The 60,150-nt window shown below is 34.4% G+C and overlaps 5 protein-coding genes and 1 pseudogene across 8 annotated transcripts; 1 reads left to right on the forward strand and 5 right to left on the reverse strand.

Annotated features, from left to right (window-relative positions):
* Window positions 1-15,992: 15,992 nt before the first annotated feature.
* Window positions 15,993-16,992, forward strand: LOC119637458 (SREBP regulating gene protein). Its single transcript, XM_038033476.1, has 2 exons — window positions 15,993-16,216; window positions 16,295-16,992. The coding sequence occupies exons 1-2, from the start codon at window positions 16,115-16,117 to the stop codon at window positions 16,844-16,846; spliced, it is 654 nt and encodes a 217-aa protein (XP_037889404.1). The 5' UTR covers window positions 15,993-16,114; the 3' UTR covers window positions 16,847-16,992.
* A 44-nt stretch (window positions 16,993-17,036) lies between these two features.
* Window positions 17,037-18,217, reverse strand: LOC119637312 (probable isoaspartyl peptidase/L-asparaginase GA20639). Of its 2 annotated transcripts, XM_038033258.1 has the most exons (3): window positions 18,211-18,217; window positions 17,660-18,127; window positions 17,037-17,602 (listed from the first exon to the last, which is right to left on the reverse strand). In XM_038033258.1, the coding sequence occupies exons 2-3, from the start codon at window positions 18,093-18,095 to the stop codon at window positions 17,037-17,039; spliced, it is 1,002 nt and encodes a 333-aa protein (XP_037889186.1). In that variant the 5' UTR covers window positions 18,096-18,127; window positions 18,211-18,217. The 2 variants fall into 2 exon arrangements, with proteins under 2 accessions (XP_037889186.1, XP_037889184.1); XM_038033256.1 differs by lacking the exon at window positions 18,211-18,217 and having other exon boundaries at window positions 17,660-18,155.
* Window positions 18,218-18,252: 35 nt separating this feature from the next.
* Window positions 18,253-19,668, reverse strand: LOC119637313 (probable isoaspartyl peptidase/L-asparaginase CG7860). Of its 2 annotated transcripts, XM_038033260.1 has the most exons (3): window positions 19,308-19,668; window positions 18,963-19,244; window positions 18,253-18,901 (listed from the first exon to the last, which is right to left on the reverse strand). In XM_038033260.1, exons 1-3 carry the CDS (start codon window positions 19,378-19,380, stop codon window positions 18,342-18,344), a joined length of 915 nt encoding a protein of 304 aa, XP_037889188.1. In that variant the 5' UTR covers window positions 19,381-19,668; the 3' UTR covers window positions 18,253-18,341. The 2 variants fall into 2 exon arrangements, with proteins under 2 accessions (XP_037889188.1, XP_037889187.1); XM_038033259.1 differs by having other exon boundaries at window positions 18,963-19,668.
* A 2,939-nt stretch (window positions 19,669-22,607) lies between these two features.
* On the reverse strand, window positions 22,608-23,907 carry LOC119637431 (annotated as a pseudogene).
* Window positions 23,908-24,653: 746 nt separating this feature from the next.
* LOC119637326 (glutathione hydrolase 1 proenzyme-like) lies at window positions 24,654-34,526 on the reverse strand. Of its 2 annotated transcripts, none has more exons than XM_038033282.1 (5): window positions 34,419-34,526; window positions 26,328-26,707; window positions 25,872-26,265; window positions 25,125-25,800; window positions 24,654-25,057 (listed from the first exon to the last, which is right to left on the reverse strand). In XM_038033282.1, the coding sequence occupies exons 1-5, from the start codon at window positions 34,421-34,423 to the stop codon at window positions 24,740-24,742; spliced, it is 1,773 nt and encodes a 590-aa protein (XP_037889210.1). In that variant the 5' UTR covers window positions 34,424-34,526; the 3' UTR covers window positions 24,654-24,739. The 2 variants fall into 2 exon arrangements, with proteins under 2 accessions (XP_037889210.1, XP_037889211.1); XM_038033283.1 differs by lacking the exon at window positions 34,419-34,526 and adding an exon at window positions 33,112-33,197.
* Window positions 34,527-35,097: 571 nt separating this feature from the next.
* On the reverse strand, window positions 35,098-42,376 carry LOC119637432 (scoloptoxin SSD14-like). The gene is made up of 7 exons (XM_038033450.1): window positions 42,261-42,376; window positions 40,792-40,807; window positions 39,123-39,247; window positions 38,407-39,015; window positions 37,209-37,628; window positions 36,898-37,138; window positions 35,098-35,376 (listed from the first exon to the last, which is right to left on the reverse strand). Exons 1-7 carry the CDS (start codon window positions 42,374-42,376, stop codon window positions 35,098-35,100), a joined length of 1,806 nt encoding a protein of 601 aa, XP_037889378.1.
* Window positions 42,377-60,150: the final 17,774 nt, after the last annotated feature.

The raw sequence follows: 60,150 nt of genomic DNA on the forward strand, positions 1-60,150 counted from the left end.
AATGCATAGCTTTGCGTAAGACGAACGAGATAATTAAATTAATATATTCCGAAACTCCGCGTTCATTGAGCAAACCATAAGAGTAATAAGACATAAGAGTATTTTCTTTCCTTTTGGTTGTTATTTTATGTTTAGCGAATGCTTTTCTAACAGTTACTTTAATGTTTGATGTTATATGTGTACGTATGCGTGCGTGTGTCTATGCGTGTATATACATAGCACAATAAATCAAGTTCAACGCGAGATATTTTTAGTCATGAATACAAACTAAACAAAACAATAAATTGTGCAAATCATTTATGACACAGGTACAATATTATATTTAAAATATCTGATTCATATAAGTTGTATTCATGTTTGTGCATTTTAGTGATATTATTTTACTCTACTCATTGTACAATATATTATCACTGAAGTGAAGTTAGCCCACCGTAGCTAGCCCACATTTTAGCGAAGACAAAAATGTGGGCTATCTTCACTCCTGAGCAACCACATTTTATGGTTCGGGTCTTCGCTAAAATATCTTTGCTGAGTTACAATTTATTGCGAAATGAATAACAATAAAGTAAAATAAGTATTAAAATTAAATAATCTTAGCGACCGTACACATATAAAACATACTAAGTCGCTAATTACGAACGCAAAACCAAAAATGCTTAGTTATTGCTAGTAAATCTCATGCAAAGGTACGTTACAAATGAGTACGTTAAAATCGTGTTATAACTATTTTTAGACTACAGTTTTTTGATATGTCTTAAAGGACGCTAAAACCTATCAGAAAAACCTAACTTCATTGCCCTGTATAGGGGACATTGCCTCGAAATTCGCCAAAAACCGGTCCGCTCCGTGTTCACAAGCAAAATGTTGCAATAATGTTGCTAATCAAATGTTCGAACTTATATACATTATGTTTTTCTTTCATTTGCTAATGAAATGTTTGATACACATAATGTTTTTGTCTTTTTTCAGCATGTATGTTTAAGATTATGCATTACGCGAATATATTTGCATTAGTAACGCGTTTGTCCATACACTTGCTTAAGAAGTTATATGCATGGTATTGAGTTGTCGTCATTTTTCTAAATATGAATCGCGTATAATTTTGTTGAAAACATTCTATAGGCTAATGAAATATATGCTATGGCAAAAATGTTCGTGTGCGTTTGTGCGTGCGCTTAGCAGTCACTTCACTACCTGCTTTCTCTTTCTTATGATTTGTATCGATAAAAATACAATTTATGACTTTTGGGTATGACGACGCATATTCTAAGGTTATGCCATATAACTTCTTTTATTTAAAGACAATATGGTACCTGAAGTAATTACAACATAATTACAATGAATAAGTCATATAATTAATAAGTAGTTCTCTTAAGCTGAAGATTTTTCCAGTTTGTTTTATAAATTCATAAATGATGAGGGATTGTAAAACTTAGAAATTATATCACTTCATTTCTATAGAATTCACTTTGCTTGTGACACTCAATCGAGTATAATCAAAAGTAGAATTCAATTGTTTTTGAAGTGCTTTAATACTTAAACGAACAGATATCATTGTCTTACGTTGAAACAAATATCCTTGCTAGTGAAAATTGTGACCAGAATTTTTAGTGGGTTGATACTACATCAAATTTGTGACTTGGATAATTTCTGCAACATTTTTTGCAAACTTTTTAAAAATTAAAATTAAGTAAGTACATTTTGCATTGCAAAATTGCAATACATTGAAATAAAAAATTGGTATTGAACTGAAAAAAGGCAAAAACATTATGTGTATCAAACATTTTATTAGCAAATGAAAGAAAAACATAATGTATATAAGTTCGAACACTTGATTAGCAACATTATTGCAACATTTTGCCTTTGCGGTCTTGTGAACATGGAGCGGACCGGTTTTTATCGAATTATACCGGGTAATGAAATTAAGTTTTTCTGATAGGTTTTAGCGTCCTTTAAGACATATAAAAAAACTGCACTTGTCATATTTCTTAAAATTTTTTTATCACTAATTTAGTGTTTTGGGTATATGGAGCGGACCGGTTTTTGGCGAATTTCGAGGTGATGTCCCCTATACAGGGCAATGAAGTTAGGTTTTTCTAATAGGTTTTAGTGTCCTTTAAAACATATCAAAAAACTGCACTTGTCATATTTCTTAAAATTTTTTTATCACTAATTTAGTGTTTTGGGTATATGGAGCGGACCGGTTTTGGTGAATTTCGAGGTGATGTCCCCTATACAGGGCAATGAAGTTAGGTTTTTCTAATAGGTTTTAGTGTCCTTTAAAACATATCAAAAATCTGTAGTCTAAAAATGGTTATAACACGATTTTAACATTGCATTCTTTCAATATTTGTAACGTACTTTTGCATGAGATTTACTAGCAATAACTAAGCATTTTTGGTTTTGCTTTCGTAACTAGCGACTTAGTATGTTTTATATGTGCACGGTCGCTAAGATTATTTAATTTTATTACCTTATTGTTATTCATTTCGCAATACATTGTAACTCAGCAAAGACATTTTTAGCGAAGGGGTGAACCATAAAAATGTGGGTTATCTTGGGGGGCTAACTTCACTCCAGTATATTATCCACTATTGATTTCATTATATTTTTTATTTGTAAATAGCATTTTTATTTTACCCATTACCAAAGGATGAACAGTGTGTTCACATTGTCAAAACGTTCGCGAAGGTTCCAAGAACGAAGTCACAGCGGCCCCATAAGATATAAATAATCTTCATTAGCATCAACTTCCAAATCACTCTGTCCGCCTGTCTGTCGTCGGTAAACGTTGATATAACTATAAACGTTTACATTTGTATTCTGTGCGGATGTGTATAACACGCGGAAGGGTTGAGATAGATCCACCTTTTACTATACCGAACTAAGTTTGTCTGTACGCCTGCCCATCTCAGTAATAGTATAAAAATGTTTGCTTGGTAAAACTTGGTCGATAGTAGCAATTTAGCAAAATTATTATTAGTAGGGAACTTGGATCACATAGGTCTATCTTTTAAACCCCAGCATACGCAGAGGTTATCATGAAAAGCAAGTCTTTATGCAGAGAGAATCTAATTTATAATTTTTGATGACGGAAAATAAAAAAATAATGTAATTTTTGGAAATTAGATTAAGTAAGTTAAGTAGGGGAATGTGATGTTTTGGGCATCCCCCAATGTGCGGACTTTCATGTAAAGTATGCTCTCGCATGAAATTAATCTGTAATTTTTGGTGTATCACTACCAAAACGAGCGACAGTAATATAAAAAAAAATTCCCATTATTTCGAAAAAAAAGAATTAGCAAAAACATTGCAGTCGGGGAAGACAGATAATTGTGCACAATTTTCATGAAAGCCCTCATGTTTGAGGACAGTCAAGGATTAACGCGGTCTAAATTTAACAAACTTAATTTAGTTACCAAAGCTTTTATTATTTCCCACTTACTTCCGTCATCGAAAGCCACAAATGCAGTCAAAAAAAAAAGGATCGATGTGATCCAAATTCCCAATGGTTGGCTTACTAATGTCACATGGCATTTTCATCACAATATATTAAAAATTAGTACATTTCGGCATGTACAGTCTCTATTTGCTTTACCACCCTTGTTTGGGTTGGGATCCGAAAAATAGATCTAGTTGGACCTTTTTACAACGTAGGTTATATAGCGCGAGGTTCAACAAATTCTATGTATTAGAAAAATATTTTTTCATTTAAAGATTTGGCAAAATAAGACGTTATACGTGGAGTGGTCGAAAAAATGGATCGGTCCAAACGATTTCCTTAAAACAAAACACGTGAGTGTACCAAATTTCATTAAAAAATATGTCGAAAACGTCGATCTGTGTGCTGAAGAGAAGAATACATGGACAGATATCAGACGGGCTGACGGATAGACAAATTGCAACGAAAACCTCTTAAGTCTCTCTGAGTGTTGCGTAGCTCCGCACAAATTTGACATGTCTCTGTACCACAAGTGGTATAAACACAAAATAAATAAATAAAAAATAAGAAAGTTACATTCGGGTGAGGCCAAGTTTTACGTGTGCGTGTGTATTATATAAGACGGTACTTGTAGAACACGGGTTCGATATTACACAATTGTCAACTGCTTTCAAGACGAGGTATCCTCAACTTTATTGCTACAGAAAAATCTTAGTTCAAATATATATAGTATAAATGAAAAAGTTTTGTATAACACGGTTTCGACACAGCGCGGTACCAATTAGTGGTGTAGCAGTAGAATCGCTTATATACAATAACTCTTCGCTTTGCCTGGGGGAGTACTTTCTGCAGGTGTGGTGACACATCCGATTGGTTTAGCAAATCTCTTCAAGAGTATCGACTATTACTTGATATAAAATTAATGTACCCATGTATGCCTGTATTTTCGCAGCAATCTCGCGACGTAACTGATCACATTCTATGACGTAACAAAAGTCAGAATTAAGAATATATCGAACAAGCGACGGGCTTATAAGGAATAGCATAGTTTCACATAAGATCAAATCTCATCTTGGGTGCACTGAACATACTTTGCCATTTTGTTTTCATTTTTCTTTTCAGGTGTCTTAAAAGCAAAGGACTTAACCAGTGTAATTTTTTTGATCTTCCTTACCTTACCATTACAAGACGTAATTTGCCATTTACGGCAATAAAGAAGAATATTCTGAAAGTATAGTTCAAAATTTCAAATATAGGCAATTATTAACTTAAATAGCAGGCATGGGCAACCGCCGGTCCGTTATGTCCGCTACGTTTGAAACTTCAAATAACTCAGTTTGTTCGCACATAGAAATGATGTAAATAGATTGTATCCGACTTCACTACCGGCTCAATTGTGCTTTTTTCTGATGCCCGCTTTCACATCGAAATTAAAATTGACCTGTTGGTGAAAAAAGTTTCCATTTGGTTTTCAAAAAAAAGGAGGAGATTGTAGTTGTCTACGGTCAAAATATTGACTTTCTCAATCTTTTAAAATTTCGAAACGAACTATCTTCGATTATCAATCTGCGTTAAATAATTTTACAACAAGTATGGTCGGTCGAGAAGTTTAACATCTTGCCACGACACTTATCGGCCAGCAACATTATACATTCATCTATCGGCAAAGGGTGGTTCAATTTCCAATGTCATGTTTTGATGCGATGATCGAACTGTAAATGGGATAGAGCCTACAGGTACGGAAAGTATGAGAGTAGATAGGCGAATGGAGAAGGATAGAAGATGGTACAATGATGATGCGTACACAATGTTATAGTAGAAAATAGAGAATTTGAATTAGAAGTAGATAGAAGAAGATATGAAGGTAATGATGCAAGAGAAAAAGAAGATAGGAAACCGAAACACGGACAGAAGAACGTAGGATAAAAACGTCAGTGCAGTAAACAAGATAGATATATTTCTATAATAAAGGTTTTTGCCTCGCCTTGATCTTATTATATGTATTTCCTAGTTGTAACTCTGCAAACTTCATTCGAGATATATTTCTATTCTTTAGCTTTGAATTGCAACTACTTCTATGCTTTATTTGTATAAGCCATACACGTGTAGTTTATTTTATTTATTTATTTATTTATTTACATATTCTTATTTTTTTTTTTTGGGTTTCGTTTACGTCAATCAATGTCGCCTTTGTAGCAACACAAAAGCGAAACAAAATAGTATCAAAAAAAGCATGTTTGCTTTAGGTCGAATCTTGGAGAGTCATCACCGCTAGCGTATATATAAAAGTCAATCAATCAACTTGATCAATTGTACATGTCGACCGACATCAAGATTAGAGCGAAGCTTTTAATAGCTCTGATGGGGTGAAGTATACTAATTTGCTACATTCCAATTTTGATAGATATTAATTTTCATTCTTGACGCGATTTATTTAAGTGTATTCGAAGAAAAGCATTTCATCTAAATTACCTAAATTAAAAAGAATCATTAAAGCCATTAAAGCCCAGAACAAGATTACTTGTGATATGAAGCCTTAACGTTGAACTAAAACGAAATCTTAATATCATTCTACGAAACCTTTTCGCGTGTTCAACGATTACAGAGGGAAATTATGCGTAAATATTTGCTTTTAAAATTGAATTAAGTTAAGAGCTTCTTTTACAACGACATTTAAGTAATCGTGTTTCCGTTATCAAGCAACAACAAATTTGAAATTTTCGATTTTGTTTGGAATTTCATATATACGGATATATTGACTAGTTTCTACCCAAATTTTTGCTACTTGAAGAAAATTAATAATCGACACATGCATTGGATTGATTCATCGATTTTTGACCATCAAAAATATATATTCACTTATATCACGTCTACTCTTTTTTCCAGAAAGAAGAGGAAAGAAGAGGAAAGTGAGCGCACTATAGCTACGATTAAAGTAGACCCTACAACGCTTGGGATTTGACCTACAACCTACTCCCCTGTTCATGGGGACGTGGGGGATGATCGCGAGTCTTCGCAGTAACTTCTCCACTCTTATATACCCTATATCTTAAACATATGGAATATCGCAAATTAAGAGAGAAATGAAATTTATACCGATATTTTGAGTAAGCATCCATCAACGTATACGATATAACTTGTAGATACACGTAAAGATACAGGATGCATATAGGATATGCAGAAAAATAGCAACGCTCGCATACACCTTGAAAATTGTTCATGTGTCTCTAATCTTACTGGCAAAGACAAACGAGCCCTAAAAATTGCTCTTAAAACGTTTACGCTTTATGGCTTGTTCAAGAGATGGCCCATTGTTTATAAGAAAATTTCAAATATCGCGCTGTAAGTACACCGTTGCAATATATTATGTAGTTATCATCAGTATTTACAAATGAAATGAGCAAATTAGCATGCGAACAAATTTGGGTAGCGGGTATAAAAATGATTTACTTGCAAATAATTAGCAATTCGTACGATTTTTCTATTTATTTTTTATTGCCTTACAATCAAGCGATTCTATAGAATGTTTGTCGATATGCATCGTATACTTAATCATTTGTAAATAGTAAAGCAAAACATTTTCTTTCTTTATATGCTTTAGCTTAATTGTAACAGATGCGAAGCATGAGATGCTTAAGAGACAGAGCGATAATAAATTAAAGTTATGCCAAATTGTGAATGAATTTAAAAAAAGTTCTTTTCTTTTTTTTTTTTTTGTTTTTTTTCTTTTCTTTTTTTGCATTATTTATAGAAAAAGGAGGTCAAATGAAAAAAAGATTTTTATACATAATTAAATGCATAAATATTTCAATAGATTTTCTTAAGTAACTTTTATAGAATTACGGTTTTCTTTTTTTATAAATTTTATATACATAGACAATTGAAATAGTATTGAGCCTAATAAGAGAACCTCAGCGTTTAGTCTCAATTATTAGTGTAAATGAGAACAACTTAACTCAATGAGTAACTGACACTTAGAGCTTAATATTTTCTAGACATGATCTTCGAATGCATTTAATATATATACATATTATTAATTATTTATTTCCTACTTAATTATTTAAAAAGAAAAAAAGAAAACAATAATAACAACATCAACAATAACAACAACAACAATAACAACAACAAACTACGAACATACTAATTAACTGCATTGCATGTTATAATTTGGGCTTGAAAATTTTCATCATCATTTAAGCTTGGCTTATTTCAAAAAAAAAAAAACAAAAGCAAACAACAAGTTTGCATTCTGCTTTTGTAGATCCACTTCATAAGCAATCTCTACGCTCTCAACTGTTTCTTTTATGCATACGAGTACGTATCTATGCATATATCGCTATAAGCACTAACAGAAAATTCAGTACCATCTGTGTACTTGGCACTTGGTCGCTTCCGAAGGTAGCGAACATCAGCAGCTATTCGTTACAATTTCCTTTCTCTTTCATCATAAAAGTATTTCACTTTTAATAAACGGTTCATTGCTTATATCATTTCATTGCTTGCAAGCTTTACAATATATTATATGTGATTTCGTGACGAGTGTAGTTAAATTGTATATATAGAAAATATATAGAATCTTCTTCAAAAATATATAAAACTTGAAATTATTTTATATTATATATCCTTTCGTCTAATAAAACTCAACATTTGATGAGGATTGGCTGAATAAAAAGCCAAAATTAATTTATAATTGTTTGGGCCTTCCTTAGATAAGATTTGTCTAAAATTTGAAAATTGACCCTTGCTTCGCATAGGACTTTATTGATTTAGGAAATAAAGCGAGCGAACGGTAATCAGACGCTGTATGTTTCTTTTATAGAAGAAAGTGAAAGAGTTTTTGTTGGAAAATCGGGTGATAACACTTGCTCGCATTGCTTCTTACATTATACTACGATCCAAAATAACGCCCAAAATTCTTGCCCAAAACTATGAAAAATTAAAACAGAACATTCCTCATTTTTTAATCGAAGATTCACAAAATAATTTTTTTAAAAAGGATTTTGTCTTTTAAACTTAAGCATTCACATCAACTCTTTTTTTGTACACGTATACTTTTCTGCTGGATCAAGCGACTGAAGTAAGCACTACAAAAAAAGGACGAACACAATTCTGGTTACAAATTCATCAAACAATTTTAATTTTGACCACCTACCGTATAACGGTAGATTGTGTGCTACAACAATAATATTATTTTTTATATTTCACTTTTTTCCGCGAATTTTTTGTTCTAGCACGAATCCCAAAACAAATTATTTGATAATTCTAATATTTTTGACTCCGTTAGTGGCTTGGGCTACTACGGGAAATACCTACATTTTATGATTATATTTTTTCTTTATTCCGTCAAAATTCAACTTGAACGCAGCATTTCGTTATTTAATGTTTATTTTGTGTTAGACCGTTCAGTTCGTAACATGCAATGAATAATGTACATCAGTAAACTTTCTAAAAGATGAACCTTCAGTATAATTTGTAATGATGATCATTAATTGATTGCGAAATTGAGTTTTATACCCAACACCGAAGGATGAGGGTTATATTCACTTTGTTAAAACGCTTGGAACGCCCAAAAGGAAGCATCAAAGACTCCACAAATTATATTATATATATTATATATATATTATATATTATATTCCCGATTCAATCATGTCCGTCTGTCTGCTAGTCTGTGTTATGTCTGTTGCAAAAATTCGCCTGGCAGACATATTGGAAGTTCTTGCACGCAGGCCGGTGTAAATCGATCGAAGGATACGCCCACAGCACCACGTAAACTGGGAACAACCCTCTTTTTCAAAGGAATAAAAAATTGCTTTTCGCCCGTTACTCATAAATTGTAAACAAAAAAATGTACAAAAATTAGAACGCATATTCTATGGACGAAGTTATAGTAAATGTGCAAAAATGGAAAACACTTGCCAATGCTGCCCCACACTATAGCGAATTAAAATTTAATTTTTTTGTTAATCCCTTTATAAGGGGCAGGGAAAAGCTTCGAAAACCCCATAAAGTATATAAATTCTTAGGCAGTTTCAAGTTTGACATGCACCTCAACATGTCCGTCTATTCGTCTGTCCATCTATCTATCTGTCCGACTTTGTATTATTTATGGTACACATTCAACCGTTAGCAAATATGAAACACAACTACTTTGCAAAAGAATTTGGAAACAACTTTCCAAGGACACGTCTTATTTACTACGCGACAAAAACTTTCATTTTGATAGTGGGAAAAATCAGCCTGCAGAGCAGCTCGTAGAGCATGGAAATTTCGTTTTTTTTACTTGCTCAGAACAACAGTGATGGGTATAAAAGATTCGGTTAAAGCCGAATATAATCTTCTTACATATTATTTCTAATTTCAATCTAAATTTTTATATACTATAATTATGGACTCAATTGGAGTACAACAATTTCAACTTTTTTGAATAAAAATGGATTGTTTGGTTTTTTGCATATGTAATAATTAATCATATTGTGCATGAATGCTTTTTAGACGATTTTTTTACGCGAATCGGTTTAGCCGTGTATGCCCGTCTGCATATGTCTCTGTGGACGTACATTGTTGATGTTCTCCTGGTCCCAAACATTAAGACATAGACTTTAAATTTGGCAGTAACATTGCAATTTCTTGCACTTAGTTAGCAAATAAATGTTACACCATGGTTCAGTTTCTTCAATCTCAGACTGATGTGCAACGAACCCACACGCGGCAGCCATGTACACAAAGTCAATGAAATAATCACTCCCTTACGCACATATAGTGCGCTACAATCTCCGGATCATTTTCTTTTCGTTTGTATGAATTTTTATTCACCCATTCACCAACACATGTTCCGCAAATAGTCCTAATTCTGGGCGGCTTATGAAGCAATATCTTTCTCAAAGTGCCCAACTTAAGCATATGAAATCTAACGGTCAAATTCCGAATCTACTTTCTACACAGCTAACCACTATTTCTCGTTAATGATATCACTTTTCTTTTACGTTCTTTCTTTCTTTCCAATGCACTATGCAAACTTGCACGCTTATATTTAATAATAATTAAAAAGCAAATGTTCTGCCAAACACAACAATAAAATTTAAATACAACATATAAAAAATCCTCAATAATAATAACAATACAGATAATCTTAGCGGAGACAAATTTTGTGGAAAGTGAAGACATTCACTAGCGTCAACAAATAAACCTAGGAATTTAATTTTAACCAATTATCTAAATTAATCGTCAATTTTATTAAGGCCCAAACAATGAACCCTTTGAATAAGGGTGAATAAAGTCATTAAGATTTCGTGCTTTATTGGAGTATGCTCCAACATAACCCCAAAGCAAAAAAATCCAATAGCCTTATATCGCGTGATTTTTGTGCCATTTTTGGAGATTAAACGGTCGTTGAACTTTTCGCCTAATTATTTTCATACACGTACAAGTCCTTTAGAAATATCATATGTGTTTCCTTTACATTAAAGAGGCATTTGCAGTCATTTAACCAGACATTGGCTTCATACCGCGTGCACGACATGTAGCTATGGATGCATTATTTGACTTATTTAAAGAAAACCTATATCCTGTACAGCTATGTACGTCCCCTCTGCCAGGCCGATGGTGGAGATTATTTCGGGGGCTTCTGATCCTCGTAGGACCAGAAATAAAAGAGGGAAAGTAATGAAAGAAGAAGTAATAAAAGCTTCTGGTAGGACTTTGCATTATATGATCTGAGACTCGGCATGGGATAAAATCTGCAGAAATGAGGAACTAGTCAATACAATGCATATGAATATTGTATTCTCACTGGGTGGAAAAAGACTATCCCGATCAGTTTCGTTTAATAAGGAAAACGATATCGTTTGGAAAAATGTGAGTAAAGCTCAAACCGAGTTCACACAACAATAGCAAAGTAGAGAAAGGTGAAAATGGGTTTCCACCAAAATGCTATAGCAGAAAGCAGAGTAGCCTCTGGTAAGACTAGTAGAGCCAAATACGGCTTACACCCCAATCAGTCAGTATCGGTCAAAATTCAACATGGATAAAACAGTCAAAGATTTAAGTAGAGTTACCCAAGCACCATCCAATTGCAGAAAATATAATGCAACCGAGTTAACTGATATAAGCACGATAAACAGTTTTAATAATAGTAACATTAAGTTTTCTTTTAAATTCAGTCATCAATGTGTTTTCGTGCTAGCATTACTCTTTTTTCTTCTTTAGAAGGATTTTTAAATCATTTTCCAATACCATTTCTGTTATTAAGCGCCACATTACTTCTACCTGCCGTCTCTGCACGCACCGAGTGTTTCATTTTCGTACCTCCTCCAGCTTCGGATTCTCCGGTTCTTCCAATTTTTTTTCGATTTATATTCGACTGTTTTCGTCCGGAAAGTACTCCACCTCTTTAAGATGCCTTTTAATACTTTTCAATATTGTGTTGTTAGCATTTTGTTGACCGCAAACATGAAGGTGGTGTTTCAACTGTAAGGAAGCGTTCTTGCTTTCTTACTAAGAACGAATCCGTCCGCCCCAAGGTACTCACCGTCCGCAACCAGTCAGTCCGATCTGTCCGTGCACGTTCGTTTGGGTTAATAAAAACATGCACAACCTCCTCCACCATAAGCATAAGTAGAAGACAATATGTATAAAAGCGTCAGATCAAAACTATGTATAAAAGCATAAATATAAGAAACTATGCACAAAGCCTTAGAACCCAACCGGCATGAAAGCACATATATAAGAAATTCTGTACAAACCTGTATAAAACCTGCATAAAAGCATGAATACAAGAAATTATGTTCAAACCTGTACAAAAGCACGAATACAAGAAATTATGTTCAAACCGATATAAAAGTATAAATATAAGAAATTATGTACAAAGCCTTAGAACCCAACCTGTATAAAAACATAAGTATGAGAACACGCCGAGAGCACCCGACTTATACAAATCAGTAAGATCGGATCGGTACGAAATCAGTAGGATACATGTACACTCATAAGAGCACAAACATACACAGAAGCTACAGGAGCATTGCACAAATGTATAGCACCGTTAGGGCACATGAAATCTCCAGACAACGTATCGCACCGTTAGGGCAAACAAAACACACAGAAATGAGCGTAGGTAGGAAAATAAGGAATAAGTATGTACATGCAAAACGAATAGACTTTAGCAAAAGTCTCTATGCCGTAAAATGTATAAACACATTGCACAGAGAGTATAGTAATGTTAGAGCATATGCAATCTTCAAAGCGGGTAGGTCAAACAAAGCGCACAGAAATGAACGTAGGTAGGAAAATAAGGTAATCATATACAAGCATGCAAAATGCATAGACTTTAGCACTACACAAACGTCACTATGCTGTAAAAAGCAAAGGGTATAAACTGCAGAAACATCGCATAGCACCGTTAGGTCAGATGAGACAATAGAATACGCACACAAATAGGAAATGCATATAGTAATTCAGTAGAAAATCTGGACAACAGATGATCATACAAAGCATACAGGAATGAACACTCAGGTACAAAACGACATAACACATATGAACATATGAGGTTGTGACAGCAACCAACCTCAGTTAAGCACATGTATAAGTAGAATACCACAACACACGTAAATGCATGCAACCGAGGACATGTTGGAACGGAACAAACGAGCCAGACCCCAGCTATAAAAGAGCAGCTCATCACACAGAATCTTTCAATTTGGTGCCATAGCTGCCTAAGGTAAGTGCTCGCGGACAATTTAACAAATCGACTTCTATAAAGAGTTTTGACTTTACGGATAGGGGGTGACAGGTGTGGTTTCGCGTCATCTCTGAATGACTAATAGGGCTACCGACCACCACGGATAGGGGATGACAGGTGTAGCTTCGCCGTCATCCCTGAAGGACCAAGGAACATTGTTTTTTTAATTATTAGACTTACATACAAATAAGCAGCTCGAGACAAACCGTGGGCATAGAGAACCAAGGCAGCTATGACACCTGCAACGCATCTGGTCTTTTCTTGTAGTGTCCCGCGACATTGAAAACAAAACGAAAAAAAAGCAAGCTCTAACTTCGTGCGTGGAAAACAAAACGGTAATAGCGCGACAAGTCGGGTCACTTCGCTGGTTCCTGTCCTAGCCAGCCTCTACACAACGCTGTACCCCGTTTAAAATTCAATAAAAGGAAATTGTAAACCATTCCTCCCGAAGGAGCAGAATATTTCATTCTACATAAATTTTCTTGCAACGAACCTCGGATTGACTGAGTTCCACCCCGGCCAAGAAGACTCGTTACACAACCTTTGCAGCATTATTGAAAGTTCTTGCGCGCAGACTGCTATTGAAAATGGGATACCCATCTTCAGGGTTTCTTAATTTTATAAAGCATTTAATTTCAATTTCGCATCGTCTTTGGATGAATTTTTTATATCATCACTACCGACGCCAACGTTCGACATATTTATTAATCGCCGCAGTTACGTTGTCATTGCTGTCAACAGTGGCCGTAGACTCGTCAACAGGCTCTGTGACGGATGATGCCGATAGAATAGCAGCTAATTGTTACTCGTCATCTGAGGCACGAATTATAACCCATGTATTTCGTTCAACACGTTCATTTCATTATCCTAAAGTTTGACTTTTTCATCTGCATTTATTTACTTGTTGCTAATAAATTAATTTTTTATCATCTACTCTTACACCCACCATCGCAGGACAATGGTATCCTCATTTTGTCAAAGTACTTGCAAAACCCGCAAGGAAGTTTCAAAAAGCTCATTAGTTGGGTACATTCTCAATCAGTATCAAACATTTTATGTCATGGCATCTCGGTCTTTCCGTCTCTGCAGATTTTTGTGGTGAACGTTTTTCTATTCACAACAATTCAAATATCGGCCTGAATTTGGCAACAACTGCGAAAGTTCTTCAGCATAGGTTGGCGTAGAAATTGATGAAATCGCTCAAAGGACACGACCACAATACAACTTGAACTGAGAAGAATCCTTGTGTTGTCAAAACCCGGAACATTGAGTTTTTTGGTCGATACTCATATTGTCCAGGGCTGATACAATAACTGTAGTAAAACGGAAAAAAATCGACCACTTCGCCCAATGTTATATATTATCCAAATTTTGTTTTTATGTTTCTTAAAGGCAAAGAAGATTTTACCTATTTGCACCGTAGTTTTCTTTTTTATGTAATGTTATGTTTTCATCTTACTTAGCCTTTTATTTTTAATAGAGAACAAACATTTTTAATCTAGAACAAACTTTTACGTAACGTTGATTATTTTCTTCAAGATAAATTTTTGATAAATGCGAAAACTAAAGCAATGCAGAAATTTAGGCTCGTATCCATCTATCAGTTGTCATTTTCAAAAAAATGCATATATACTTCCTATTTAAGGAAAGTATTCGCACCACAAGTTACGTATCGCGGAATATATAGTGCAGGACATTTGAATTAATCAATGCACAAGTCTAACAAATTATTGTTACTAATTTGTACTGCATGTAAGAGTTCTTCTCGTTAGCGCGCTTGTTCGATGCATAAATTAATTAATTAATTAAGGATTGCTAAGGTAATCTATTATAGTAATAGCCTAGCAGAGCAGCCATTCGCTTGTTTATATATTGGGAATAGTTAGTTATCAGTTTCAATGCGTATTAACTTTTCGTGAACAAATTAAAGTTATAATTCGGTTTTAATTTAAATGGACTTTAATTAAGTTTTGGCAGAACTTTAATTTTTTCATGTAATACTGCTTTCAAAAAGGGAATTAGAAAACATTTAAGCAAGGGAAGCCAAGTCAACTCAAGTTCTATTGATACTTATTCCAAGTTTCTACCACAAACTGAATCATAGCAAACGGATATGTAATTAAAAGCCTATTTCTGACAATTTAACTTACTCCTATGTTAAAGCACTACGTCGAGAAAAATATATACGCAGAGTCAATCGTTCTATACTTTTTCCTTTTTTTGCTTTATATTGTGCTCTATGGAAAAAAAAAAAATTGCAACAACGCTCAAAGTAAATTTCAACGACAACTTAAGCAATTTGTCTATATATTATAATATAATATTTTTTGTAATTTTTCAACTTTTATTTCAAATTTATTTTTTAGATTTATCAACTAATTTGCTTGCTTTCGCTAGCGCGGGCATATTATGACATTTGCGGAAAATGGCAACAACGAAACTACAATTCATAGTTGCAAAAATGAGCATTTAATTTTAACATAGCATACAAATATGCCACCTACGCAAAGTTGATAAAAATATATTGTAAAAGTTTTAGAGATTTTCGATGTCTTGGGTCAGATATAGACGAGAAACTTAAATGACTTAAAGACAAACATTCTAATGAGAGTTATAATTTAATGCGATTTTTTGCTCCTTTCGCTATTTTTTTTTTCTACTCCACATTTTCTACAACTAAAAAGGCCTATATAAATATATTCCATTACTAATCAGCTGATATTTATTTATTTACTTAGAGACGCCGCAAAAACAAAATGCGATTTTATTTAAACCTTTGGCAAATGTTAAAAGAAAAACGATGCGCCTTATTTAAATAATACATCAAGAACAAATATTTTTAAAAACAATTTCAATGGCTTAATTTATAAAAGCGACTAATTGAGTGGGTACAAAAAGTTATTAAACGCCATTGTCGGCGGTTGTTTAGTAGGCTTACAATGTGGCCAGCAGCATTAACACGCCTATTAAAGAGAAGACTTGTTTACATCGTATTTATTTCATTGATTTTCACCTATTTATTAGTGAAGTTAGTTAATCAAGTAAGTAAGAGTAAAGTATATACGCCTTTCTTAATTTTTTTTTGTTTCTTTGTGGTGTCTTTTTTTTTCTCTTTCAAGAAACATCATTTGCGCCTATTAAAAATCAAAGACTTTAGTGTTCATCGTACCAAACCATTAATATGGCGTACTTTACAAGAACATTTGCTGACCGATGAACCTTCTAATCGTACAAATCCTCCAGACATTACTTGCCGTAACTCTCTGCAAGGCAAAGAATTGTTGGTGGATGATCGGGGTTTTGTTTGTAATCGTGAACATATCTTACAGAATGGTTGTTGCAACGTCGAATTACCGGAAACTCTTTATTACACATGTGAAACATGTAACAATAGTTCCCACTGCTGTAGCATCTACGAATATTGCGTATCATGTTGTTTGCATCCGGAAAAACGTCCATTGCTTGAGTTAGCATTGCAAGCCGTTAATGGTCGACAATTAACGGTTTTTGCTCAAGTATTAGACCAATTTGAATTATGTTTGGTTAAATGCCGCACTAATTCGCATTCAGTGGAACATGAGAATCGTTATCGCGACGGTAAAGTGCAATATTGTTACGGCCCCACTGAAGCCCACGAATCTCAAAAAGAAGTATTGGGTATTCCAGCATAAATAAACGGCCCCAATTAGCGGTTTGTAAAACATAATTTAAGGTGGTTTTTTGCTTTCCTGCATTAGTGATATCTTCTATACAAAAAACGAGGATTTTAAAGCCTCATAAAATATTACTCCTAAGTTTAAAATAAAAGCATTGTGAAATATATTTTTATAAAATAAATAAATAATAGTTAAGAAATATTTTTTATAGTGGTTCCTTAAACGTTTTGTCGTGATCGACGCCATAACATATCTCGCTATTTTTAACGTAAGCCCAAGCCATTCGACGTGTAGTCCAATAAACGCCCACTTGCCCGTTTGAACCAATAGTTATCGCTCCTCCCGTGCCAAGCAAACGCTTTGTCATTTCTTTGCAGGCTTCTTCAGTGGCCGCTTGCGCCGTTTTGCATTCATAATGTATTTTCGCCATGATTTTTTGGGCCAAATTAAAACGCATTATAGTTTCACCATGGCCAGTTGCAGAGACACCACCGACTAGGTTATCAGCATAAGTGCCGCAACCCAATAAAGACGAATCACCTATTCGCCCTAACATTTTACCAGTAATTCCTCCAGTGGAGGTAGCCGCTGCTATGTTTCCTTCAATGTCTATAGCAACCGCACCTACCGTACCCGAACCTTCGGGTGGATCTTTCTTTATGGATCCAACATCTATTTCGCTGGGCGTAAAAGCCATATCCGAACATCTAACATGGCGTTCTTGATGCTTTTGCCAAGTCATTTGAGCACTTTCAGTGACCAAGGAATTCTCTGAAATATTTTTATAAAACAGCTTTTAAGTAATTAAGATGTCTCCTCCTTTCTTACCGGCTAATTGTTCATATCCTTGATTGAAAGCAAATTTTTGGGCGGCTTCGCCAGCCAAAAATACGTGCCTGGTTTTATGCATAATGCAACGAGCTACTGAGACGGGATGAATAATATCATGTAAAAGAGCTACACAACCCGCTCGCAATTCGCTACCGTCCATAATGCTGGCCTCCACCTCGACCTTACCCGCTACATTTAAACAGGAACCGTAGCCGGCATTAAAACTCTCGTCGCATTCCATGATTCGAACGGCAGCCTCAACTGCATCCAACGCACTACTTTTAGATATGTCTTTAGTTACTAACAAATGCTTTACAGCCACACGGAGTGCTTGTTTCATACCGTCCACTTTCTTTGGAGCTAGTGTATCACTAATACCCCCGGCCCCGCCATGCACCAGTAAAATTGGTTTTATTGCCAATTTACCAGCCATCGATAAATTTCTCTTTAATAAATAGCGATATCCTAACGTGTAAGCAGTCATTTATGGAAAATATAAACTTTAATTTTCATTTTTCCCATCTGTACGCCTTCGAACAGCTGATTACCTTGGTTTTGTGTCTTTCTATGCCCTGTTTTCATTTTGAGGGTGCATTGTTTGGTTAAAAGAAACATAATGGACCTGTCATAAAATCAATATATTTTTATAAAGAAATATTAAAAAAAGCTATAATCTTTTTTATAATTGCTCTTTAAACTGTTTGCCGTGATCAATGCCATAGAATATTTCGCCATTTTTAACATAAGCCCAACCCATTCTATGTGAAGTCCAATATATTCCTAACCGGCCATGCGCGTCGATTGTTATCGCCCCTCCTGTGCCAGTCAAACGTTCCGTCATTTCTTTGCAAGCCTCCTCAGTGGCTATTTGTGCGGTCTTTCCTTCGTAACGTATTTTAGACATAATTTTTTGTGCCAAATTGAAACGCATTATAGTTTCTCCATGACCGGTTGTAGAAACACCGCCTTGCAAATTATCGGCGTATGTGCCACAACCCAAAAGAGGAGTGTCACCGATACGACCAGATACTTTGCCAGTAATACCACCGGTAGAAGTAGCCGCTGCTATATTACCGTTGCAATCAATAGCTACCGCACCAACCGTACCTGGCTCTTGTTCACCGCTATCTTGCTTGACATCCAGCTCAGTGCGGGCGAAAGTGGTATCCAAGCCGCTGGCTTGGCGTTCTTTAAATTCTTCCAAGGCCAAACGAGCATCTTCAGTGATTAAGGAATTCTCTGAAAATTTTGATCTTAAAATAAAACCTTCAAATTATTTTATAGTTACTTTCACGAATACCTGGCAATTGTTCAAAACCATGTTCTAAAGCAAATTTTTGTGCTGCCTCTCCTCCTAAAAACGTATGTTTTGTATTTTGCATAACGCAGCGCGCAACAGATATGGGATGCATAATATCGTGCAATAGGGTTACACAACCTGCCTTTAATTCACTACCCTCCATAATACTAGCTTCCACTTCCGCTTTGCCCTCGAAGTTTAAACAGGCACCGTAACCAGCATTAAAATTTCCATCACTTTCCATGACTCCTACAGCAGCTTCTACTGCATCTAAAGCGCTGCCTTCACTTAGATCATTATTAGGTATTAAATGCTTAATACCGACACGTAAAGCTTGTTTCATACCAGTGAGTTTTCCCGGGCATCGAGCATCGGTTATGTTACCAGCACCACCGTGCACAAGCAAAATTGGCTCCATCGGCGTTGAAACTGTTCCGCTTATCAAGTGCCGATATACTCCGTACAAAATCTTTTATTTTGTTTTTAATTACTTACGATTCGAATAACGATTAGATTAACTTCAATAAGTTCATAGATTTATGAACAAAGACTAATGCATAACTAATGCAACGTTATTGCATATCGTCGTTGATATGGAATGCTTTTTATATATTTTCTAATATTTAAAAATATCTTAAAAGTCACTTATTTACAATAGTACAACAATATATATGAGGTTGGATGTGCCGTATTGAAGCAAGATAGCGAGTATCGTATACTGTGTAGATTAGAAACAATATTTCTGTTTTTGACCGTATCGAATACTTTCGCTGCCATTTGATAGAATTGCCATAGGCCGACTGTGATTAACAACAGAGATTTTTGTCTCTGTCTAACAAATATTAAGCCTAATAATAGAATTAATGCATTTGAGGCCACAGTGAAAAAATGAAATGCATATTTGAACTCTAATCTCCTTTTAGAAGTTAACCAAAGTTCGTAAACAAGTTCTAGCACAATACCACTGGCAGTATGCTTTTTATATGTACGTACATGACGTAGATCTTCTTGAGCTTATACTAAATATTTTTGTATTTTCGCAAATAAATATGCGGAATTTATATAAAATCTACACATCTTTTTTTTTTTTTTGCCATTTTCAACATTTAGTGCTGATGGCACGTACTTTGTACGTACTACTAACTCCATAACTAACGCTTAAAAAAGTCGTCGTTTTTGATAAGCGGAAAAGTATGCTTTTACTTGTAAAATTAACTAACAGTTTACATAGATATTCGATAAGCGACAAAAACATAACTCCTCACAATATTTACTTCATGTCTATTACACATAGTTAGGAATTTTGCTATTTGAAGCTAATTAATCAACTAACAACTGTGCTCCTAATATTAACTTTAATACTTTTTTTAAGATTAGTAATGTTTAATATTATCGCCGAACAAAAGATGCAAGAACATTATAGTCGGGCAAAGCTGACAATAAGATACCCTACATCATTTCAGTCATTTTGGTACTGATACATAAAAAATTACATATTACTTTCATGCAAAGGTGTACTTTTCATGAAAGCCCCAGCATTGAAGGATTCCCGAGACATCGCATAACACGATTTACATATTGCAAACTTAATTTGTTTCCTCAAAAATTTTATTATTTTTTCATTTCCATCATGGAAAACTAGAAATTAGATTTTCTCTCCATATAAGGGCATGATTTTCATGATAACCTCTGCATATGTTACGGTTTAAAAACTAGATCTATTTGATCCAAATTCCCTACCATAAAATTGTTTGGTAAATTGCTGCTATGGATCAATTTTCATCATAAAATATTAAAAATTAATCCTCTTTTCGAAGGAATTGCTATTCAGAAGAAATCCTATATAGAGTGGAGTCCAAGAAACAGACGCATGTGGCTCAAATTTCGCCCCCCTAATTTTTATGACAAATTGCAACCATAAAGAAATTCTAATCATAAAACACCAACAGTTGGACCTTTCAGCGTTTGCATTCCCTAAGACTCCTTATATGCGATGGTATCAACAAAATACATCTGCATGGTCCAAATTCGGTAAGGTTGCTTTCTTCGTTAGTTTACTGTTATGAACTAATTTTCACCATAAAATACCCTTTTACGATAAAAATGTTTAGTTTTTGGGGGCACGATTATATGAGAGAGGGTTCAAAGAATTACCCCAGGCGAACGAAACTTTTTCAATCAATTTAGAATGCCGAAATACTATTACTCAGCGACTTATGTCGAGAAATTTCAGTCTTTTTAAAAGAAGACGTTATATGCGGAGTGATCGGAAAAGTCGCCTGATCCCAATCATTTTCAGTAGCGTTCGCCCTTGGGCACGTCATCAAAATATCCCAAAAATTGCGAACTGTAGATTGGGCACCAAAATACATGAACAGACATCAGGCAGACAAATCAGTATAACAAAATGTAGATCTATCCTAAGTCATTCTGCGCGTTACATACATCCGCACAAACTTAATATATTCTGTATCATTCCTGACACAGATTATAAATAGACGCGTGTATTTTAATAGAGAAAGAGCTTACGAGAAGACTTGTAATTCGTTTATTCTTTAATAAATATAAATAATTAAATTTTTTCGAATTCTAGTTTTCGAGATATACCAATAGCCAGTAGTGAAAACCAAGACAGGCATTGGAAACACTTTTCGATCGATTAAGAAGACAAACTTAGAACATAAACATGAGCTAACCTAAAATACATCCATAACAAAATGCATCACAAAAAAAAAAAAAAAATTGTGGAGGTTTCGAAAAAATAAAAACTTGCAATTAACTTACATAAATATTTTTCGAGACCATTAGAGATTTCAGTTTTAAAAATCGTTCTAATCGATTTATTACTACGGCCACAATTAAAGAAAAACTTTCTCATTGATTTTAGTAATTTTTTTTTTTTCTTTTTTTTTGCTTGGTTATAAGAATAGATCAGATCTTTTGACCATGAGACCACTACATCCAGGAGAGTGTTCAGTTTTCATTATTTGGTGATTTTTGCCCGTTGTGAGCGATATCGACAGCATATGCTGATGTATAGAATAATCCGACAAAGAATTTAAAGAAAAACATGAATTTATACCCATCAACAACATATGTTCGGTTCAGGCACAATTGTCTATGAATCAGAGACCAAATAGGCTCTACGTATGTATACTTCCATCCGTCTACCTCGATTTATGCATTCTCTGTTACTAAGTAATTGGGGACCGTTCACAAAATTGCACTCTGGTCTTTTGGATTATGAGAGTGAGATCACGACAAATAATTCGATGTCTAAGCGATAAATAATCATAAAAAATGTAGGGAAAATGTATTTAGATTGCTATTACACGCTACACCACTTGCCGTAAAGGTGTATTAATTATGTGTGAATATGTGCAATATCCCGAAAGATTAGCCCAGTCTTCTTATACACTAATCGATTCGACATCATATTCTTAATCGATCAGAGAATATTTCCTTTGGTTGTCTAATATCCGTCTACGTATTGCTGTACGCAATCTACAGGTTGCAGTTTCCAAGATACTTTGTTGAAATATGCTATAATAATATGCAACGGGCCCAAGGACACACTTTATTGAGAATGAATTTGAATCCGACATTCTTACGACCACTATCGATGTGCTATACATATGCTCATTTTCAAAAAAGCGCCAAAACAGCCGAATTTGTCGTGTCATGATCTTCCTTCGTGCTAAAATTTGCACCATAATATAACATATTCGAGAATGTCACGTTGTTATCGATTAAGCTCCGTATTTTCTCTGCGAATTGAACACTGATAAGGTTTTCAAAAGTGTTTTTTTATCATTTTCGCATTATCCGTCTCAATATTCAAATCGCCCAAATTGCTGCGTTGCCCATAGGCATGTTTGTAAGTTTCAACTACACGATGCCAGTAAATGTCTTGATTGTCAGTGTATAAACCGCTCATAACATTTAAAATAAAAACTAACACGGCACCGCGCGACGGCAATGTAGTAGAGCTTATACCCACCAATTATATCGGCCTCGACATAATTTTTTGCGAATTGAACTCTGAAGGGGTAACGACATATTTGTGAAACTTTTTTGGAAATCATTATCATTAGTTTCTTTTTTTTACTTCTACTAACTTGTAATTCATTAAATCTCTTTCAGTTATAATTCCGCCCATATTTTGCATAACTTTTATTAGCAGTTTATCAGTTTTACCGCCACCATATATTTCGTCCGCCCCATTATTGGCAATTCTTTCTAAAGTCATGGCCAGTGTAGGTCTTCTCAGGACATCGCCTTCTTTGCATAGACTGTTATCCGACTTGACAAACAGCTCTGTCAAGGAAGGTTCATTTCGTATTTCTTTCTCTTTCGATTTTAGAGCAGCCGCTAAAAATTTCGATAATATATGATCTTCTTTACACAATCTAATCGTCGGCTGAAACAATGATTTCTAAGGTAAACGGCCATAGCGTTGTTGTAGCTCCCAATAGCCTAACATTTCACCTCGAACTGCAACGGCTCGAGTGCCTACAATAACGTGAATAAAATTTTAAGCAAAAATGCGAATAATGTTAAATAGTAGAGCACGCTTACCGACTATCGATGATCTTCCAATAAACCTGTTTTTGTGTGCGGCAGCAGGAGCCGATTCTCGAGCGATTGCAGTCTCAATTCTTTTATGTAATTTTGTGTAAACGGTGGTCGGAAAACCGCCACCAATACCCATGCCATGGGATACAATAACACCTTCACATAACAGTGTAGCGATGGCGGCATCTACGGCGGTGCCTCCATCGCATAACATTTCACGGCGAATATCAGCACATCCGAGACGATTTGAAACAATGGCTCCAGCCAAGCTTCGCTGTTTTAATTTTAAACCAAGAGCCTTAGCTAAAACTAATATCAAAAAGATACGACATTATTATGACACCGATTATAAGCTTTGATGTCTATTCATTTTTAAAAAAATTTCAAATACATAGGAAAAAAAGTAAACGAAAATTGGAAAAATTCACATTCACTTGTATGCAATTATGATCAGAGTTGTGACGAGCGACTGACTTAACACTTTACGTCTAAGTGTATGGGGCGTGAGGTTATGAGTTATATCCAGTCGTCTATGCTGGATTTGGATTAATTTTCCTTGTTTGTGGAATATTCATGTAAAATTCTTGATCACGGCATTGTATGAATTTATCCCAAGAAGATGTGCTATAATATAAAGCTTTAGGTCGAGCCTGCGACGAGTAGATAAACGATATTTGCTGATTTTAAGCAAACTTGAAAAAAATTGAAATTGAAGTTTGGTGTACATACGTGTGGGTTGTTCTTGAAGATGCACTTCGACTTACAGATATATCCACAAGAAGATAAAAAAAACAAAAACGATTTAAAAAAAAAAACGTTTCTTTAGAAGTCATGTTAGGACGTTTGTCAAAGTTTTATTCATTATTTATTATTGATGTAAATAAGTGAATGCGATGATCACAATGCGTGCGAGCTTCAAGTTACATTACAATACAATAACAATAATGTATGGAGATCCTTCCAGCCTTGAAAGTTGAAATATATAATCGGCTAAGTTAGCTTCTGGCGTAATCTACGGTATTGTGTTTTATTTTTTTTTTTTTTTATATCACGGTTTAGCAAAAATTCACTAAAATCATTTAATTGAAGCTATTTATCTACAAATTTTTTCTAATTAAAAACTAACGAATTATTAAAATATAAAATCACATATATGTATAAGCACACAATTACAAAATATATAGGGGAGCTTTCTTAACTTGTTATGTGACAGACTTTGGCATCTTTTGCAATGATAAACTGCTGCGCTTTTTCTTCAGAACTGCCGCACTGCCAACACGTCGACTATCATAGTATGGTTCCGGTATACCCGATCGCATACCGATAGCTGTTAGAGCAGCGAAACCGGTGCCCTCGGGTGAAGTCTCAATTTCATGACCGACGCTTTTCAAATATTTAACAATCTTGTCGGGAACTTTTGATTCGATAGTTACCTTCATTGGGGCCAATTGGTGATGCAATCTTCCGTCATTAACTGCTTGATGTAGGCTCTCGTTAAGTATTAAATATTTAATAATAGTCTAAAAATGTAAATTAAAAAGTATTTAAAGCATAGAAAAGAAAAATATTGTTGTTACTCTGCTGTACCTGAGCTACCGCGGTGGTAATTTTCGTACCCCCTGCGGCCCCTACTAACAAACGTACATTGCCTTCGCCATCGAGTATAATGCTAGGACACATGGAGGATAAGGGCCTTTTACCAGGATGTATATAATTGGCGGGCGAGGCTGGCACACCAAATGAATTTACAACACCCGGCGTAGAAAAGTCATCCATTTCGTCGTTCAAAATGATACCAGTCGAAGAAGAACGCACTTTGGCCCCAAAGTAATTATTTATAGTGCTCGTAACAGTAATAGCATCACCATTTGGAGCTAAAACAGCCATATTAGCAGTGCCGCTGTCGTTTTCGTTGGTGAAATTTGCACCATAATATAACATATCTGAAAAGGTCTCGTTGTCACGAATTAAGTTGCGAATTTTCTGAGCAAAATTGGCACTAATCAAATTCTCAAACGTGTCCTTAATCATTTTTGGGTCGTCCGGTTCATTATCCAAATCGCCCAAATTGGTTCGTTGGCCATAGGCATGTTTGTAAGTTTCAATTACACGATGCCAATAAATGTCCTGATTGTCAGTATACAAACCATTTATGACATTTAGAATGAAAGCTAGAACTGCACCACTCGAAGGTAATGGGGTAGAATAAAGTTTATAGCCACCAGTTATTTTCGCCTCAACATGTTCATTTTGCCATTCGACTCTGAAGAAGTAATAACAAACTTGTGGGAGTGTTTTTCGAAAACTATTTTCGAGTTTAGTATTTCTACTAACTTGTAATTTTTCAGGTCTTCTTCCGTAATAATTCCGCCCATATTTTGTATATCTTTTACTAGCATTTTACCGGTTTCACCGCCACCATATATTTCATCTGCCCCGTTATCAGCTATCTTTTCTAAAGTCATGGCCAGCGTAGGTCTTTTCAGAAAATCGCCCTCTTTATATAGACTTTTATCGGGCTTAACAAATACTTCCGCCATGGAGGGCTCAGCTCGTATCCTTTCTTCTTCTTTTTTTAAAGCAGCCGCCAAATATTTCGATACGAAATGACCTTCTTTGCAAAGTTTAATGGTTGGCTGAAACAAGGATTTCCACGGTAAACGTCCGTATCGTTTATGTAGTTCCCAATAGCCTAAAATTTCTCCTGGCACTGCCACAGCTCGAGCGCCTTAAACGATATCAGTAAAGCATTGAACAAAGCTGTGCGTGATAGAAAAAATGAACACTTACCAGTTACGGAGGTCTCTCCAACAAACATATCTTTATGAGCAGCAGCTGGGGCCGATTCACGCGCAATGATGGTCTCTACTTTTGCGTCGAGCCTTTTATAAATAGTGGCCACGAAACCACCACCAATACCCATACTATGCGCAACAACAACGCCTTCACATAATAATGTAGCAATCGCGGCATCTATGGCAGTCCCTCCATCATATAATGCTTCACGGCCTATATCGGCGCATCCGTAGCCATTTGATACGATCGCTCCAAAGTTGCGTCCGTCGTTTTTGTCTCGGATTTTCAAGCCAAATATGAGAGACGGAATTAAGATTAATATTAAGACAGCAGACATTACAACGCCTATAATAAGCTTTTTGTTTAAAACAATTCTGAAAAATATAAATCGAAGACAATTAATAAGAAAACTACAATATACTTCATCTGCAGGAAAACTTGAATACTCTGCTCTTTAAATACTTTTTTTTATCTTTTAGGGGCCTATTAGAAAATAATTTTTTGTCTTCGTCTTTGACGAGATCCTAAGGAAAATGCGATCAGATAGCTTTCTGCTAAATGCCGATTATATGCTAATGTACGAAAATATTTTATAATTTTGGTTTTCATTACTATCAGAAATGACGCTCATTTCTAGACTTGATTTGTCTAAATAGCCCATTAATTATTAACCCGCGCCCAAGAAATTACTAAATCATTTCTTACCCGTGACCAATACGTTAGAGGAAAAAATATTGATAGATAACAAAAACCTTGTAAATATATTCTTAATATATAAAACAAGTAAGAAAGTTGTATTCGGGGGAGGGTGAATCTCGCATATCCACCATTGTGTTTTTCGCATTTTATTCTCAAGTTCTTTTATTTGATACCGATATCGCTAGTATTATTAAGACAAAAATAATCGGGATGCCTACCATATCCATTTTAAAATTAAACCATTTGTAGGCAGATAGTATATCTTCTTTGAATGAGCGTACAAAATAGTTTTAAATATTCAGTCTTGTTTACCTTATGATATATAAGCATAAACCTCAGAAAAAGGGTGAAAAGAAAAACAGAATTTAATCGCTTTTAACTTTGTGCGGGCATGACGGATGTTTGCCATTTCCATTGCACGTAACGAGTCGAGTGCTTCGTAAAGTAAATGTGGAAAATTTCAGCCTTTTAGCTTTTAAAATTTTTGAATAACGAGCAAAGATCCAAAAATGAAAAAAAAAGAAACCGAGTAGCGTTCAGTTTACACTCCACTGTACGCTTTCGCTCTGACCGATTGGACCAACTTGGGGTGCAAAAACTTCTAATATTTCTATTAAATTTGAAGTCGATATCTTTATTTTTGCGCCCAGGCAAGTGCCAACAACACCCACCACGCAGACACCTAGACGGACAGGCATGGATAAATCAACTCTGAATTTTACGCTGATCGAGATTATGTATACTTTATAAGGTCGCTGAAGCTTCGTTTTGGGTGTTACATGCTTTATGGAAAAAAACGAAATGAGTATAACCCCATCTTACAGCGATGGTTATAAAAATCGTAGTCGATATTGTTCTTCAAAAAGTCTATTATCATTGAAAAGGAAAAAAAGTTATTACTCATCATATAACTTATAGCAAATGTCGGTGCAACCAGGTACCAGCACGATTCAAAAACTTGTAGGCTCACTAGCACGTCCATAATTCACAAAATAAAAATTTTTCTTTTTTATAATCCCATGAAGGAGCGGATTAAGTTAAAGTGTGTGTCGCCAAGCTAAGAAGGCAGTTTGTCTGTTGAAAAAGCTGCGCTCGATTTAAATGAGAAGGTCTTACTACCATTTTAATTAAAGTATTATACAATAATGTTAGAGGGGTCAAAAGGTAAACTTTATCCCTGGATAAATTTCTAATTTTTACTGACACAGTAAGAACATTACTATACTTTTCCCTTTAGTAACTCGAAAAAGTGTTTTTTCTTACCAATAATTATAAATTGAAGTTTATTTCTCTTTTGAATAGGTAACGGGCTTGAATTTTCTGCCTTGTCAAGTTGACTTTCTCACTTTCTAAACCTCTTTTGCACTAAAACTTTTATAACCTTAAGTACTTAAATAAAAAGAAATTTCTTAATAAGTTTAACTTTAAAAATCTATCCAATTGCGCCTATTTGCATAAAAACTTCATTTAATTACTGCTGCAACAGCGGAAATTTCTTATCAGAAATAAACTTTTTCATCATAAAATATTTGGTGATTGGGTGAAAAGATAGCGTAACACTTTACTCCTACGAATTTCCAAATTCATCTAACTAAACATTATAAGAATTTAACTGTTATCAGTATCATCAATATATTCCCTTAAATTTTTTTGTAAGCCTCTTCAATAAACACTGGCTTATAGTGTCGTTGAAAATGAACATTCGTTGCCAATAATCCATTTTTTCATCCTTTTCAGTATCTTATTATCAAAAATTGTTAATAGAAATTTATCAAGCCATTTAATGTAGATTTATGAATTTTTTCTTATGAGATATGTTATGGAATTATATGAATCTAATTGTGCTCTACCAAGAAATGCAATTCGTCTCAAGGAAAATGTTTACAAATTACATCTAATTCCGAGCAATTGCTCCCGACGAACTTCTACTCATTCTTTCCTTTCCCCTTCGGTTTGATCGCTGTCTACGTCATCCACGTAGCCAGATATGCCGGCATAAATTTTGATTTATTTAAAATTTAAAAATGCTTTTTGCTTACTAATATTACTTTTTTTTTCAATTCAATTACTTAACGAAATGGCGTAGTTGTTAATAAATTAAAAAGGGAATCGCGTTTAAAATGATTGCGTCGAAAATTTTCCTACGCCCTATAAAATCAAAATTAATCAAATTAAACTTTATACAATTTTTTATAATTTTTGAAATCAGGACAAATAGGCTTCATTCGATCAACTGTTGTTATAACTTTTTTGATCATCCGTGGATGTTGAATTGTCACACAAGCTTTTTATGCCCCACATCACTTGCCATCTAAGGGCATATTAAACTTATGCAAATTGACTTAATACACCGAAGAATATGAGATAGACCCACGTTTTATTATACCGCTTGCTTCTCTGTCCATCCGTCCGGGTTTTTTATTCTATTTAAAGTCTGGTTCGCAATTTTGGAGATATTTTTATAGAATTTGATATAGTGACGTGTTTTGACCTGAGGACGAACGCTATTGAATATGTTTGGGATCGGTCGACTTACCATATAAAGCTTTGTCATTGTATGTTGTTGTCATTGTATGAGCGTCGAGTAACTGTGAGGTCGTGTAGAGTATTTAATGTTGGAAATAACTAATACATAATTTAATTATATTCCCGGTAGAAATGAGAAAAATTTAAAACGGAATTTCTAATGTCAAGCTGCGCAGTAAAAGGTTAAACTCTATATATTATATTATTTATTAAGAATTAAGAGTTCTCGTTCGTTTTCACAGTGCTTAGTAAAACTAATGAAACTTTATGAATTTGTTTATATGTGAACTCATTTAAAAAAATACGTGGGTCTCGAGTTAATCAAAATTGGTAGCAAATATACTAACACATTATAAAGTCTTGTGTGTTAAATTATAAGCGTAAATTTAGAAAAATATATATATGCACATACTACGTAGATAATTGATCGCTTAAACCCGATACAACCTCTTAGCTATTCTGAAGGCTGTAAAAACAAATAGCTTAACTTCAATCAAATGATCGCAGCTTAGCTCGCAGCAATACAATTCGCAATAAATTGATTTGTATTTGCCAGTTCGCAAGTTTAGCCATCATCCGATATATATGTCTGAGTGTGCTTGCAATTTATCATCCATAGATCCATTTTATTGACCGTTTTTTCATCACCCCAACTGTCCGCTTATCTTTCCTTCTTTTAACATAGGCGGTTATCGACTATGCATCTTTCTATCGTTTTTAAAATTCACTCATTGCATTATTTATTCGATCAATCATCTTTCTGTTTATGAACTTAATCACTTCTTCATTCTCATATAGGTCCTTCTATGAAATGTCTCTATTCATCCCTCTGTCCGTACATTTGTTTCCCTACTTATATATATATATTTTTTTTTTAAACAATTCAAAATCCCCAAATATACTCTTAACAATTTACAAAATTAGCTCAGTTGCCAGGACGAGACATTCAACTGTAAACCCAAGGTATATAACGATGAAAATAAGCCAAAGTTTGATAAAAAGAGTCTGCATAAAAGCTAATCGGTTTTCTAAGAAGCCAAATTCTAACAATAATAAAACAGAATACATTTTCATGATGCTATGCTATAGCTGCCGCTGCTGTGCGATTGGCGATACAAGAACTTCGCGGAACATTTAATAGGTAGAAACCCATAACATGAAAATATCTCAATGAAATTTGTGCACTGATAACTTGCTTTGTAGAAGGGTATATAAGGAAAGTATTTTCAGGAAGCAAGGTCGGTTGAGTCAAGAGTTTTGAATTCAGGCCAGAAAGAGCATTAAAGCGTTGCAAATATAAGTTCCTGTAAATAATTCATTTGTATATAGATTTCCTAAGAACTGTAAATAAAACCTACGTTAACATACAAAGCCATATTTCACTACTAAGAAACTAAATCTAACAAGCCAGAAAATTATATCCAGTCGTTACCGAACCCTTTTTACCCATCACAGTTATCATAAAAACGACAAAAAAGTAAGAAGAAGAAGAAGAAGAACTATACTTTCATGTTCTCTAATATGCAGTGAGTGCCGCTTCTTTTTTTTTATATTTTTAAAGTAAAAACATATCTCGCATAGGCGTGTGAGCATTGTGAACATGTCCTTTGCAATGTTTGTAAGTAATATCTTAATTTTCGCTGACGGGTGGATGTTTACCACAGATACTACACAGTTTGGCAAGTGGACATATGGAGAGATGGACAAACTATCAGACGGGCCTGCTTATTGTTATTATTATTATTATTATTATTATTAATTTCGCCAGAGAAATAAATTCTAAGACTAAACTCTCAAAAGCACTAGCATCTAAGGCTATCGGCCTAGTTCAAATTTAAAACTGGCCAAGAGTTTGTAGACTTTACGGAGTTTTTGAAGTTTGTTTCTGCACGTAATAAAGTTATCGAAAAAAAGGCATACTTTGACATAGTCTAACATTGGGCAGACGGGGTAAATTTTTCCCATTTTTGCACAGTTACTACAGCTTGCCCATAGAATATGCGTTCAAATTTTTGTACATTTATCTGCTATAGTTTACAAGTGTTAAGAAAAAAAAACAATTTTTTATTCCTTTTGAGAGATAGAAGTGGTCTTACTTTACATAGCATTGTTGGTGTGTCCTTTAAACGATTTGTCCCATTTTCAATGCCAACCTGCGTGCAGGCACTTCCAATGGTTTTGTCAAATTTGAAGTCAACAGCGCTATATTTGAGGCCAGGAGAATATTTAAACGCAGACGTACAGACGGACATGCTTAAATCGATTGCGAATTAGACTATACTATATAATTTATGGGCTCCCTGGAGTTATCCTCTGGGCGTTGCAAACGTTTTGACAAAATGAACATATCCCTCATTCTTCGGCGATGGATATAAAAAGGAATTGCAGTGAGTTCCACGTTACAATGTTTTCACTTATTATTTGCAATTTATCAGAGTTACGTAATAACTTTACTTTGCCTTAATGATGGGTATCTAAGATTCGCGCTGAGGCGAATACCCCTTTTGTTAGTTGTTCTGCTTAAGTATAATTGAAATTTTACAAAACAAGTACTTGTTAAAGTGATATGGAAAATCAGTTCAATTTTCTATGACGCGATAATGTATCCATATGGTTTTACAAGGAAATGTTCTTCTTTAACTTTTTTTTTTTTTTTTTTTTTTTTATCAAAACACAATGTGGGTGTCGTAAACACAGAAGTTTGTGAGAAATAAATACTTCCCAGAAAACAGAATTAATTTGATTAAAACAATATCGATGTACTTAGGCCTGAAATTCTCAGGCTAGAATGTAAATAATACAAACGAAACGATGAAGAAAAAGTCGAAGTACAAAAAATCTTAAATAACCGCTAAATAGACTTGAATTTATGGAATAAAAAGTTATAAAATAGAAGAAGACCTATGACAAAACTACTCGCTGAGTTAGTCTTACTCGACTCTTTTCAGTTTTATAAAATTGATATTTGGAGCTTCAGGTTCATGGAGGACACGTCTGAACTGTAAGAATGCTTCGCAGTAAAATTTTCTATTAAAGTTGTTGCACTTCATTGCAAATATGTATATATTTATTTATCATAGCGTACATTAAGTATGTGCGGGTGCACGTTTTAAGATGAGAATCAATCTAAGCCTATCCGTCTGCTTGTCTACTTGTCAATGCAAATTTGTGTTCAAACTACATGTCGCAATCCTTGAGACATCTTTGATACAGTGACGGTGATGTGTTAACCCAAAGACGAACGCTATTGAAAATGGTTCGGATCGGTACACTTTTTCGACAACTCCCCATATAACGCCCCATTCTGAAAAGTCATTATATGGACAGAAATTGTAATTTCCCAAATTTCTCGGCACAATAGTAAGATAAGGAATAAATAGATAAGAGAAAAGAAAGAAAACTTTGTTTTTGCTATTCATTATTTTACCGAACTATTTACGATTTTTTGCACATCTACTCTTTGATATATATACTCAAGTTAATATTGCATAATATTCATTTGAATTTCTTGTCGAGATCGCCTATGCAAATCGTACGAAATCGTTACACTCACGTTTACAAACTATCCAGATTTTTTGCATTGAAAATCGCATTCGACTGCAGCTTTGACACATTTATGAGTGTCCCAGTTAATCAACAATTAAACATTTTAAAATACAATTCAAATTGCACGCGATAAGCTACAAAATAAAATTAAGAGATTGTTGTGCCTGAAGCTGCGAAAGGCCTGACAATGAATGAACGAATTTATCGAATTTATTTAATTTGGACGAATTCTAGACATTTTCGTCCATCTCGGCCTAGACCAAATTGTAGGATTCGAAAGTCTGCGATATGTGATGCTCGTAAGAGAATACAAATTGCCATATAGTCGGTGTAGCTGGTAATAAGAATCGGATCATTGAAAGGTAAGTTCAATGCGACGGTTTTCGTTATATGCAAAGTTTTACCGTCAAACTTGTAAGCTGTGTAACTTTGAAAATCGCCAACTCTAGACATCTAGATAGACATTCCAAAAAAAGAGGACTTTCCTAAATTATAATCGTACGCTGCCGAATTCTACGCACAGCAGTTTATAGAGACTTAGCAATTCATTAATGGATATAAGTAAAGCCATTGCAAAACTAGTATATACCCTATACCAAAGCAAAAGAAAAAAAAAAAATACAAAAATGATACCGAATATGGTCGATTAAAACTGAAAACTGCTAAAAACACTAAAGTAGATCAGGGTCCACCATTAGGAACCCTACACCGCCCTACATGTGATTCATGTTGCGACTTTTCGAAATAAACTGTTATAGGGGAAAAAAGCGGATAGACATTTTTGGGCCATGACACGTCAGTGTATCAGTTTTCGTCAAAATATCTGACAAATTGCGGACTTTAGGTTCAACACATGAAAACAAGACAAATAGACGAACAGACGTACAAACAGACTTAAATCGATTCAGAAACCGATTTTGAATCAATCGGTATAATAAAAGATAGATCCATTTCAAGTTCAGTTGTGTCTTGCATACATCCGCAGATACTTAATATACCCTTGCGTCACAAGTAGTGTAGGGTGTAAAATGCAAATAACGAAATAGTCTGTAATGTTTGATTTAGAATTTTACAAAGATGTGTCTGTGTATGTTTGTAAATGTGTTGAAATAATTCAAAGTTAAATAAATTCTGGTTTTTATTTTTAACTTTAATTTTATTTTCTATTTTCATATAATTTAATGTGTGACAGAAGCGAACGTTTTATAAACATTCATCGGAGCTTATTGCAATTGCTTAAGGATCTTATAAAAGCACGTACACGCCGCTGTAAGCACATGTATATATTTAATAAATTTCGCTTTTTGCACTCACTTCATTTTTCTCAAATTTTAAATTTTAAATTTCAAGTTTAGCGAAAGTTTAAAAAATTCTATCGATTTCTTTTACTGTGTTTCTTTGCTCAGCCAACCTTTCGATATTAAGACTAAATCTTAACTGATTCTAAACATTATATTTTTTTTTAAAAAACATTTGTATATGTATGTTTTTTTTCTCATAAACAAGTAAATAAACACAAATACAAATGTATGTATATATATAACTATAACCGCTTTGTATATAACAACAAAATGAGAGATGAGCTCATATAACTGCCCTAAGCTTTTGCTTTTAAAAATTATTTGGCGGTGAGTAACTGAGAGTTATAGAATCTTAATATTAAAACAAAAAATAAATGAATAAATAAATAAATAAATACTCTCATAATTGGCATTGTGTTGTTAACTCTTTAGTTTAAACGAAATAATCATAATAATGATTAATTGTAATGCAATTAACATTATTTCTATTTAATTATCAATTTAATAGACGTTTAGAGATTAGATTTATTTAAAGCCGGAGATAAAAAATGAAAAAAAGGCTGTAAATTTTTGATGTCGTTACTACTCATGTCAATTATAAAACTTATTTAAAAATATTTATTAATGTGTACTTACAAAATTATTATTATTATTATTATTATTATTATTATTATTGTATCAATATTTTCTATTTAAGCATTAAAATTTATTAGCGCTGTACTACCCAAACGGCGGCCATCACATACCGGATGAGGTTTACCCGTTTTAAAACCGATAGCCGTTAAAGCTGAGAACGGTTTGTCGGGTGATAAGTAATTCAATTCGTGTCCAACATTAAGTAAATAATCGATAGTATATTCAGGTACCGTGGTCTCGATATCGATATACATCGGTGACAATTGATGATGTACACGGCCAGAATTAATGGCAGCTTCGATGGGTTCGTTCAATATAAAATAACGTAGTATTGTCTAAAAAGTGAAATTTGTATAACCATTATATATAATGTTAATATTGAAAATAATTTAAAAAATGAAGTGAAAAAGTGAAGGTAAAAATGCTCCGTCGCTTCTGTACATTTATCTGTTATCTAATTATTTACATAAGCCTTAAGAGAATTCTTTAAAAATAGCTTTCGAAATGTATATATGTTAGATCATTTCAGAAAAGATTTAACATTCAAAGGTGACCCAATGATTACCATTGATCCCCATACCCATCATCCATAGCAGCTTATCATCCTTGCAATTAGTTGGCCAAGATTTCAAGTTGCGTCTGCATAAGATCATGACAGCTCCAAAAAAAAACGAAACCGAATCAATACCACGCACGATTTAATTTCACCGTATGTAGCCACATCTAAGCCACATCCCAATAGGTTTTTCAGCCGTAAGATGTCTGTTTTATTCAATATTTTCGTTAGCAAGTAAACGTTCTGTATTTAATTTCGCATTCTATGAAAGACAAACGTTGTCTCATAACTGAATGGTTTGTTAGGCAATTCATTTTAACGAACCGAACAGAGCAGTAGCAGTCTCAAATGTTTGGGCCAAGCTATAAGAACGTAAAGAGTTCTCCATAATAAATTTCAACGCATCCCAAAGGACATTATTAATAAAAATTATTAAGATATAGTTTTCGTTTGCTATTTTAAATAACAAAGCATACCACGATCAGCCTCACACGGGCTGGAAGTGAGAAAGTAGTCTCACGTCTTCAATAGAAAGTTGTTTCTGATTTATATAGCGTTTACTCGTTTATCTAGCAATCCAGTTATACATAAATTTAAAATATAATATTACAGGCCACACATTTTTATACCGTACCCCGCTACTAAGGTACAAGACTATGTTAAGTCTGCGCAGAAGTATTTAATACGCTGAAGGAGTTAAGACATATACAGGTTTTTTTCCGAATCGACCTAAGCTTCTCTGCCCGTCTGTCCGTCTTATTTTAGTGGACATAAGTGAAGGCTATTCGGCAACTCGAAAGCTAGAACTAGGAAATGTTCATTTGTAGGCACTAATATATGTATATTTAATTAAGAATAAACGAAAGAGAGTCCTTCACGTAAGTACATTCTCTTTTAAAATACCCTATACCCGTCTATTTATATCCTACACCACTTGCGGTACAAAGTATATTAAGTTGGTGCGGACGTAAGTAACACCCAAAAGGGCTTAAAATACACCCACCTTTTATTACATTGATTTGTCCGTCGGTCTGTCTGACGTCTGTGCACATACTACTATTTTCAGCTTATAGCTTGCAATTTTTAAACTATTTTGATGAAATTGATGAAATACACCATGTTAGTTTTCGGCCCAAGCATGGATGCTAGTGAAAATGATAAGGATTGAACGACTTTCTCATAAAACGCCTTATTTTGAAAAGCCATTATATGAAAAAAACTATTAAGAGGAGTGGGGTAAATGATTTAATGGTCTGCCATGCTTCACTGTAATGTTTTTATTTGTTTAAATGTGTATTACCTGAGCAACACCACTGGTTATCTTTGAACCACCAGCCCCGCCGACCATTAACTGAATATGTCCAAAATTGTCTAAAACGATGCTGGGACATGTGGACGACATCGGTATTTTGCCCGGTTTAATATAATTGGCAGGAGAAGCTGGTATACCGTACGTATTGACAAATCCCGGGGTAGAAAAATCATCCATTTCATCATTTAATATAATTCCCGTCTGACGAGATCTAACCTTGGCACCCAGACTACAAAATATAAACTTGATTACTTGATCTTGATTTTCATTTAAGTCAAAGCAACATCATCATTACTTACTGACTGTTCACCGTACTAGTTATTGCTATGGCATCACCGTTCGGCGCTATCACCGATAAATTGGCGGTACCATGATCTTCAACGTGAGTAAAATTTGCATTATAATATCCCATATTTGTGCAAGTCGTATCATCTCTAATTAATGTGCGTATATCATCAGCAAATTCAGGGCTAATGAATTTTTCAAATTCTTCTGTCACATGCGGCTCGTAGCGTGTATCACCCAGATTGGTGCGAAATCCGTAACCATGTTTAAATGCCTCGATCATACGTTGGCAGAAGACAGGTTCATCGGTTGTATGCAATGGTTCCAAAACTTTTAATATAAAAGCCAATACAACACCGCTAGTAGGTAATGGAGCTGTAAACAGTCTATAGTCCTTCGCAAAAGGCATGACTATTGGTTCCTCCCAGCGCACTCTGAAATGATAGTAAAAACTTGTATACCTGTAAAATTTTTTTTACCTATCAATGTCAGAGGATGGGAAAATACATAAACTTCTAGAAATACGCAATAAGGAGCTCGTTCCCTTTTCCTTCCCTTCCATATGCATATCATCTAATATTCTTCGTTCAGTCGTTTCCTTTACTTTGTACATAATTCACATTCGCGATAAATAAATATAATAAGAAATAGATGTGTTCAGTCGAGCTAAAAAAAAGTCTGGCATAAAAACGCGCCCACAATAATCAAAAAAGATGAAGACTGCTTATGCTTTGTTTTGCGACGTTGCGTTCTTCTCTTCGGGAAAATTTTATCCACATTTGGATCAAAACAACGAATTTTTTTTACTAACCACACACTGTGGACATCTAAAATTCTTCCCTTTAAGTGGAATGTAATTGCCGTAATGAGTTATATAAGAAGTTGGTTAATCTATTTTTAACTCGCAGAAAGACACGTCTAGATCTATTCATAAGCATCTTCGTATAGTACACATATTAAGATGAAATAGAAATGTGTCCATAACAGTTGAATAAGTTCGTGGCTCCCCTCCTTCCCTCTGTCTATGACGTACCATTTATATGAAGGTGTAAATCAAAATTACGTACCCTTTAAACATATAGAGTGGAAAGGTTCACATAACCGACTTATTGCTGCACCCACTATAAACAAAAATGATTTTTCGAGTGCATCCAAAATTCAGTCCGTAGCGTATTTAGCTTCGACACGTACTTAGTGTAATAACTTACTTACTTATAATTTTTTAAATCCTCTTCAGTAATAATGCCACCCATTTCCTGTATATCTTCGACCAACATTTTACCAATACGACCTCCATCGTACATTGCACCTGGACCTTCTTCAGCCAATATTTTTAAAGTTTCACCTAGTTGGGGACGGTACATAATTTCGTTTTCCTTATATAAGTCATTAGTGTAAGGATTTATGAATATTTCGGCCATTGTCGCTTCTTTCAATACTCGCTCTCTATAAAATTCTAAAATATTGGCTAAATATTTAGTTACTCGATGGCCTTTAAAACATAATTCAATGCCCGGTTCAAATAGAGTTTTCCACGGCAATTTGCCATATTTCTGATGCAAACACCAATAGCCGTAAATTTCGCCGGGCGTTGCGGCCGCAATGGCACCCGTAATTTCTTTGGCCATAAACATATCCTGATGAGCAGCAGCTGGTGCTGTTTCTCTTGCGATTAAAATTTCAATTTTACCGGTTTCTTTGGTATATAGGTTAGCTACAAATCCACCGCCTATACCTAAACTATGAGGCAACATAACACCTTCGCACAATAAAGTGGCTATGGCAGCATCTACTGCTGAGCCGCCATTGCGTAAAATTTTTCTAAAAATTAAAAACACAGAAAAAAAACCACATAGTTCTCATAATTTGGTACAGTGTTCTTAATGAATTTCGTTTCAAGTTCTTTGCGGTTTTTTTGTTCCTTTTACCCTCCAATTTCAGCACAACATTCGCCATTCGAAGCTATTGCTCCAATACCCAAATAACCAGGTTTTTGTTTATGCCCACCAAGTGCATCAAATGTATCACCCAGTGTTGAGAATTGAAGAGATCGCTACCAAAATATTGATACGGTGTGATGTCAAATTTTTATAATACTGAAAGTTTCTTTTATTTTTCAAAAATTTTTCTCAATTGAAGATTGTTTTTGTCTCAAATCGAGTACGTTGAGTTTTGAAACTTTCTCTGACGTTTGTAAATTATGGTGTTAATTTTGGGAAACTACATAACCGTGCCGTTTTAAATTTTTCGCGGGGTGTAGTTCGCTTTAATATATCAAATAATTGTATCTTACACCACTTGTGATTCAGGGTATATTGAGTTTGTGCGGACATATGTAACACGCAGAAAGGCTTAAGATAGACTCATCTTTTATTATACCAATCGATTCAGAATCATTTTCTCAAGCTCTCCTCTCAATTCAGAATCATTTTCTCAATCGATCTAATTCTGTCTGTCCATCTACGCGTCTGATGTCTATGCATGTAAATTTGTGTTGAAGCTACAGGTCGCAATGTTTGTGATATTTTGATGCACTTTGGGACACTGACGTGTTTTGACTTAAGGAAATATGCTATTGAAAATAATTTTCATCGCAATATTTCGGCATTCTAAATTGATGTGAAAGCTTTGGATCGGCTCCGGCGATTTGTTGAACCCCCTCTCATATAACGAGAACTAAAATTTTTATGACAAAAAGATCTAATTTTCAATGCTTTGTGATGAAAATCAGATCATAATAGTTATTTAAGATAAAAAAGACAACTATACCAAGTTTCGATCATCTCGGTGTATTTCTCGGTCTATATTTTCCAGTTAAAGGATTTTCAAGAAAATTGATCCCTTTTATGGCAGAAAAGTCTAAATTTTAATATGTTATGATGAAAATTAACCCATAAGAGTAATGTGATATAAAAATTAACTCTATAAAATTTGGCCCCTTGCACGACTATTTTTAGATCCTACTTTATATAAGAATTTTTTCGAAAAATTGATTTTCTTGGACAGAAAAGTCGAATAATAATATTTTATGATGAAAACTGATCCATCTTAGTAACTTAATATAAGACCTCAATTAATGAACCTCTTGGGCGCAACTGTCTTTACGGAAAGTAAGCCTTATTTTGCAAAGAGATCTAATTTTTAATATGCAGTTCCATAATAATAAGTTCCTATAAAAACAGGGTATAGGTTTTGTGTTCTATGGGAAATATTAGAGTTGTGTTAAACAAAGTCGTGTAGAGTATTTAATAGCCGGCTTAGCCCGACTATAATGTTTTCAGTTGTCTTTATTTATTAATTTTTATGCCCTACATCACTTTTGGTATTGTATATTAAGAGTTGTGCGGACGTATGTAACACTCCGAAGAGCTCAAGATAAATCCGCGTTTGACTGTGCCGATTCATTCAGAAAATGATTGTAATCTAAGCTTGTCTGTCCATATGTCTGCCTGACGTCTTTCCTAGTATTCTTTTGTTCAACCTACATGCCGAAATTTTTTGTATATTTTGTTGAAGTTTGGCACACTGACGTGTTTTGAGCTAAGGACGAACCTTATTATAAATGGTTCAGACCGAATTACTTTCTCGATCACTCACCTTGCCCCAATACTCGCTTTATATTCAAAAGTCATTGTATGAAAAGATATTCTAGTAATTAGAATTTCGCGACATAAGTCGCTGTATGGTAATACTTCGGCATTTTAAATTGGTGTGAAAAATTCCGGCGGAGGCGAGCCACTTTTTGAAATCCTGGAATATAACCGTCGGTACAAAACCTGAATCTATATGCGGCGAAAGGCTTAATTTTCAGTAAGTAATTCTTGGTGAAAACTCATTCACAGGAAGGGCTTCAAGAATTAACTCTATTGTATTTGGACCACGTAAGTCTATTTTTTGAACCCCACCCCATATAAGAGTTCAAATAAGGGATAAGCCCTTTTATGGCAAAAATATCCAACTTTTGATATTTTATGATGCAAAGTTGATCGGAAGAGTAATTTGATATAAAACTTCACTATATGAAATTTAGATTAAATAGGTCTGTTATTTGGACATCATCACTTACAAGGATCACCATAAAATATTCCTCTCGTATATATCAAAAAGATCCAAGTTTTAATAGTTTATGATGAAAATGTTCTCTTAGTAACACAACCATAGTCTAATTTGCAGTTTTTTATCACGGAAGTACCTGAAATATAATCATAAGCTCTTCAACAAGTAAACAAAATATGCTATATTTTGACTACGTTAGCTGACGTTTTTCACTTACGTGTACTCCAATGTGATGGCTTCCATCAAATGTACAGTTATATTTACATAAAGTTAATGCATAATTTTCGGTGTATTAACACCGAGAAGAATAACTGGTTGCATTAGCCAGTAATTGAAATCTGGAGTACATATTTATCGTTGTCTGCTATGCACGCTTTAATGTTATTTATTTTAATGATATTTTCTGTTACTATTCATGTTATGTAGTGTAGTAAAGCTTTAAATTGGATAATTGGATAAACTTAATTTTCATTCATACATATACGTATTAAATTTATGTATATTTTTTGTATTTGTTGTTTTTTTTTTTTTTTTTTTCTATAACTATATCGTATATATATATGTATCATATAAAGGAATGTGACTGGATGTGACGACAGTGATCGCAAACAACATCATCTTTAATACCCTTAACTAAATATAAATTCACCAATAACTTTCATAAGTTCCGCATGCTCTTTTGTTTCCTGCATTAGGTGTGCAGTAACCGATGAACAAACGGTTCCTTCCTTCTCAAGTTTCTTCTTAGGCTTTCAGTTTTGTCGGTTCAACTGCATTATCTTTCATTGAAGACTTCAGCTTTTTATTAACTATAGGCTTTTTCTCATATTATTGCCCCAGCAAACACACTTTCTCTATATTAGGCACTTTTTTTTCTGAATAAAAATTGGTTTTTCGCCTTCAATTAACACGTCACCTCTTCACTTTCCTCATACTTAACAAGAAAATTAGAGAAAATCATTTCCAGTGAGGTTGGATGATGGTTATTTTGAATCTCGATCGGCTTTCACTTGGACTTCATCTGCGGTTTATTATCGTTTGGCGCTGTGTTGTTGGAATTGCCATAAGTTTGATTACAATTGTTATCTAACTTGACGTCTTTAAACACATCAACATCAACATGCATTTTGCGTTGATTTTTATATTTTCTTCCTTGTAAGTTACGTTTATCTGGTTAACATTTCTGTTGCTATTATCGTTGTTGTTGCGTCAGTTCTTGAATAGACTTTCGTTTAGTCAATCAATTACTTCCTTGGATAAATGATTTTTTTGTTACTTCATTCACAAATCAAATCTCCTCAGTCGAATTCCCTTCGAGGATACAACTTGGACATTCGCAATTTGCACACATTATTATTAGTGGCATTGAGCAATTGAAAGCGTAACTCGTGTTGTTGCTTTTAATGCTGGTAGTGTTGCTATTCTGACTCCAATTCCACACTCTTAAGTCGATTGTCGTCCCATATTAATGACAGTCGGTCTACCCGGTATAGGATCAAATTTTAATAATAACGAGCTACCATCCCTCGCATGTTGTTATTGCTGTAGATATTGCCCAAAAATTTAGTCTCATCGAAAGCCGATTGTTCCGCCTGTTTTCAGGACTTTGACAGATTTGAAAATTGTCATAAAATATGGAGTCTTTTCATAATGTCGCCGCATTTTCGCTCGTTTCTTTTGAGGTTATGTTCAATACAATTTTGATTAGTTTTACTTGTAAATTTGTTTTATTTTATTCGACAGTTACCAGTACTCAGGATTCGCTACTGTTGCTCCAAAATCACAACTCAGACAGACTTGATAATATAAGCCGAGTTTGGCCTCCTTGGCAACGTCTTAGAATAACGCCGCTCTAGAATAACCTCTTAACAAACTGGTATTTTAGCAAATACAACAGCAGCATCAGCATGCAATTCATTGCCATCTACGACCAACTTTACAGAACTTTTTGAATCGCACCGATCGCAGGAGCCTACTAATTTAACAACCACACAACCAACAATTAAGACACTCCCAATGAGAAATCCTTTCTAGAACCAACTCACCCGATCAGACAAAGTCAGACACCTTTTCTCTCTAGAGAGCTTTTAGCCATGCCAACACTTCAACGGTCTCCGTCTGGTTTTCCTGACCAAAAAGCCTACGTGGGTCGAATAGAAGCGACTTATTCACCACATTCGAATACCAACACAAGGATGGTTTCAGCTCCCAATACTAAATGGAATAGGAGCGAAGCAACAAATTTAGCTGCTGCTAATCATACACTGCAGCTTCCTTCCCTTCGTTTGTATCCATGGATTTTCTCAATCATACGCCCGCTCACGCTCATACAGGGCATGCACTTGATCCACTGGCTCATACGCATAACAATTATAGCGGAACGACGCATGGTCATAATCACTCGCGTCGCCAATCTGGAATACTCATGCTGATCCGCCACCTTATTTGGTGGATCACAATCTATGGGTACGACAACAAAGGGTCCAAGAATAACATCGTCGTCATATGACTTCCACACTTATCAAATCCGTTGAATTTAACCAGTAGTCTTCGATCCCGCGATCGCGCCCCTAACGGACCAGTTTCCAGTTAGGATCCGGCTTACTATCCCCTTAATTCGTGGTCTCAACCCCAACGTAGATGTTCGACTATACGACATCCATCCGTACATCACCATATAGTCCATCATTATTCTCGAGTACATGTAGCAATTAACTTGTTAACGCCAAGAATATTGCATACCTTGTCGCATAAATATCGTCGTGGACAAAGGCCTAGGGGGCCAGATGATTATGCTGAAAGGTGTGCCATTTGTTTGTCACTCTTTGAGATAGGCAGTGACGTTAGATGCTTACCTTGCGTGTATTGGTTCCGCGCCGACTGCGTAGACCGGTGGTTAGTGACTAATAAACATAGTCCCATATTTGGCGTGGATATAGAAAGCGATTTGAATAAAGATGCATTGATTGCCATTACGAGCAGCACTAGTGGTTGTAGTGCCAACACATTATGATAATGGTAGTGTTAACATACATAGTCCACAGGTTTGCATTTCCAATTCTTAAAAGAGCTTAAATACATGGAATCTCTTGTTTCTTATTTTAAAGTTAATATTTTTTCACCTGTCATTGTTTTGGCATAGCTATTAATAAAACTCTTTAAGTAATTGATTTCGCTGCTATTTAATTCATTCCACTGTGTGCTATATAATCTAAATACATTTTCAATATCTTTTTCGGAAACATCTATTAATTCCTTCTCTAAAATGTACTAGTATTCGAATTTCTGTTCAATTACTTAATTGTTACTGAAGCGCTGGAATTTATATTTACATTTTACATTTTAACATCCATAGGGAAGACAACAGAGCACAGCGAAAGCTGGATATAATTTTGTGGCTGCAATGCAAGTTGAAGAGCAAAATGTACCGTTTACGCTCCCTTCCCATTTAAAATTGGAAATCTTTGCATTACATTTGCGGAAAATTTTTAAAAATTTGATATCTTCAATGCGCTAAAATCGCTTTATTTTGAGCTGTTGAGAACGACATTCGATAAGCATAGACTTTATTGAAAAAAGAAAATGACTTCTAAAATTCGTAACGTGCAATTTTTTTATCTCTTAGTGTGCGAGTCAGCTCAGACGCGCCAAAGTCCATGTTATCAGAAAATTTGTTGTGGAGAGAATCGCCTATTTACTGCTGCCCGTTTCGCCGATTAAAATGCTAGGATCTTTAGCTTTTTCTCGATTTTCATTTTCAAGGATTGAATTGTCATCGGTATGGGATGCGATCGCCTCTCTTTTCTCGTCGCAATATCGTTCTTCTTCTTTAAGTGTAGTCGACGGTGAGTGCAGGGGTAAAGACCAAACAGGCATCTCCGTCGGAGTAGAAATAAAAAAAAGTCCCTTATTTCTCCAAAGTCCCTAAAGTTTCCTAAGCCCAAGAACAAAGGTAAACTATCCCAAGTTATGGAAGAAAATAGGTAATGGACACTGTACCATCAGAAGTGATGATTAAACAATGGATGGCGTTAGAGGTGTGTTTTAGGCTGTGGATCCTCTAATCCTTTCATTGTCAACGGCTGTCTGGATAACGCTTTTTATTTCATTTGCTTTTACGGTATGTGACTGCGAACTTATGTTGCTGTAATTCTCGAACTCATCTGGCCAGTCTTCCTGTGGGGTCCTCCATATTGTGAAGCCATTTACAAGATAAATGTTCGGTGATGACCTCGAACTTGTATCCTCTAGGTATGGACTCATTTTATTATCATATCATATTGCAGCTAACCATTCTCTCTTCGTTGTTAAATAATTGATTTCAGCCTTTTGCAGCTCTCAGCTTGCATAAGCAATAACCTTTTCACCTCCTCCGTAAATTGGGCGCGTACTACTTTTAAGCCGTAATCGTTGGCATCGGTTTGCAAAATAAACTTCTTATTAAAGTCAGGCCACGTTAAAACTGGTGCATCTATTAATTTTTGTGTCAGGTATTCGTAGGCGAACTGTTGAGTATTTTACCTTTTTACGCAAACCTTACCTTTCTTAATTTCATTAGTAAAAGGACTAGCGATATCCGAGTATTACGGTATAAATCTCCTATACCATGATATAATGCCGAGAAACTAGCGCATCTCTCGTATATTTTGTGGAATCTTTAAATCGACAATGGCCTTAATTTTATCAGGATCTGTTTTCATACTTTCTTCTCCTACGACGTGTCCGAGAGATTGTGTTTCCTCCTGTATGAATTCACATTTTTCGGGGTGTATTTTGAAATTGGCGTTCCGTGACCGGTATCTAATTTTTATTAGGCTCTCATATTTCATATAAATTTGGTGTTGAGCAATCGTAGTAACACTATGATTATTTTGAAATTTAGGCAATTCCTTCTCAACAAATCCCTGTGCAGGTCACCGTAAACTCTTTCGATATTAGAATCTTTTACATTCTGATCAGTTAACAAATTTGCATTTGTGCTATCGGAATTTTCTCTCTTCTTATTAACCTGTATTGTGCATTCTTCTTACAGCTCTGTGATTGCATTTACTGTATGTTCGGGCACCTGATTGTTCGGACAAGCGTTCCTGTGATGTAGGACGATTGGCTACCGAGTAATGCTTAAATGGGTTATCTAGAGTTGTAGATAGATCGGCTATAGAAATAACGGCTTTAAAAGCTTTTAGAAAGGTTAATCCCAAGATTACGTCGTCCAATGCATTCGGTACTACTAAAAAAATAACCGTTTCAGTTTGATTACAAATTTGTACGTGACATTATACGGTCTGTTGGTCCATTGGCTAAAGTAACTTCTACTTCGGTGATTAGTGCCTCGAGTGGTGAATTAAGTGATTCGCTAAATTGAACAGCTGGTGGCGCCTGTACCGATTGTTGCAATAGTTATATCTCCCCCTATAGCAAGAGTAATCGTGAGTTTAGAGTTGTTGCAAGTTAATGCATTGGATGGAGAGGTTGGATATTCAGGACCCGCTGCTCTTCTGTTCAATCGGGTTCCTTACGAGTTTTTCTTTCTGGTGTTTTGCTTGTTGTTGCTTCCAAACATCTGCATTGGTTTGCGGCGTTTACAGTTTTTCTTTTTGTGTTTTTGATAATGTGTCGTTTGCGTGAGAGATCACTTTTGAATAAGTGACAAATTTTTTGTTTTATTTTGTCTGCTGCCTTCTGGCATTTACATCATTTCGAACTAAACCAGGCTCTGATTCTGAGCTAATCGTTGCTTATTTGCTGTGCGAGCGTTTTTGTCATCCTAAATACGCAGGTATCACTGGCCGTGCTGCAGACGCAGTCCTAGATCGTTCGAAAAGCTTATGTTTGTCATAACTCCATTGTAGGAAGCGGAACGCTGCCTTTGGAAAGTTCTTAAAGGAGACTAGGAATGGTTTCTCTAAATTAAGTAAAACTCACGTGACATTATGCGAAAAGTTTGATGAAATTAAGATAATGTACGATGAGCGCCGCTAACCAAAGTACTCATCTTCTCCCCCAGCCTGCAAAAGACCAACTCGTAATTTATAGTTCTTAGTACGAACGACGCCTGCTTGTCGGTAGTGCCCTCCAGAAAGGCAAAATTCGTGTCAAGGCTGACGCCTGCCACCTCTAAGGGTAACACAGAAAGTTATCTTGCTGCAATTTGAAGCGTGTAAGAATTTTATTTGAATATACGAATTGTTAGTCAACATTTAGCTTTTGCTATCAAATCTTATATTTCTCCATTTCAGCATGGCTTTCGGAAACGAAGATCAACTGTTACGAATGTCTTATAGTTTGCTTGCCGTGTTTTCAAGGCTTTCTATAGTGGCTTTCGCTCGGATGTCGTATATAATGATTTTAGTAAAGCGTTTGACTTAGTGAAGTTATTGATCTTCAAACTCAAGGCCTCTAGCCTTTTCTTGTACTTAGTGAAGTGGACAAACTCTTATCTGCATAACAGATCGTTCAGAGTTCTGTGTTTAACTTCATCATAGGGGATGAATTTCCCCTGACGCCTGACGTCCCTCAAGGCAACTACTTATGACCTCTTTATTTAATTTATTCAATAATGATCTCCCCTCGGTTATTAAATCCAACCAGATCAGAATTTGCGCCGACGATATTAAACTATTTGTTTCCTTTTTCTCGGAATCGCATATCAGCTTTAAATTGAATTTGGGTATATAGTGCTCGTTAAATTTTATGAAATTGAATCTAAAAAATTGCAAGAAGCTTGCTTTCTCAAAGACGAAGTCATTCAATACTGAGTATTTCATTGATTCACACAAGTTGACAAATGTCGATTCGTTCATGAGATTTAGGGGTTCCGTTCGACCAAAGATTACGTTTTAATTTGCGCATTGAACTCTCGTTCAGTAAAGCTAAGTTCACGCTAAACTACATCAAGGGGTGGTTGAAGGGGCTTAGCGATCTTTACCTTACAAAAAGGCTATAAATAAGCTTAGTCAAATCAATAGTTGGGTATGCCTCTATTGTGTGGTCTCCTTCCTATCGGCGTTATATAGATTCAATTGAATCCGTTCAAAAGCAGTTCTTGCTGTTTGCCCTTAGGCATACCTCCTTATCTCTCTGCCTCCTCATGATTATAGGTTGCTTCCTGTTATCCTTACGGTCACTTGAGAAACGTAAATTTATTTTTGGTGTTTCCTTCTTAATTAAATTAATTAATGGTAATATCGTTTCGTCCACATTACTTGGTAAGATAAGATTTATTGTCTATAATCGCTTCTCTAGGCACTTTGTTTTCATTAAGCTGAGTCAATTTAAATACGATTATGAGCTGCTTAAACCGTTCAGAGTTGTTTGCAGGAAGCTAAATGATGTCTATGACTCACCTCATCTCAGGATCGAAGTCTTTATAGTCTATCAAAACGAGTATGCTTAATACACCCGATCTGCCTATGTTGTATTTAAACTAACTTGCTATCTTAACAGCTTTTCCATGTTTGCAATCGCTTAGGCGTTCACTTGCAACTTGGTTCTGTACTGGTTGTCTGTGTGCCTCTGTGCGAGTATTGTAGATGCTCTTTTTCTTTTTTCTTCTCTGTTTGTTTCGAACTATTATTTAATAATCATTATTGTAAAATTTTGTTTTCTTTACTTCTCCTTATATACTTTATGCTAGTTTTTAATAACAATTAGTGTAGTGGACATAGGTTTTTTTATTTTTGCTTTTTATCAAATTTCGATTTTATTTTCTCGGGTTTTCTCCCTGAACTCACAAAATACGATATTTGCTTGAATACCAAAACTATCTATGTTTGCTACAATTATAATTTAGAAAGTGTATTGCTTGTACAGTATAATAACAATATTCATAATAGCAGTATTGATAATAATAATGACAATAACAATAATAATGATGAAGACACTCTACAATTAGTTTAAAATTTACTTCTAAGAGTCAATTGAATTCAGTTGTTACTCGATCTTAGCTGGCTTCATGTATAATTCAAAATAAATAAATAATTAAATATAAGGAAAAAAGATGTTCATTGCTTGTTGTGTCGACACCAAGTCGCATATTCCTCTTTAAGTACCTCGGGCGTGGTATTTGATAGTCCTCGAGAATTAAATCCATAAAACTCTGTCAATTCCTCAATACCCCCTATGAATATAAACGGGTTTTGTCTCCCATTGTATATAATGTTGCGCCACTGTTTCCATGACGGAGCGCTTCTCATCGATTGATAATAGAGTTTTTTCAGGAATAATTACTTTTAATGTCGGCATTGATTTCGTGTTCATGTTTTCACTGGCTCCGCTTACAATTACTCACTTATTAATCACTTATATTTCTACCCAATGCAAATCTAGCTATAATCTAGTTAAGATAACCTACTTTAGTTATAATCCGCATTAAATGTAAAACCCTAATTAAGATAACTTACGTTTGTGAAATTTTGGTAGTAACCTAGTTTAAAACTTTACTATTTAGCTTAAGTTAGCACAACAATTTATTATATAGGACATTGACCACAGCTCAGTTAAAAGAGAAATATATTATAGAAGTCAATAAACAAAACGTGAAAATAATTATTAAACGGAATAAATATTTGAGTTTCACTACATGGCGACCGTGACAGAATGCAGTGAAAAAATGTTTTTTTAAGCCGGAAATTTTTTTAATAATTTCTTTTTTCTTTGAAACAGTTCAATGTGGAAAACAAATTAACAAAAGCTGCTCGTTGAAATACGGCTGAACTTTTACCAATTTGAAGTTAAGAAATACATTATCAAAAGACAATACTTGATAAACATTCAAAATCTAATTAAAAACAAAAGTGAAATAAATGTTTTCTATCGGTCAATTATTTAAAAAAAAAAAAAACAATACTTAAAACACACACTGCATTTAGCTAGCGAAAGAAGAGGAGGTCTGAAATTGCGGATACGTGAAGCAATTTACACTAACAGCTAGTGAAGGACGAATAAACGATGCGTTATACCGACAGAAATACATCATCCGTGATCACCCATCGCCTTAGTCAACCGCAATTACAAACGCATCGGATTATATTACGATAAAACACATAATTATAAATACATTATACCTACGGTTAGTTACAATCTATAAGTAATTAATATAAAAATTATTACTTAAGTTATCTAACATATACACATATGCTTTAATTCGACGTCAAATAAATATCATATGAAATAAAGCGAAAAAGGGGGCGGAAGATAATTCTAATCAATTATATCTGAAAAAAAAAAAAAATTTTTTTTCACCTCAAGAGGAGGTACACAAACGAAATTTGATAACCCTAACGCCAACGTTATTACCAACATAATGATAACTGACCACACACCTCAACTGGAATTAATCCAATGTTTAGTGATTCTCTCAGTAATTTTAAGCGCAACTCACTTTTTAATACTTCTATACCTACTACACAAAAAACAGTTAAAAAAGAAATATACAATGCAGCAATACAATCTTTCTAAACAAACTTTCCTTAGCAACCTGACCGCTCCTCCACAAGAAACCAATATCCTAAATATGGCGACAGGCAATCATCCTTCGCGCCGATACATTTTGAACACCCTCTCCCCACAGGAGACGATATTATAGATTACCAAGAACAAATCTACTAAAGAAGGTACAGGAAACAATTCAAGCGGGCACACGCATCCGCAAGTTTATAAATCAAATCAAAAATTATAGATGGACTGGTCAGTGATAGTATAGCAATACAAAAGCATTAAGGAAAGCTTTGATAAATTTTATAAATGTGTTAATATCGACAGGTGCACAAGCACAGACACAATAACGAGAGGCGTATAAATCCTTGTAAAATGTCTTGAAGAAATCCGAATAATATTGAACGTAAACTACGAGCGACTCACATTAACGCACAAAAGTACCGCGCACAAGCACTTCCTCCAGCAATTACGAGGAAGGATATTAGCCGTCACAAATAGAAGAGAGATAGATATATACTTAAGTGACTCCCTCCATGAAACTATAGAACAACATTAACTTACAACAACAAAAACTTCCACTAACAACAAGCCACAATCATTAATGGGGTTTCTCAAGACAGCCTCAAGTCTTATCCCTGACTTCGATGGCAATATTGAAAACTTACAAAGCTGCATAGATGGATTAGAACTAATAGATTCTATCAAAGAAACATATGAAGCAGTGGCAATCACACTAGTAAAAACCAAACTAAAACGCGCCGCAAGAAATCTAAGAAGTCAGGAAAACACATTGACACAAATAAAGGACACATTAAAAAATAAAATAAAAGGGGAATCAGTAGAGTTTTTAACAGCCGAAATCATGTACACACAACAACAAAATAAAACAGCGAACCAATTCACAAAAGAGATGGAGGACCTAACTTAATCTCTAGAAGGAGCGTACATTGCGGATGGACTGACAAATACGCTCGCTACCAAATCTAACCCCCAGCAAGCTATTAAAGCAATGACACGAAACTGCTCCATAGATAAATTAATTCAAACTTATCATGGAAGCAGGAACTTTCAACAATATGAACGAGGCAATAACAAAGTTCGTAAATAGTTGCACGGAGGCAACCAGCACCAATGACACAGTTTTTTATTGCAAAAATAAAGTAAACATTCCCACCAATTGCCGGGGACGTAATAGAGGACGTTATAGTTACGGTAATAACTAGCAACGCAGGGAATATACCAACGACCGCCGTTACAACAATAATAACAACAACGGAAGTCGGAATAATTACAATTACGAACGAGCAAGAAATAACCGGAACGTAAGAATAACCCATTCGGAAAACAACCAAATCCCCTTGAGCGATATATCACTTTAACCTAAGTCTAAGTAACTTTATAGAAATCGAGAACGCAGTAACAAATTACCCGCTATCCCTATTAATAGATACAGCAGCTGACATATCACTACTAAAATACATATACAGCGTGCACACCCAACCAATCTGACATCGGAAAAGGAACACGGCAGAAGAATAACTGCCCAGAAGAGCAACAAGTAAATAAACATAAAAATATGGAGCCCAAAGTCTATAAAGTCAGTAACAATAATGACGCAGGAAAACTTGTGTAAATAAAATTTGACTCCGACAAATGTTCTATGAAACAGGAAAGAAAAATAATTGCCGAATTCAAAATAAATGACATGTGTAGCAATGGGAAGCACAACTTAGGCCAGTTTTTCCAAAGTATGGAAAGAGAAGCTGATATAGTAGGAATGTCAAAATTCAAAATGTCACCAAGCGAGAAGATTTTCAATCATAGACAAAAATACTAAGTCCGAAATCAAAAATATTCTAGTAAAATATCACAATGACCCAACAGAAGGCGGTTACACAGGAATTACACGTACCTTGTCAAAAATACGAAGATAAAATTGTTGGCCACAAATGACAAAAACAATCGCTAAGCATGTTTAAGGATGTCCACTATACCAAAAGGCTAAAATTACAACACATGCCAAAACTCCTATGACCCGAACACCAGCAACTGCTTTGGACATAGTTGCAATTGATAGCATTACCAAAGACGGAAAAAGGCAACGAATACGCGATAACAATAACCTGCGACCTTACCAAATATCTGGTAACAATCCCGGCCACAAACAAAAGCGCTGAAACCGTAGCAAAGGCAATCTTCGAAAATTTCATACTAAACTACGGACCCTTAAAAAAACAGTTGTAACGGATCAAGGAACCGAATACAACAATGCGCTGATAAACGATCTATGTAAATACTTCAACATTGACAAAATAACATGAATAGTCCGTCATCATCAGACACTTGGCACGGTGGAACGCAACCACCGAACATTAAATAAATACATCCGTTCATATGTATCGCCTGAACTGAATGATTGGGGTATTTGGATAAAATATTTCCAAAATTGTTTGAACAAAACACCTTCCACAACACATAAATGCTGTCCCTACGAACTAGTTTTTGCTAGGCTACCAACACAACTAACAAATCCTCACAATAACATTCAGTATCTATACAATAAAGACGATTACGTTAAAGAGACTAAATGTAGATTAGATGTAGGTAAGAAAAACAAAAAAAAAAAAATTACGACAAAAAAAGTAACAATTCCCCATTAGAAATGGGTAACTTAGTATTGCTAAAAAATGAAGCAGGACATAAGTTACAAAATAAATATTCAGGACCGTATAAATTCGTAAATATTTACGATAACAACAACATTAAAATTAAAGACAATACAAAAAAAAAAAAAAATCAAATAGTATACAAAAATAGGATAAAATTATATAAAGAAGAAATAACATCGATAATTAATAAGCCCAAGAATGATGACAGCTATAAAACGGCGTCCGTAATAAGATTTATTCTCAGCGGTAGCAAAATTTTATTTTACTTATGACAGCAGAATTTTTCTTTATGCCGAGGTGGCGCACTCGACTTTTTTTTAAATTTGATGCGGTAGCAGGAAGAAATGTTTATCCGGGGACTGCGTCAAATAATACTACATTTTTTCAGCAAAACAAATTTAATATTGCGGCGGCAAAGCAATTGCAATTTTGTTGATATTGCTACTTCAGTAGCGGACGATAATTAAACAACAGTGCAATTGTGTTTATGACAGCGCTCTAGTTAATTCAGCTGCAGCTTTCTCTTATTTGCGATGGACAATATTTCTCTTACGCAACGGGAGAAATTTGCTTTTCGAAGATGCAGAATTTCTCCTTCGACGCGACAGAAATATTCTTTTGGAGCTGTAAAATTTCCCTCTTAATATAACGGGAGAAATTATCTCTTAACGGCGTCAGCAAGTGATGGCGAGACAAAATGGCAATGTTCCGCTGATAAGTACGTTGCGGCTGAAAGAAGAAGAGGTTCCAGGAATTTTCCATATCCGATACAAAATATTCACACCAACTAAGAAATACTAAACGACAAAAAATAAACGACTTTGTTCGCGAAATCAGTCACTATTACAATAGTTCTTTATAAAACTAAATATTGTCAAAATAAGGCGTTATATGGGTTTGATCGAAAAAGTGGTGCGATCCGAATTATTTTAATAATTGTTCGTTCTTGACGCAAAACACTTGTCGAAAATTTACGACGTATAGGATCAACACTAGAATACTAAGAGAGACCTCAGACGGACAGACAAGCTTCAATTCAGAAAATGATTCCGCATCGGTCGGTATTATTTTTTTTAGTTAAGAGATCAATTAAATGAATAGAGAAAAATTCATATTTTTAAAAGTTTGCAACGGTTTCAAATCCCTAACTTAAGCCGCAATATGCTGCTAAGAAATAATTCTTCTGCATCACTGCGCCTTATTGAGTATAGTAGATTGAATATTTTTAGAAAAAGTTGTGATTTTGTACTTATTGTAGGAGGGAAAGCTCCCACAATTTAATAAATATGTGATAGGTAATGAAAAGAGGCAAAGAGCGTACTTTTAGGACATGACCCCCCCTCCTTACCAATATTCTAATGAATCTCATTCTATTATATCTTTATCTGTCTAAATTATTTCTATCCTATCTTGAAAACGTTCAGTGATGAAACAAAATATAATTTGCAATTTTTTTTATTTTTATTTGTATATTCAATACATTGTTTTATTTATTATTAATTCATTCATTCACAATATAAAGTAATTTCAAACACAGTACAAATTGTATACAAAAATCTACACTTTGTTATACCAAAAGCGATTTCTACACTTAAGCGGTACGTTGTGTCCTTTTAACTGTTCGCATACAATACATAGATTAAAAAAAAAAAAAAAACACTACCTTATCGTTAAGTTTATTAAGTGTTTATGTGTTTAGGTAAAAATTCTGGGATTTTATTTATGTTCATTTGACGTTCAATCAAAGAATATTTTTTAAGAGAAAAAAAAAAAAAAGTAATATTAAAATAAGGCAAAAATAAAAGCAAAATTTTGTATTCATCTTAGAATGACGAATCTTAGATATCCATTACCTCAATAATTGTAAAACATATTTCTTTATTTTCGTTCCAACTCTTCGGAAGCATTATTTAACTTGTTAAATATTCGCATGAACATATCATATATAATTATAATTTTTATCTGTTTGTAATTTTTTCTTAAATTTTACACTGTCTAGACATTTTTGCGGGTGTTTCAAATTTATTTTCTAATTTCACCCGTAGGCATCAATTAAGAGTTCGATTTCGAGTGTCAACTGCTCGTATCAGTTTTTGCTTTCATGATTTTAGCAAGGAGAGTTCATAAGCGAACAAAAAGCCTGCGCTAAGTCAAATCGAAATACCTGACATTAATTGAGAGCCTTCTTCTATTGTATATGTATACTTTAGGGAATTGTCGACGTTTATTTCTCTTATATCTTATCCTTATAATAAGTAAGGAAATTGTTTATATACATATTTTCCTGCACCGTGTCTGTGTGTGCATTATTCTTTACATCAAGCTACGGTATAATAATTGCAAAGTATTCCGCCGCTTTTGGCACCTTTCAGATGGTGTCTCGAGAAGTACTTTTGTATCAATTTCTATCAATATCGCTTGTGGATTACACATGGCAGCTATTCACTGTCGAGTATATGGTCTGTTGCTTGATCACGTTTATTTTCGCATTGCGTTTTTTGATCGTTCTGTTAACGTCTACATAGACCATTTTACTTTTTGACATTTTCAAATTCTTAATCACACACAAACAACAGTAAATACCGTTATTAGTGAAACTAAATAATTGCATTTGCATTTTCTTCTAAAAAAAAAAAGTAAGCGTCCGCGCTTGCGTCCAAGACCTGTTGATAAAACATAATGGAAGTTAGCTACAGCATCATAAATATAATATAAAATACTGTTACGAAAATCCCAAATTCAGTTAATGTCGGCTAAGTAATTTTCGTAATAATAAATTCCCTAAAGAAGGAAAAACCAAATGAGCATTCGCAGGCGCCTCGTGCAGCTCCATGCCGATGAAAACGACCAGCGGAAAAGCGGTAGGGTAAAAGCTAAGTGCACATTCGCAGGCGCCTCGTGCAGGTGCAGGCCGATGAAAACGATTGGAGGAAAACCAGGCTGGGATTAGAAATAAAACCATAAATTTAGGTATAGTAAGATGCTTGTAAAATTGTATATAAATAGAATGTTCGTGAAAAGTAGAGTTAGTCTGGCAAGAACGTAGAAGTTGAGATTACGGCCAAAATATATTGTAAATAAATATTCCTACTGTTGTGAAAGACAAGGTAGTAAAACAAAAGTACTTTGAAGTGCATTTCTCTTGATCAAAATATCCACGATCTAGTGATACGGATTGTATCTTGTAAAAAGCGAATTTCATAACAATACTATCAATTAAAGAATTTGCTAATACTATCCCGGCCAGCTTCCCCTGGCTGCATTAAAAAAAAGTAAACCCCAGAACTCATAACATATAAATTTGTGTTCCACCTAAAGCAGCTACTCATCAGAAAATTGTAATTCCTGTCTCAATTGCAATAATATGCATTCCCAATATATCACAAGTCAAAATTCTATACAATTGTGTACAGATCATGGTTATTTTATGTGAGTAGGTTAGCTACATTTTTCTCCAATCTGGATCTCCAAGTCTGAGGATGGCAGCACTTGCTTACAAAAGTTGGAGAATAAGTTTATGCATGCGCGAATAAGTATTGATTGAAATATCAGACTTTTCGGAAGTGCAGCTGTCGTTCGACAATCATTTGAGTGAGTCCAAGTAAATAAATCGAAAAAAGGAAAAAAAAAAATGTAGTATAGGGCTATCATTAAAGATTGGTTTTTGAATGGCAATACACTTACACAAATGAAAGAGAAGTCAGACGGTGTGTATGGAAACTTTGCATCATGATTTAGCTCAGCGAAATTTTGTGGAGGCGAACTAGAGCGTAATCAGTTCAGTGGAAACAACCAAGAACTGTAAACGATGACGAAAACATTGCTCGAGTCGATCAAATGATTCTGGGTAGTCGAGTTAAGTTTAGAGGGTTACTAGAAGGCATGAGCCTTTCAAAGAACACGTTTATTTTAAATTGTATAAAGAGTAAGCAACTAGAGAAAACTAATCGCATCTGTTAAGCATAGGAAAACAGAAACACCAAGTCACAAGTCGGTGGCTACATTAGAAAAATGCCATGAATGCAAGTAGTATTTCTTGCCCCGCTTAAGATATTCGATAAATCACACCTGCAGCGATTATTTTTTGCTAACAAACGAAGATGTTGATCAAATGATAAGATCATCGCAGAAACAGAAGTGTACTTCCAAAATCTGAATAACTAGTTTTATATAAAGACGGTACCGTGACGTAATAAAACCATTGAACTGATTGAATTGCTATTCAGAGCAGACTACATAGATGAATAAAATCTAATTTTTCAGAAATATAATATTATTCTTACTTAGCGCGGAGACTTTTCACTCAACATTACCAATCTCTGTATCTCAGTAAGCATCCAAACAATAGACGACGAAAAGTCGGAGAGATGTGTCCATGTCTGCTTGAAAATTATTAGAAGTTTTCATTGATTGCGGACATTTTAGTCGGCCGAACACAGATATCCATTTTTCCAACTTCTCAAATGATTTTGATAATTAGTTGCGAGAAATTTTTAAGGCTTCATTTCGTCATATCTCTTACACTTGTATACACGCGATTTAGATTGACTTGTGGTCCTTTTCGATGTCTCAATTTTGATGACAGATGTACGGACGGAAAGATCATGATAAAATTGATATTAGTCACGTTTTCTACGGTAATGCATGTATTAATAATAATAATGATAATCATTTTTCATATGATTATTGAAAAAGTTTCATATGACATTGATATCTTTACAAAAGAAAGCAAAGAAAAAATTACAACTTAACATAAAATACGATGTTATGAAATATAAGTTAAATTTTTTTTTTTTTTTAATTGATAATCATGTATATCAAATTCTCTTCTTTTTTTGCTCTTTACGTACAAATGTGTGAGTTTACGGGAATGGGTGGGGTGGGGGAAATACATGAATAATTTTATTGTTTCCGGTTTTATTTTTTATAAATTGTGTAGAGGGGGACAGAGATGATAAGAAATATTTTTTAAATAATTTTATCATTTTTTTTTTTTTTTTGTTCTTTATTTCCTTCTCCTTTCATATTAAATCAGTAGAGAATATTTGGGAAACTTATAAAATAATTTACAATTTATTTTTCTTACTACAAGTCACAGAAGCCAGTATAAAAAATATTTGTTTGTTTATTTGTTTTTGTTTTTTTCTCTTTTTTTTATTATTAATTTCATTATGAATAAAATTTTCTTATTTTTTAATTTTGAATATAAACGGAAAAGTATTTTGAAATGAATCGTAATAATATTGAGATATGAAAGAACAATTGAATTTTTGTTATTTTTACTTAGCGTTTGGAATGCAAACCCAAAGTTTCATTTATATTTTTAAATCCATTGAAAAAAAAAAAAATATATATAAATATTTTCTATGGTGAAAATTGTTTTTTTTTTTTTTTTTAATTTAAATTAATAAACGTTCGTAACTAAAATAAAAAATATAACTTTTCATAAAATCTTAAATATCACGGCATTCAGCTGAGGTTTTTCAAATTTTGTATGATTTTGTTGCTGTTGTTATTTATTATTTTTATTATTTATTTATTTTGTTTTTTTGTTTTTTCATTACATTAAAAAATCCTTCATTCTTACGTTTCCAAGCACCTTAGTTTTAAAAATTTTTATTAAAATAAATGTAATAAGGAAAATGTTTCCAAACGGGGAAGAGTTTATAATCGGCATAAGCCATCTATTTCGATACCCATCACCTGTGATATTAGTTTCTACTAAAAATTGAGAAGATCATGTTATTTATTGCTTTTCACTTCCGACAAGTAATTTATTTATGGATTACTTCTTAAAAATTAAACTTAAACAAAAAATTTGTAAACCGCTATAAAAATAATATAATACATGGCTCAAGTCGAATCATTCATAGAACCGCTACTTGGTTTATTTTTGCATATTTGCATATAGAGTTAAAGGGAATATGTCATTAAGAACATAAACTAACAATTAATTCGTATGCCCGCGCAAACACCTAATATTTTATGCTTGTGAAAAGCAGTATAGAGTCACGCTGGTCACATTGCAATGTCCTATTAAATGCAACAGACTTATTATTATATAGCATACTTGAAGTATATTTATTGCATAAAACACCCAAAGGACGTATATGCAAGAAAGAGGGTTAATAGTCAATCATAGGCAAATTCTTCAAGCGGCAGTAATCTGGATTTTATGCGATTTTAGAATGTTACGGAAGGTATAATTCATTTTCCTATTAAGAGTACGAATTCTTTAAGCGATTTTGTGAGGGGCGTATATACTGTAAGGAGCAAAAGCTGCGGTGAGTAGATCAACAAGAGATTTCATGGACTTTGTGCAACTGAAAGAGAAATTGAGCACAATTTATGCACATATAGACCCAGCATCCGACTGTTTTTTTTTGCGCGGTCTCTTTTACGCGATTTTGAAATAAAACGGTTCGTCAATAAGAACAAGTATAACTTTTTACACGAGGCCCAAATAGATTTTTTTTAATTCTAATTTTTTGACTTGGCCTACTAAGGGGCCAAATTTTATAATCACTTTTGCCTTTATCTCGTTATACTTCGACTTAAACACAGCATTTTGTTATTTAGTGTTTATTTTATGTTAGGTCAGGTCATAAAATAGAATGCATCGTGCGTCATGTGGGATTTTATTATTTAACGTACCTCTTGTGGAGCTACTTCTCATCAGTTAGTTGCGAAGTGCAGAGTGAATAGAGTGCATTTACCACATTGTATAGGGAAGTGAAATTGTAAATTTACGGATCTGCTAAAGATGCTTTGCCCAGTTTCGCTTCAGAGATTT

Source organism: Glossina fuscipes, unplaced genomic scaffold (assembly GCF_014805625.2).
Source record: "Glossina fuscipes isolate IAEA_lab_2018 unplaced genomic scaffold, Yale_Gfus_2 59, whole genome shotgun sequence".
Lineage (NCBI taxonomy): Eukaryota > Metazoa > Arthropoda > Insecta > Diptera > Glossinidae > Glossina > Glossina fuscipes.

What these genes read in the sequence shown, in the direction of transcription:
- LOC119637458 (XM_038033476.1), top strand. Translation starts at nt 16,115, where the DNA reads ATGTGGCCAGCAGCATTAACACGCCTATTAAAGAGAAGACTTGTTTAC. An exon ending in TAGTGAAGTTAGTTAATCAA is followed by an intron (nt 16,217 to 16,294) that starts GTAAGTAAGAGT and finishes TTCTCTTTCAAG; the next exon opens with AAACATCATTTGCGCCTATT.
- LOC119637312 (XM_038033256.1), bottom strand. Translation starts at nt 18,146, where the DNA reads ATGACTGCTTACACGTTAGGATATCGCTATTTATTAAAGAGAAATTTA. An exon ending in AGGATATGAACAATTAGCCG is followed by an intron (nt 17,603 to 17,659) that starts GTAAGAAAGGAG and finishes AAAATATTTCAG; the next exon opens with AGAATTCCTTGGTCACTGAA.
- LOC119637313 (XM_038033259.1), bottom strand. Translation starts at nt 19,380, where the DNA reads ATGGAGCCAATTTTGCTTGTGCACGGTGGTGCTGGTAACATAACCGAT. An exon ending in TGGTTTTGAACAATTGCCAG is followed by an intron (nt 18,902 to 18,962) that starts GTATTCGTGAAA and finishes CAAAATTTTCAG; the next exon opens with AGAATTCCTTAATCACTGAA.
- LOC119637326 (XM_038033282.1), bottom strand. An exon ending in GAAGACCTGAAAAATTACAA is followed by an intron (nt 25,801 to 25,871) that starts GTTAGTAGAAAT and finishes TTACTTCTTCAG; the next exon opens with AGTCGAATGGCAAAATGAAC. An exon ending in TTACCACCGCGGTAGCTCAG is followed by an intron (nt 25,058 to 25,124) that starts GTACAGCAGAGT and finishes TTACATTTTTAG; the next exon opens with ACTATTATTAAATATTTAAT.
- LOC119637432 (XM_038033450.1), bottom strand. Translation starts at nt 42,376, where the DNA reads ATGCATGTTGATGTTGATGTGTTTAAAGACGTCAAGTTAGATAACAAT. An exon ending in GAGGATTTAAAAAATTATAA is followed by an intron (nt 37,629 to 38,406) that starts GTAAGTAAGTTA and finishes CTATCATTTCAG; the next exon opens with AGTGCGCTGGGAGGAACCAA. An exon ending in ACTAGTACGGTGAACAGTCA is followed by an intron (nt 37,139 to 37,208) that starts GTAAGTAATGAT and finishes TATATTTTGTAG; the next exon opens with TCTGGGTGCCAAGGTTAGAT.